This window comes from Coregonus clupeaformis, chromosome 39 (assembly GCF_020615455.1).
Source record: "Coregonus clupeaformis isolate EN_2021a chromosome 39, ASM2061545v1, whole genome shotgun sequence".
Classification (NCBI taxonomy): Eukaryota; Metazoa; Chordata; class Actinopteri; order Salmoniformes; family Salmonidae; genus Coregonus; species Coregonus clupeaformis.
In genome coordinates this window covers 20,191,815-20,263,903 of record NC_059230.1, presented here as the reverse complement: position 1 = coordinate 20,263,903, position 72,089 = coordinate 20,191,815, and the positions used below count along the sequence as shown (strand labels likewise).

Genomic DNA, 72,089 nt, shown 5'->3' with positions numbered 1-72,089 from the left:
GGCACCCCATACTGTGAACACCTCCCCTAGCACCTTCCCCAGCCTCACTGTTAAGTTCTCCCTGGGCAATGGCCCGTGGTGGGCATCGGAGTGAAGTCCCAGAGCCCTCCATAGATTAATGTTCCTTCTTTCCCTGCTTGATGGAGCGCTCTGCAGACCCATGCCAAACCTTTGCCTGTTGGTTTCTGAGTGCTCTCAGTCCACAGCAGGTAACACTGAGGGGAGATTCACTCTTTCACAGTTGGTGGTGTCAGCTTTCAGCATACTGGTGGGGGCTCTACTGGTCTGGATCACTATTGGAGATGAGCTGTAGCCTATGTCTGAGATTCCCTGGAAGGTCCACTTGATCAAAGGGTGTAGGGAGGCACCAGGGCAGACCAGAGTGGCAGGGTTTAGGCTGAGTAGGGCCACAGTACAGGTCTTCCCAGTGACACACTCAACCAATGGGGCTTCAGCAGGAGAGACACTATGCCACACTCCAGACAGGAGCATGACCAATAAGGTCACAATAGCACAACCCATGGTCCCCCAGGGCTAGCTTCAAGTATTTATATGTCTGTTATGTACCCACACAGGCATCCTAAGCAGTTCTTTAGCATTGAGTGTTCTATTTCAATGCCTCTGTAGTTCCCCAGTGTTCTATTTTGAAGCCTTTTACTGTTCTGTGATCACAAACAGCTGTGACATCACAATCATCCTGTGAACTGATACAGTGCCTTAAAGGACACAGAGGATATTTTGTCCATACTCAATCATTGAAGGCAATAAAGAAATCACTTCAGACGTGTTCATAAAAATTAATTACTTCATTTCTGATAATTGGACTGGTAAATGAAATATACATTTTAAATCAGTGCTTTTAAGTAGTCATCTTTTTGCCGTTGAGCATGCAAGGCCATACAACACTTTGATGTGACAGTACATTTAACATTACATAACATGTTTTTCAATAGTGATAATTAAAAAAAAGCATTGACGACAGGTCACTGACGCCACTTCAACTCAAGAGCCATCTACTCAGCAGATGACTATGCAGCAGTCAGTCTTAGAGCGGGGCATGCCCAAGACTTCCTGAAGAAAGAAGAGTTGGTACACTTCTTTCCCCTCACTCACAAACTTAATATTTCAGTGGGAAAAAGTTAACTTAGACACAAAATGGCACGGAGAGAGATAACTGACCATGATGAGCAACTGCAACGCCTGCATAGGACAGACCTGGAAGCACCCAGGCACAGCATACAAAACCCTGAAGAGCAGTGTCAGGGCATCAAGATGAGCAGAAGTCCACTTCTGTACCAAACTCTGGAAAGAAGACAGTGGCCTAGAGGGGAAGAGAAGGCAGAAATAGGATGGAGACAAGTATAATAGAAAGGGTATACTAAGCAAGGGAATATGTGTCCATACAATTCAAAATAAATTCTACATTTAGTATGAACAACATGACACTTAATCAAATATTTCATTATCGACACCTACATGGTTTCACGATTCTGCTTAAAAATAATTTCCCAATACCTTTGAGCAGAATTCCACTTCTGTACCAACCTCCTGTGCAAGGAAAGCACACAAGATGGGAGAAACAAGATGGGGATCAGTTGGACAGAAAAGGATACAAAAAAGATACTAAGCATGGGCAAAGTATGTCATCAAATGGGGGAGTGGGGGATTGGCAGAATGTTCTTAAAACACATAATCCACTGTTTTATTTGATAAATCATACTTCTGTATAAATGAACATCAATTAATTTAACATTACCTCCACATATCCTCATTGGACAGTTTAAGACACCCAGGCTTACTTACCTCAGAACAGCAGTCTCCTACAGTACAGTGTGTCCACAACACCTATCCACAGATCATGGTTCTAACAACCTACAAAAAGCAGAGATGCTAAGAACACCAGGGCTAATATTATCATATATATATATATATATAAATAAAATGGGAGAGCGCATAGTGAGAGCAAAAGCCAAAACATTACATATATTTAAGAGTGACGTGAAGAACATGGTAGGGTATCCAGTGGTTGAGAGATGGGGAGTGTCATTGTGCAATTAAGCGCTTTCAGAGATCGCAAGAGACTTTGCCATCGCAAAGTTCAAAGTGGGTAATTTCCCCCACTACTTTGAATATAACATTAAAACGTGTTCAGTAGAATGGACCGAAATGGCATAGATTAAGTTACAGTGCTGATGTATATTGGCTTCCACTGACTACAAAGAGTATGGTCATGAAGGGTCTATAATAACGAGGAAAGATGGGAAAGTTCAAAGTGACAATATAGTTCAAATCAGTTTATTAAAATGCTCTAAAATCTGTCAAGAAAATAAAATCATACATAAACGCAGCTTTGGGGTATCTAGGTATTTTTAAAAAAAGAAAAGAAATCAGCATATAATTTAACAAAAAATGTCTAAATCAAATTTACATTGGTAGTTAAGTTAAATCACTATGCCGACAGTTGCGTCGCAAAACGTCTTGAATAACGGTAAGTACCACCCACAGCCAAGATCTGACCAATTAAAGCGAAGTTATACTTAACACGTTGTTGGACTGATTATGCAAATGATTGTGTGGTTTATTTCTCTAACTGTAGCTAGATACAGCTCTAAGTATCTTTGTAACATTCAGGTTTACCAAAATTACATAAATTGCTCTTTAATTCATATTAAAATATTCCATTCATGAATGTCACAGTTTTGGGTTTTCATCCATTCACATTACACTATGACGGAAATAATTAGGCCTATATGGAGCCCTTAGCTGTACTGCGTCAAATCAAAATAGACTAACACCTCAGAAATGGAAAAAAAAAAAAACTCTGCCTTCGGTCTACGCCCCAAACAGTTAATGAATCTCAAACAATCAAATCAAGCAGAACAAAAAAAGGTTAAACAGTTCAAGCAAGAGGACGAAACCGAAGACATAAAAGCGTATTTTTTTTTTTTTTAAGTATGGGGTGACCGCAAGCAATACAGTGTCTTCCAGTAAGTCGCAGGTGAACGCAACGCAATCCGCCACAGGCGAAGGGGGGGTATAGCGCCACGTGCATCAGGAGACAACGACGATCTTGGCGGATAATTTTAACCTGGAAAGAGAGCAAACCACACAAGTCAAAGCGCATTTTACTCATGGAGGAACGCGCTCAGGTTCAGTAAAAACGTCCAGCATTCTTTAAAGGCATATTAAGATTTGGAGAGTTTATAAAGGCTAAGGAGATGGTGAAACAATGTCTTAGGAACTTTTCTAGACTGGTATTTTAAGCGAGACATTTATCGTCAACGTGAGGATTAACCCCCAATTCAAAAATTTGTTTTAAAGTGAGCTAGATATGGAGTGGACATGCGTAGTGTAATATCCTGTCTCTGATATCTCACCTTGAGTCAAACACCAGTGTGTGTTCAGTAAGAGTAGCGGGCAGGAGGCGGTGGAGGGACCCTGTCAGCGTAGGGGTCCCTGGTACGTGGTAGGTTGTACATTGCGGGCCTGGACAGAGGAGAGAGCCGGGAGCGCTCATATGAGTAGCCGTTACCAGCGGGTGGCATGGGGGGAGGAGAGGGTCTTCTGATGGGACTGCGGTCACGGGAGTAGTAGGACAGAGGTGGGAGGGTGCGACGCTCGTACGGGTCGAGTGAGGAGGCCGCAAGGCGCTCCCTAACCATGACAGAAGGGGGTGGTGGTGGGGGTATGGAGCCAAAGCGCCTCTCATCTCCATAGCCTGAGAGGCCACCATAAGGGGCAGGGCGAGCTCTGTACTTCTCATAGTAATCCACCACCGCGTAGCTTTCCCTCTCGCGCTCATAGGCACGCTCGGGGGGGTACGGAGCTCGTCTAGGGGGAGGTGGTGGTGGAGGGAGGCCAGGGTACCCCCCTGACATGCGACCTCTGTAATGAGGGGGCTCAGGCTGCCCCCTGTCCCCGGGGTAGCCACGAGGTGCTGGCCAGTATGCACACCTATCTGGTGGGGGGCCATAATCCTCTTCCTCCCCTCTGGGACGGCTTTTTGACATCTGAACGTGAATACGTTTGCCTAAAGAGGAAAACGACGATTAACAGTCAGACAGTGACATGCAAAACAAAAGTCCATATTTAACGTCAGGACTTCCCAGCAGTTTAATAGTGAATGTTAAATGAGGGTCTTAGTTTCTTACCTTGGAAGTCAGAGTTGTCTAATCCCTTTATGGCATCCTTGGCCTCATCCGAGTTGGACATGTGGACGAAAGCAAAGTTTTTGACAATAGCACATTCTGTGACTGTGCCATACTCCTCGAACAAGGTGCGGAGCTCATCATCGTTGCCTTTCTCCACATTGGCCACGTGAAGTTTCACCGGACCCTGGTTCTTTCCCCTGCTTGGCTCCACATTGATTGGCCTGCCATGAAGCTTTAAGAGGTGCAGGCTGCGGATGGCTTTGGTGGCAGACTTACGGTCATCCATGTGGACGAAGGCATAGTTTTTGAACTTTGCACATTCTGTCACTGTGCCATGTTGAGTAAACAGCGCCTCGATCTCATCCTTTTCGACCTCGTTAGGGAGGTTTCCAATAAAGATCTTCACCATATTTATTTCAACGCAGAGCCTGTGAGAGGAGAGGCATGTCAATATACCAGTTATGCTGCAAATGCGTGATGGTGAGTGGGCGGCAGAGAAAGGAAATTAAATTATTGACGTTACCTAACGTTAGCAAGCTAACGTAGTCTAGTGAAATGTAATGCATACTGGCCCAACCGTTACCAAATGCTATCTAGCAAACAAACTTTGTTCAATGTCCAAGTTCAACACATTTCTAAAGCCGGGTAAGCTGTTGTCCAGCAAGCAACGTCATAAAGCCGGACGAAAGTGGAGTGGTTAGCTAGCTTGCTAACGTTAACCGGCTAGTTATGGAATATCGAAAGTAGTCAAGACTTCCTCCATGACAGCATCCACTGGCAATGGGTGGCTAACGTTAGCTAGCTAGCTAGATAGCTAACATTAGCTACCTATATGATAGCTCAATAACGACAAAAACACGAATGGCAAATTCATGTATCGCAATTATCGTAAAGCAAGTTCAACTAGTGATTTTGGCATAAAACACTTCGAAATAACGAGTACATTACCGTGGCAACATTGATTAGCTAACAAACTCACCTTACCGCTTGAACGATGACGAAACAAGATATTAACTCACGTCAGTTTTCTGAACTAATGCGACATGGCCCGCCCACTGAAAGGTTTGATTGGTGAATGGCCTTGTCCGTATGTTATTCACCGGTAAACAAGTAGTTTGATTGGAGAAACTGGTAAAACGAAATGAATTTAACAAAATCACAACAGACCAATTCTGTTCTTTTTTTACAATAATTGGTCTTTTGACCAGTCACATCAGATATTTTCACACCAGCTCTTTTTCTCAGAGCTGATCTGATTGTTCAACAGACCTATTAGTAAAAAAAGATCAGAATTGTGCCACCTGTGTTAAGTCACGGAATTTTGCTCTTCTTTTTCAACTCATGTTCTGCTCAGTGCTATTTGGAGATGCTCACACATCTCAGAATACGTACACCCAATAATTAATTTTCAGACAATTTAAGTTAAAATATTGTATTATTTACACTCATATTATATAAAGCATAGGCAACATTGCCACGGGAGATGGAGGGACATGTCTCCCCCAACATTCAGAACAGGACGATTCTCCCCCTCCCCCAATCATTTCTTTATTGGCCCCCCAGATAGCTAATGAACACCTCAAAAGCCATGGCAAAATGTGTAGAATTGCAGGAAATTAGCTTTAACTGTAATCTTTGGGCACGAAAAATGGTCCAACTCCTCTTTGAAAATGTTCATGCAGAAATGGGGTTTGCCTTTTTTGGGTGGTTTATTTATGTGTAATTCTGGTCATGCGCACCGCGACTGACGTAGCTAGTTCGTTAGCTTAGGTAGCCACTTGTAGCTAGTCAGTAACTCCAGTATGTGTTGACGTAATTTCATAGGATTTGCTTTTGGACGGAAGCTGTAGAGATCGGTAAGAAATATCTTATTCATCCCAAAAAATGTTAAGCATTAAATTACCTGGGCCCAGTTTCCCAAAAGCATCTTAAGGCTAAATTCATCGTTAGAGCCTTCGTACTTAACCCTAATTGCTCCTGTAAGTCGCTCTGGATAAGAGCGTCTGCTAAATGACTAAAATGTAAAATGTAGGAGCGTCATTAAATCTCTGAGCTGTTTCCCAAAATCATCATTATTAATGTTGCACTTGAAAACGCTCGTAATCTAACACCTGCCTCAGACCACTTATAGAACAGCTAAGTATGTCATTAATGTTTTTTTGCCCTCCTGCGTCACTTTATACATAGAAGATCTCCGCTAATAGCCTGGCACCGAAGAAGATGGCGGCCTTGTGACTAGCTCTTAGGAAACTTTGCAGTATTTTGTTTTTTTATGCTCAGAAAGTGTTTTGCATCATTACATACAGCCGGGAAAAACTATTGGATATCAGAGCGGCGGTAACTCACCAGCATTACGACCAGCAATACGACTTTCCCGAAGCAGATCCTTTGTTTGCTCTCCCCAGGGCAACTGAACTGATTCCAGCAGCTGACCCAAAACATTGCCGGTAGCGGAGAGGCACTCAGAGCGGCCTGCTGGTCCGACTTAGGAGGTGCGCACACCACCCACCGCTTCCGAGTATATTACTCGCTAATGTTCAATCTTTGGTTAACAAGGTCGATGAACTACGAGCAAGGATTTCTTTCCAGAGAGACATCAAGGCCTGTAACATACTCTGTTTCACGGAAACATGGCTCTCTTGGGATATTCTGTCGGAATCGGTCCAGCCAGAGGGGTTCTCAGTTCATTGCGCAGACAGGAATAAATATCTCTCCGGGAAGCAGAAGGGCGGAGGTGTGTGTTTCATGATTAACGACTCATGGTGTAATTGCAGTAACATACAGGAACTCGAGTCCTTCTGTTCACCCGACCTAGAATTTCTCACAATCAAATCCCGACCGTATTATCTCCCAAGATAATTTTCTTCGGTTATAGTCACGGCCGTGTATATCCCCCCTCAAGCCGATACCACGACGGCCCTCAAAGAACTTCACTGGACTTTATGCAAACTGGAAACCACATATCCTGAGGCTGCATTTATTGTAGCCAGGGATTTTAACAAAGCAAATTTGAGGACTAGGCTGCCGAAGTTCTATCAACATATTGACTGTTGTACTCGCACTGCCAAAATCCTCGACCATTGCTATTCGAACTTCCGGGATGGTTATAAGGCCATCCCCCGCCCTCCTTTCGGCAAATCTGACCACGACTCCATTTTGCTTCTCCCTTCCTATAGGCAGAAACTCAAACAGGAAGTACCCGTGCAAAGGACTATTCAATGCAGGTCTGACCAATCGGAATCCACGCTTCAAGATTGTTTTGATCACGTGGACTGGGATATGTTCCGGGTAGCTTCTGGAAATAATTTTAACGAATACACAGAAACTGTGAGTGAGTTTATCAGGAAGTGTATAGGTGATGTTGTGCCCACTGTGACTATTAAAACCTTCCTTACCGGAAACTGTGGATAGATGGCAGCATTCGCACTAATCTGAAAGCACGAACAATTGCATTCAACCATGGCAAGGTGACTGGGAATATGGCAGAATACAAACAGTGAAGCTACTCACTCCGCAAAGCAATTAAACTGGCAAAACATCAGTATAGAGACAAAGTGGAGTCGCAATTCAACGGCTCACCACCAAGGACTGTGGCCTCTCCTTCTCCGTGGCTGACGTGAGTAAGACATTTAAGCGTGTTAACCTTAAATGGGCAGGTGTAGACCTTACCGTGAAATGCTTACTTACAAGCCCTTAACCAACAACGCAGTTAAGAAAAATAAGAGTTTAGAAAATTGAGGTAATATGTACATGTAGGTAGGGGTAAACTGACTATGCATAGATAATAAACAGCGAGTAGCGGGGGTTCACTGCAAATAGTTTGGGTAGTCTCATAGGGCGGCGCACAATTGGCCCAGCGTCGTCTGGATTAGGGGAGGGTTTTGCTGTGGGGGGGCTTTACTTGGCTCTTCACGCTCTAGAGACTCCTTGTTGCGGGCCAGGCGCCTACAGGCTGACTTCGGTCGTCGGTTGAATGGTGTTTCCTCCAACACATTGGTGGGGCTGGTGTCATAGAAATATTTGACTCAAAAGTAGTCAACTCAAAAATATCTCTCAAGAGACTGGAGCTTGTGAATCCAAAAATTAGACTTTATTATTTGCATAACAAAGCCGAGCTTGCTCCATGGAACAACTGTCTTTCTTTGGCTTAGAGCTCCCTTTTATACACACAAATGCATATAGCATACATTCATGTTTACATAGCATACAATTACTCCCCTTAGGGCAAATGATTAACTTATTTTAGTGCCACTCTACCCCATCTTTCAACGTCCAGATGTCACATGTGGCTTACTCCAAAAGGCCATAGGCGCTTTTCCATATGAAGCCTCTTCCCCTTATCTCATTATATTGGTGGCAGACCCTTTCTCAAAAATAATACACATACATACATTAAGGCATGGTTACACACTGTATTGGCTATATTCCTTATTTAAACATACATCTGGATTATAGAATGTCAATCATGTTTACTATATTTTACTTTTGACATTTCCCAACATTTCCCTTAATGATACATAAAATATTACCATACTGGCTTCCGGGTTAAGAAGGCAGGTGTTAAGGAGCGCGGTTTGGCAGGTCATGTTTTGGAGGACGCATGACTCGACCTTCGCCTCTCCCAAGCCTGTTGGGGAGTTGTAGCGATGAGACAAGATCGTAATTGGATCGCAATTGGATATCGAGAAAAAGGGGGTAAAATACTATTTAAAAATAATAATAATAATAATCACCGCCTGGTACGGCAACTGCACCGCCTACAACCGCTGGGCTCTCCAGAGGGTGGTGCGGTCTGCCCAACGCATCACCGGCGGCACACTGCCTGCCCTCCAGGACACCTACAGCACCCGATGTCAGAGGAAGGCCAAAAAGATCATCAAGGACAACAACCACCCGAGCCACTGCCTGTTCACCCTGCTACCATCCAGAAGGCGAGGTCAGTACAGGTGCATCAAAGCTGAGACCATCAGACTGTTAAATAGCCATCACTAGCTGGCAACCACCCGGTTACTCAACCCTGCACCTAGAGGCTGCTGCCCTATATACATAGACATGGAATCACTGGTCAGTTTAATAATGTTTACATACTGCTTTACTAATTTCATATGTATATACTGTATTCTATTCTACTGTATTTTAGTCAATGCCACTCTGACATTGCTCGTCCTAATATTTATTTATTTCTTAATTCCATTCTTTTACTTTTAGATTTTTGTGTATTGTTGTGAATTGTTCGATACTACTGCACTGTTGGAGCTAGGAACACAAGCATTTCGCTACACCCGCAGTAACATCTGCTAAATATGTGTATGTGACCAATAAAATGTGATTTGATTTAGCTAGCTAACAAGCTTGAACTAAGAAGCTGACAAGCTTGTGTGTGCAGAGCATCACCAGAATTAAAAACACGTCTTACCTTTTTGTAGTTAATAAATTCAACGTGAAACATGATAACTAGGCCTATAGTATCCTTAACTAGCATTGAAAAAGTTAATCCATTCATCTCTAGCTAATTAAAAATCTCTCTCCCTATCTTCTCACGCTTCTAACATCAGTACCGTAGCCTATACTTTGGAGGGGGGTGGGGCAGGTAGCCTAAACATATTTTCCTGATTTGTTTGATATTAATAGTTAAATTATATACTTAACAAATAGTAAGACATTGCTGTTCTACTAATGCTGTGTTTTTGAAAGGGATGGTCTCCACTCTAGCTCCCTGCAGCTAATCTGGGCGTATGGTCATTAGAGATAGCTTGGGCTGGCAACTGATAAAGTTAGGTAATAAAACCAACAGCCACATTCCATTGTATGATTAGTGGTGCATGTGAGGGAGATGTCTCCAGTCTGACTGAGCCTGCATGCCATAGATAAGATGTGGTATGTGTGACTCGAGATAGAGATAGCCTGGAGGAGGAGAACAAACATTATTGTTTGTTCTCATCCTTGCATCTGGGAAATGTAGCCTGGACGAGTAAAATAACACCCCGTGCAGATAACCACCAGATGAACCCAAGGTGGCTTATGATGCCCCCGATCTGAATGGGAGGGGTGGAACCAGCATTTTTATATCTACTATATAAAGAACTCTACATTTTCTGTATATCAGAGCTCTCGGCCCAACACTCAAGAGTGTTGGGTCAACCAGCCTCACTTACTACCTTATTAATATGTTTTGAATAAAGTAATATCCTGATTGGTGATTGACCTTGTCTCTCCTCATTATTGATTAGAATTTCCACGACAGGCAGACACTAGTTAACGTTAATGGAACGCAGACCGTGTGGGATAGAAAGACGCCGGATTGGCACACATTCAACAAATCTGATCTAACAAAGTGGATATTTGTCAAATCCGTCATATTTTATGTATTGTAACAGGCCCACAATGTGGTTACTAAAGTCTGATTTAAATATTTTTGGTTGTTTTCGCTGCATAACATTTAGAAGTAGTCCCTTTTTTTAGGTTTAGAAGAAGTGACTGTTAAATGCTAACTCCCGTTCAGTACAAGCTGGTAGCATAGCTAGCATAGAGAAAGCATGTAATGCAGTTGATTGGTGATGATGACATGAACATGTATTGGGGCTGACATCCATACAAGCGTTAAACTCAGATTTTTACCTCAACATAGTGTGAAATAGGCCTACACATATAAACAGTAGCCTAAATGTAGGCTAATTTTGCTGGGGGGCAAAAGGCATGTGCGCACACTGGGGTCGAGTTCCATTGACCTCTTTACTACGGGTGTGTTTGTAAATTAAATCTGGAGTGCCAAAGTGCACTCTGGGCGTTCATAAATTCAGAGCTTTGTCAGATTTTCTGTTCGTAAATTCAGAGCGTTTCGCTCTCAGAGCGCACACTGGACGCTCTGGCCGAGGAGTTGGGTTAATCCGAGCGTTCTGACCTCACAACGGCAGTCAAGCACCCAAGCTAACCCGCTAACGTTGGCTAGCTACTTCCAGAAACAAATGAGAGAACAACCTCACTCTGACCATTTTACTCGCCCTGGCAGAGCTGGTTAGGCTGTTTTCATGTTATCCAGAGTGTTGGTGACTGTAACTGTGCTGCTGTCAACAATTTAATTACGCTTTTTTTGCCAACGTTTACTGACACCGGCCATATTCAACGGGTGTTGAGCGTTTGTAAATTCATCAGTTATTCTGCGAGAGTGCTCTGAAATCGGAGTAGATAGCCAGAGTGAATTTACGAACGCACCCAGAATGGTGTGGATGTATACCGGTCATTCAAAAATATTAATGCAAGTAGACAGCTGATTGGCCAGCTCATCCTCCTCAGGAGGATGACATCATCCTCTATGAGGAAATAGCAAGCATTGAAATGTTGTCTTTGAGATAGAAGTTGGAGGTGTTTTTATTTAGTTTTTTTTTCTCTCATCAAACTGTAGAATTGAAGGAAATGCGTTTTAAAATGTCAACAACAATACAAATCCGGGGGAGGACAGCCCGTCTACTGTTTGTCCCCCTGCCATTGATCTAAAGTACAACATTTGTACATGAATCAGATACTGTAGGTGCATGATTGTGTTAATCGTGTGTATCTAACAAGCCTATACAAAACACTGAAGATTTGTTTATTTTGATTCATTCATTGCAATCAATGTCATTCAGATATTGTTATGATTTCCTGAAAATGTTATGATTTCTCTAAAAGTGGCTGCTTTCCAATGGTGATTTAAAACAGAGATCTTTGTAATGCACTGTTGGCTGGCTGTGCTGCCACTCTCACATTCTAGGATAGCACTCAACATCCAAACCCCCCCAAATTTGTATCTTGCTTATGCTGGCTATACTGTGGCGCAAAGGGGTAGAGTCCAACAGGCATAGGCTGTAGAGGCGTAGAGGGGTAAGAGGGATGAGACAAGGGGTGAGGGGGATGTATGTTGACCTGGACAGAGGACGCGACATTGACACGGAGGAGAGGGCGCTGACGTAACTTCAACTCGCGTGCCATCTGGCACCAGGCACAGATGGGGCAGCAGGTGACCATGAGGCATATGGTTCCCTACAGGCAGTGATGGTGGGGAAGATATGAAATAGATGGGTGTCAGATCACTTGAATAAAGTGGCTTTTACTCCCACGATCACATCACATTTATTATTTTGGTCCTATTCAGTGATAAATGTCATTGGACCTATTATGGCCCTCATTATGATTGTGTGTTTATTGATCTTGTCTAGCATCACTTGACAGCTCTGTGTGTATGATACACTGGTTAATTTCATTATTGGAGATGTTACGTTATCAGACGAGTAACATCAGGGTTGTTTCACTCTACCTGGATGCGGTACCTCTCCCTCATGTTGCTCCTGAGGGCCAGAGAAGTAGATGGGATGCAGCCAGAGAAAATGTCCAGCAGGGGGAGACAGAGACACTCTCCTAAGTCTGTACTGAGCTGACACAAGAGACAGCAGGGGCACCAGAACCCAATGCAATCTGACAGGAGAGACAGACAGACAGGAAGACAGACAGACAGACAAAGTTACACACATGCATGCACTCACACACACGCATGCAGAGCATGTGCAGACCAGCTGGCTGGTGTGTTTACGGACATATTCAATCTCTCCCTTTCCCAGTCTGCTGTTCCCACATGCTTCAAGTGAGCCACCATTGTTCCTGTACCCAAGAAAGCAAAGGTAACTGAACTAAATGACTATCGCCCCGTAGCACTCACCTCTGTCATCATAAAGTGGTTTGAGAGACTAGTCAAGGATCATATCACCTCTACCTTACCTGACACCCTAGACCCACTTCAATTTGCTTACCGCCCCAATAGATCCACAGATGATGCAATCGCCATCACACTGCACACTGCCCTATCCCATCTGGACCAGTGGAATACCTATGCAAGAATGCTGTTCATTGACTATAGCTCAGCATTCAACACCATAGTACCCTCCAAGCTCATCATTAAGCTCGAAGCCCTGGGTCTGAACCCCGCTCTGTGCAACTGGGTCCTGGACTTCCTGACGGGCCACCCCCAGGTGGTGAAGGTAGGAAACAACATCTCTACTTCACTGATCCTCAACACTGGGGCCCCACAAGGGTGCATGCTCAGCCCCCTCCTGTACTCCCTGTTCACCCATGACCGCGTGGCCAAGCACGCCTCCAACTCAATCATCAAGTTTGCAGACGACACAACAGTAGTAGGCTTGATTACCAACAATGACGAGACCGCCTACAGGTAGGAGGTGAGGGCTCTGGGAGTGTGGTGCCAGGAAAATAACCTCTCACTCAACGTCAACAAAACAAAGGAGATGATCGTGGACTTCAGGAAACAGCAGATCATCAAGGACATCAACCACCCGAGCCACTGCCTGTTCACCCCGCTATCATCCAGAAGGCGAGGTCAGTACAGGTGCATCAAAGCTGGGACAGAGAGAATGAAAAACAGCTTCTATCTCAAGGCATTCAGACTGTTAAATAGCCATCACTAGCACATTAGAGGCTGCTGCTGCCTATTGAAATCACTGGCCACTTTAAGAAATGGAACACTAGTCACTTTAATAATGTTTACATATCTTGCACTACTCATCTCATATGTATACACAGTATTCTATTCTATAATATTCTACTGTATCTTAGTCCATGCCGCTCTGTCATTGCTTATAATAATAATAATATGCCATTTAGGAGACGCTTTTATCCAAAGCGACTTACAGTCATGTGTGCATAAATTTTTACGTATTGGTGGTCCCGGGGATCGAACCCACTACCTTGGCGTTACAAGCGCCATGCTCTACCAATTGCTTGTCCATATATATATATATTCTTAAATTCCATTCCTTACTAGATTTGTGTGTATTGGGTATATGTTGTGAAATTGTTAGATATTACTTGTTAGATATTACTGCACTGTCGGAGCTAGAAGCACAAGTATTTCGCTACACCCGCAATAACATCTGCTAAACACGTGTATGTGACAAATACAATTTGATTTGATTTGCACACCCACTCACACACATACACACACATGCATTCACAAACACACACACACACATTCATTGAATACACTCACAGATCTTTATGTCGTCACAACAGTCACAGATGCTGCTGCTCCACACCTCAGTCTTTGAGACTGCAGGGGACCGAAACATGCCTGGCTGTATGGTCACTACAGTCATCGGCTGGAGCTGTACTGCCATCACCATGGATATACAGAGGACATTGCAAATGAAAGGGACGGCCATAGATCTGCCCAGGTAATATGGAGTTGAGTTATATGACAAAAAAACAGAAAGAAAATACAACTAGAATCATGCTGATTCAATATACACTACCGGACAAAGGTTTTAGAACACCTACTCATTTAAGGGTTTTTCTTTATTTTTACTATTTTCTACATTGTAGAATAATAGTGAAGACATCAAAACTATGAAATAACACATGGAATCATGTAGTAATCAAAAAAGTGTTTATCAAATCAAAATATATGTTATATTTGAGATTCTTCAAATAGCCACCCTTTGCCTTGATGACAGCTTTGCACACTCTTGGCATTCTCTCAACCAGCTTCACCTGGAATGCTTTTCCAACAGTCTTGAAGAAGTTCCCACATATGCTGAGCACTTGTTGGCTGCTTTTCCTTCACTCTGCGGTCCGACTCATCCCAAACCATCTCAATTTGGTTGAGGTCGGGGGATTGTGGAGGCCAGGTCATCTGATGCAGCACTCCATCACTCTCTTTCTTGGTAAAATAGCCCTTACACAGCCTGGAGGTGTATTGGGTCATTGTCCTGTTGAAAAACAAATGATAGTCCCACTAGGCCCAAACCAGATGGGATCGCTGCAGAATGCTGTGGTAGCCATGCTGGTTAAGTGTGTCTTGAATTCTAAGTAAATCACAGACAGTGTCACCAGCAAAGCACCCCCACACAATAACACCACCTCCTCCATGCTTTACGGTGGGAACTATACATGCGGAGATCATCCGTTCACCCACAGCGCATCTCACAAAGACACGCTGGTTGGAACCAAAAATCTCCAATTTGGACTCCAGACCAAAGGACACATTTCCACCGGTCTAATGTCCATTGCTCGTCTTTCTTGGCCCAAGCAAGTCTCTTCTTCTTCTTGGTGTCCTTTAGTAGTGGTTTCTTTGCAGCAATTCGACCATGAAGGCCTGATTCACACAGTCTCCTCTGAACAGTTGATGTTGAGATGTGTCTGTTACTTGAACTCTGTGAAGCATTTATTTGGGCTGCAATTTCTGAGGCTGGTAACTCTAATGAACTTATCTTCTGTAGCAGAGGTAACTCTGGGTCTTCCATTCCTGTGGCGGTCCTCATGAGAGCCAGTTTCATCATAGTGCTTGATGGTTTTTGCGACTGCACTTGAAGAAACTTTCAAAGTTCTTGAAATGTTCCGTATTGACTGACCTTCATGTCTTAAAGTATTGATGGACTGTCGTTTCTCTTTGCTTATTTGAGCTGTTCTTACCATAATATGGACTTGGTCTTTTACAAAATAGGGCTAACTTCAATATACCCCCCCTGCCTTGTCACAACACAACTGATTTGTTTAACACTTTTTTGGTTACTACATGATTCCATATGGGTTATTTCATAGTTTTAATGTCTTCACAATTTTTCTACAATGTAGAAAATAGTAAAAAAAAACTTAAAAAAAAAACTTGAATGAGTAGGTGTTCTAAAACTTTTGACCGGTGGTGTACAATTATTACATTGTTTGTTATCTTAGCTGAATAACGGAATAACCGTATAACAAATGTATTATTACGTTATTCTGTTATTCAGCTTAGTTAACAGATTCAACATCATCACTACTGGCCTTTAAACTTCTGACGTCGCAAAGAATACATCTTCTTTCACTACTGCCAGAGGGGCTCCCAAGTGGTGCAGCGATCTAAGGCATTGCATCTCAGTGCTTGAGGCGTCACTACAGACCCCCTGGTTCAATTCCAGGCTGTATCACAACCGGCCGTGATTGGGAGTCCCATAGGGCGGCGCACAATTGGCCCAGCGTCGTCCGGGTTTGGCCGGTGTAGGCCGTCACTGTAAATAAGAATTTGTTCTTAACTGACTTGCCTAGTTAAATAAAGGTTAAATAAAATAAACAAAATAAAAGAGGGACTATGTCAGTAGCTAATTCCACAGTTTTTATTGGTTGCTATCACAAGTCCCATCTGAAACTCTAATAGCAGGCTGGTTTTTATGTTTGCTCGGATCAGAGGGGCTGGTCTGGTCTTTTCACAGTAAACATAATAATAAAAGCTAATCACCTCCCCTTCGATTAATCTCTAGGTTACTGGTAGTCTCCCTAGGCAGGCGGGTTGCCTCCCACATGAACAATGTGGCAACACACACAAATTATGTTGCTTATGTGTTGCTTTAAGTCTGGGATTAAAGAGACTAGGGATCTGGCTCTTAGAGCACTCAAAACACTAAAGTTGTGGTTCAATTGTGGTTTGGTTGTTCAACGGGTTTAGGTACTTACAGAATGGGTCAATGATGCTGTTCATGTTCTGATCTATTGTATGAAATTCATGTCAGTAACATTTTCTGCTACGATAACTTTGGCAGTTACTTAGATGTATTATTATATGAAATGTCAGTTTGTAGTCTCATTAATAACTTATCATCTGCTCTAGAGCTGAAAATAAAGTTATTATTTCAAAAGCAAGCAATTCATAATTTATTTCACATACAAATTCCCGGATGTACTATATTGATTGTGATATAAAAGCATTCATGGTAATGATATTGCTTTTAACCCACTCAATGTTTACAACTCTTTACGCCTTTACTGCTTGAAAGGTTCCTCATACGGCACATAACCATTATAATTTTCTGTTTTCGGGGATGACATAAAAATAACATACGGCATAACAAAATCGAAGAACCACAAAATACATCTCACAGCCTACCTGCTTCTGAAGGTGATGGTGATGGTCAGGTCTACTCCATGTCTCGGAGGGGTGGAGATGCAGAAAACAAGACTGGATACACAGAGTCAAATTCACACACGGAAAGATGGATGGGTCGACACACAGCTAATGAGAGAGTGTACCTGAGGTTCTCTCTGGCAACCAAATGTGTCTGTGTGGAGGGAGGAACCTGTGTGTGTGTGTGTGTGTGTGTGTGTGTGTGTGTGCGCATGCGTGCGTGCGTGCGTGTGCGTGTCACTCATGACATTGTCATTCTGTCGTAGAGTGACCTGGATCTGTGTAAACTCCTGCCTGCAGCCCACTGGGCACCTTGGAGATAATATAATTGGTGTGTGTGTGTGTGTGTGTGTGTGTGTTTGTGTTCGTGTGCGCGTGCTTGTGCGTGCATTAATGTATGTGTGTGTGGAGATAATATAATTGGTCACAGCTGTGGTGTGTGTGTGTGTCACTGGCACTGGTGACATTGTCATTGTATACTTCATAGAGTGACCTGGATCTGTGTAAACTCCTGCCTGCAGCCCCCTGGGCACTGTATGTTGTGTGTGTGTGTGTGTGTGTGTGTGTGTGTGTGTGTGTGTGTGTGTGTGTGTGTGTGTGTGTATGATGGATGAAATTAGACACTTGAAAATAAGTTGTTCATATCATAATAAATAAAGTAAATAATCATATCATTGCTGTGATGAGGTGTGAATGAAGGAGTCAGGCGCAGGAGGTAAAACACAGAAGTCAAGAGTTTATTCCGTTTACATAAATAAAACGCACCAAGCGTCAAAATGAAACTATCACAAGGGAAATATTCCACCTTGGCAATAACAAATGGAAGAGTAGCTCAACCGAGCTACTCGCTCTCACAATGAAACAATCACTCACAAAGACAAGGGGAACAGAGGGAACACTTATACACATACTAATTAGGGGAATGAGCACCAGGTGTGTGTGATTGACAAGACAAGTGGAGTGATGAGAATGGGATCGGCAGTAGCTAGTAAGCCGGTAACGACGAACGCCGAAACCTGCCCGAACAAGGAGGGGAGGCAGCCTCGGCAGAAGTCGTGACAGTACCCCCCTCTTGGCGCGCGGCTCCAGCAGTGCGCCGACCCCGGCCTCGGGGACGGCCAGGAGGACGCGGAGCAGGGCGGGTTGGATGGCGACGGTGGAAATCCCTCAACAGGGAGGGATCGAGGATGTCCCTCCTTGGGACCCAGCACCGTTCCTCCGGACCGTACCCCTCCCACGCCACGAGATACTGAAGGCCCCCCACCCGACGCCTCGAATCCAGTATGGAACGGACCGAGTACGCCGGGGCCCCCTCGATGTCCAGAGGAGGTGAAGGAACCTCCCGCACCTCAGACTCCTGGAGTGGACCATTAAACGGCCCCACAAACTACGGGCTCAGCTTCCGGCAGGGCAGGCGGAGGGGTAGATTCCGGGTCAAGAGCCAGACCCAATCCCCGGTACGAAAACCGGGGCCTCCCTGCGGTGGCGGTCAGCGCTCGCCTTCTGACGACGCACGGCGCGCTGGAGGCGAACGTGGGCAGCGTCCCAAGTCTCCTCTGCGCGCCGAAACCAGTCATCCACCGCAGGAGCCTCGGTCTGGCTCTGGTGCCACGGTGCCAGGACCGGTTGGTAACCCAAAACACATTGGAAGGGTGTTAGGTTAGTGGAGGAGTGGCAGAGAGAGTTCTGAGTGTATTCTGCCCATGGCAGGAAAACCGACCACTCCCCCGGCCGGTACTGACAGTAGGTCCACAGGAACCTACCCACATCTTGATTCACCCTTTCCACCTGCCCATTACTCTCGGGGTGAAATCCAGAGGTCAGGCTGACCGAGACCCCTAGACGTTCATGAACACCTTCCAGACTCTAGACGTGAACTGGGGACCTCGGTCGGACACTATATACTCTGGTACCCCGTAGTGCCGGAAGACGTGAGTAAACATAGCCTCCGCAGTTTGTAGGGCTGTGGGAAGACCGGGCAGAGGAAGGAGGCGGCAGGACTTCGAAAAGCAATCCACAACGACCAGGATAGTGGTGTTACCTTGGGAGAGGGGAAGATCAGTAAGAAAATCAATACTAAGTTGAGACCATGGTCGTTGTAGCTTACCCGCTGGGAGGTGCCTAGGTGCCTTACTTTGGGCGCACACTGAGCAGGAGGAAACATACACACTCACGTCCTTAGCCAAGGTAGGCCACCAGTACTTCTCGGTCAGGCATCGCATTGTACGACCGATACCTGGATGACCAGAGGAGGGTGACGTGTGTGCCCAGTAGATCAGACGATCACGGATAAGCGCAGGCACGTACTGCAGCCCAGCTGGACACTGTGGTGGAGATGGATGTGTGCGTAATGCCTGCGCTATATCCGCGTCCATCGCCCATACTACCGGCGCCACAATGCATGAGGCCGGGAAAATGGGGGTATTGTCTCTGGGCCTCTCCTCTGTGTCATACAGCGTTCTTCGTACCCGGAATGTATGAGAGTGGGAAACCTGGTGAAGAAGAGGGCCCACCTGGCCTGGCGAGGATTCAGCTTCCTCGCTGCCCGAATGTACTCCAGGTTACGGTGGTCTGTCCAGATGAGGAAAGGGTGTTTTGCCCCTTCGAGCCAATGCCTCCACACCGTCAAAGCTCAGACAACAGCCAGCAGCTCCCGATCACCAACGCCGTAGTTCTGCTCCGCCGAGGTGAGCTTCTTCGAAAACAAGGCACAGGGGCGGAGCTTGGGTGGTGTCCCTTGCCACGTCTTGGAAAACACGAGCACCAAATCATGGTCTTCGGGGGGGAATGCGCACAGTGGGGTTACCGTCTGGACTTTCCACCGTGGCCGCACCAACGGAAACACCTAGACACCTACCCGGACACTCACGCGACCACCCCGTAAGAACCCTCTGCGGCCATGAAAAATTGGGGTTGTGAAGGGCTAACCACGGAATACCTAAGACTACAGGGCAAGCAGGAGACTCAATAATCAAAAAAGTGATCTGCTCAACATGCGTCTCCTGTGTAATCATGGTGACTGGTACAGTAACCTCTTTACCCAACCCGGACCCTAATGGTCGACTATCAAGTGCTCTGATGGGGAGTGGAATGGATAGGGGAACCAATGAAATGTCTTGACGGTGTGCAAATGCCCAGTCCATAAAGTTCCCAGCTGCGCCTGAATCGACTAGTGCCTTATGCTGGGAAACTACCAGGTGATCGGGAAAGGAGATAGATAAGCTACAGTGCGCCGCAAAGGGCTTTGAACAAGTTTGGGTGTTCGTTACCTGGGGTGATGCGTGAGTACCCTGCCTACCGCCTCCAGACCCAAAGGAACATTGACTGCGACGTGAGGTGGATTGTCCCTTCGTGCCACCGGAGTGGCACTGTTGCTGTCCTCCTGCGCTCTCTCGACCGGCGGCTCCCCCCAGCTCCATCTGCTCAGGGTCAGAGTCGTCCAGAGTGGGAACGGGCAGACCCCTACCAGGACGTCCTCTGGCTGTTAGCAGATTGTCCAACCGGATGGCCATGTCCACCAGTTGGGAGAACGATAGCATGGCATCACGGCAGGCTAGCTCCCGTCGGACGTCCTCCCTAAGGATGGTCGATCAGGGCCTGCTCGTTCCACCCGGACCCCTCTGCCAGCGTCCGGAACTCCAGCGCGTAGTCCTGTGCGGTCCTCGTCCCCTGCCTCAGATGGACCAGTCGTTCGCCCGCCTCTCTACCCTCAGGCGGGTGATCAAAAACTGCCTGAAAGAGGTGAGCAAACTCCCCGTAGTCCTCCAACGCGGCACCTCCCTCGTTCCACACCGCGTTGGCCCACTCCAGGGCTCTCCCACAAAGGCAGGAAACGAGGACGGATACCTTCTCCCGCTCCAGTGGCGCCGGCCTGATGCTGGAGAAATACAACTCTAGTTGGAGCAGAAATCCCTTACATCGCGCTGCCGTCCCATCAAACGCCGGTGGCTGGGATATCTGGATCCCTCCAGGGGCTGGGGTGTAGGTGGCTGGATCCGGTTGACCAGCTGGTCTCGATAGATCGGGTCCTCTCTTCTCCAGGCTTACTACCTGAAGAATCCGATCCATCGCTTCCCCCAAGCTGGCCAGCATCGAGGAATGCTCCTGGACCCTTGCCACAACTCCAGGCATGCGGTCTTCTCCTGCTGACTCCATTCAGCGGGTGTGTGATTCTGTGATGAGGTGTGAATGAAGGAGTCAGGCGCAGGAGGTAAAACACTGAAGTCCAGAGTTTATTCTGTTTACATAAATAAAACGCACCAAGCGTCAAAACGAAACTATCACAAGGGAAATATTCCACCTTGGCAATAACAAATGGAAGAGTAGCTCAACCGAGCTACTCGCTCTCACATTGAAACAATCTCTCACAAAGACAAGGGGAACAGAGGGAACACTTACTGTATACACATACTAATTAGGGGACTGAGCACCAGGTGTGTGTGATTGACAAGACAAGACATGACAAGTGGAGTGATGAGAATGGGATCGGTGACGACGAACGCCGAAACCTGCCCGAACAAGGAGGGGAGGCAGCCTCGGCGGAAGTCGTGACAATTGCAGAGTTTAGCTGAGCTAGAGGACTATTGTGTGTTGTATTGTTTGTTGAGAGGGAGTTTTATATATATAGTGCCTTCGGGAAAGTATTCAGACCTTCTCCTTTTCCACATTTTGTTACGTTACAGCCTTATTCTAAAATTGATTAAATTAATTGTTTTCCTCATCAGTCTACACACAATACCAATAATGACAAAGCGAAAACAGGTTTTTAGAAATGTTTGCAAATGTATAAAAAATAAAAACAGAAATACCTTATTTACATAAGTATTCAGACCCATTGCTATGAGACTCAAAATTGAGCTCATATGCATCCTGTTTCCATTGATCATCCTTGAGATGTTTCTACAACTTGATTGGAGTCCACCTGTGGTAAATTCAATTGATTGGACATGATTTGGAAAGGCACACACCTGTCTATATAAGGTCCCACAGTTGACAGTGCATGTCAGAGCAAAAACAATTTTATCCGGAGCGACTTACAGTTAGTGAGTGCATACATTTTTCATACTGGCCCCCCGTGGGAATCTAACCCACAACCCTGGCGTTGCAAGCGCCATGCTCTACCAACTGAGCTACAGGAGGGCTACAAGCCATGAGGTCGAAGGAGTTGTCCGTAGAGCTCCGAGACAGGATTGTGACAAGGCACAGATCTGGGGAAGGGTACCAAAACATTTCTGAAGCATTGAATTTCACCAAGAACACAGTGGTCTCCATCATTCTTAAATGGAAGATGTTTTGAACCACCAAGACTCTTCCTAGAGCTGACGCCCGGCCAAACTGAGCAATCGGGGGAGAAGGGCCTTGGTCAGGGAGGTTACCAAGAACCTGATGTTCACTCTGACATAGCTCTAGAGTTCCTCTGTGGAGATGGGAGAACCTTCCAGAAGGACAACCAACTCTGCAGCACTCCACCAATCAGGCCTTTATGGTAGAGTGGCCAGACGGAAGTCACTCCTCAGTAAAAGGCCATGACAGCCCACTTGGAGTTTACCAAAAGGCACCTAAAGACCAAGATTGAACTCTTTGGCCTGAATGCCAAGCGTCACGTTTGGAGGAAACCTGGCACCATCCCTACGGTGAAGCATGGTGGTGGCAGCATCATGCTGTGGGGGATGTTTTTTAGCGGCAAGGACTGGGAGACTAGTCAGGATCGAGGCAAAGATGAACGGCGCAAAGTACAGAGAGATCCTTGATGAAAACCTGCTCCAGAGCACTCAGGACCTCAGACTGGGGCGAAGTTTCACCTTCCAACAGGACAACAATCAAATAAAATAAAATAAAATACAATTTTATTGGCCACATGCGCCGAATACAACAGGTGCAGACATTACAGTGAAATGCTTACTTACAGCCCTTAACCAACAGTGCATTTATTTTAAATAAAAAAGTAAAATAAAACAACAACAAAAAAGTGTTGAGAAAAAAAGAGCAGAAGTAAAATAAAATAACAGTAGGGAGGCTATATATACAGGGGGGTACGGTGCAGAGTCAATGTCGGGGGCACCGGCTAGTTGAGGTAGTTTAAGTAATATGTACATGTGGGTAGAGTTAAAGTGAATATGCATAAATAATTAACAGAGTAGCAGCAGCGTAAAAAGATGGGGTGAGGGGGCAGTGCAAATAGTCCGGGTAGCCATGATTAGCTGTTCAGGAGTCTTATGGCTTGGGGTTAGAAGCTGTTGAGAAGTCTTTTGGACCTAGACTTGGCACTCCGGTACCGCTTGCCGTGCGGTAGCAGAGAGAACAGTCTATGACTAGGGTGGCTGGAGTCTTTGACAATTTTGAGGGCCTTCCTCTGACACCGCCTGGTATAGAGGTCCTGGATGGCAGGAAGCTTGGCCCCAGTGATGTACTGGGCCGTACGCACTACCCTCTGTAGTGCCTTGCGGTTGGAGGCCATGCAGTTGCCATACCAGGCGGTGATGCAACCAGTCAGGATACTCTCGATGGTGCAGCTGTAGAATTCTTTGAGGATCTGAGGACCCATGCCAAATCTTTTCAGTCTCCTGATGGGGAATATGCTTTGTCGTGCCCTCTTCACGACTGTCTTGGTGTGTTTGGACCATGATAGTTCGTTGGTGATGTGGACACCAAGGAACTTGAAGCTCTCAACCTGTTCCACTACAGCCCCGTCGATGAGAATGGGGGCGTGCTCAGTCCTCTTTTTTTTCCTGTAGTCCACAATCATCTCCTTTGTCTTGGTCACGTTGAGGAAGAGGTTGTTATCCTGGCACCACACGGCCAGGTCTCTGACCTCCTCCCTATAGGCTGTCTCATCGTTGTCGGTGATCAGGCCTACCACTGTTGTGTCGTCGGCAAACTTAATGATGGTGTTGGAGTCGTGCCTGGCCATGCAGTCATGGATGAACAGGGAGTACAGGAGGGGACTGAGCACGCACCCCTGAGGGGCTCCGTGTTGAGGATCAGTGTGGCAGATGTGTTGTTACCTACCCTTACCACCTGGGGGCGGCCCGTCAGGAAGTCCAGGATCCAGTTGCAGAGGGAGGTGTTTAGTCCCAGGATCCTTAGCTTAGTGATGAGCTTTGAGGGCACTATGATATTGAATGCTGAGCTGTAGTCAATTAATAGCATTCTCACGTAGGTGTTCCTCTTGTCCAGGTGGGAAAGGGCAGAGTGGAGTGCAATAGAGATTACATCATCTGTGGATCTGTTGGAGCGGTATGCAAATTGGAATGGGTCTAGGGTTTCTGGGATAATGGTGTTGATGTGAGCCATGACCAGCCTTTCAAAGCACTTCATGGCTACAGACGTCAGTGCTACGGGTCGGTAGTCATTTAGGCAGGTTATCTTAGAGTCCTTGGGCACGGGGACTATGGTGGTCTGCTTGAAACATGTTGGTATTACAGACTCAGTCAGGGACATATTGAAAATGTCAGTGAAGACACTTGCCAGTTGGTCAGCACATGCTCTGAGTACACGTCCTGGTAATCCGTCTGGCCCTTTGTCCTTGTGAATGTTGACCTGCTTAAAAGTCTTTCTCACATCGGCTACGGAGAGCGTGATCATATATTCATCCGGAACAGCTGGTGCTCTCATGCATGCTTCAGTGTTGTTTGCCTTGAAGCGAGCATAGAAGTGGTTTAGCTCGTCTGGAAGTCTTGTGTCACTGGTCAGCTCGCGGCTGTGCTTCCCTTTGTAGTCTGTAATAGTTTTCAAGCCCTGCCACATCCGACGAGCGTCAGAGCCGGTGTAGTACGATTCAATCTTAGTCCTGTATTGACTCTTTGCCTGTTTGATGGTTCGTCGGAGGGCATAGCGGGATTTCTTATAAGCGTCCGGGTTAGAGTCCCGCTCCTTGAAAGGGGCAGCTCTACCCTTTAGCTCAGTGCGGATGTTTCCTGTAATCCATGGCTTCTGGTTGGGGTATGTACGTACGGTCACTGTGGGGACGACATCATCGATGCACTTATTGATGAAGCCAGTGACTGATGTGGTGTACTCCTCAATGCTATCTGAAGAATCCCGGAACATGTTCCAGTCTGTGCTAGCAAAACAGTCCTGTAGCTTAGCATCTGCGTCATCTGACCACTTTTTTATTAACCGAGTCACTGGTGCTTCCTGCTTTTAACATGCTGGTAGAAATTAGGTAGAACGGATTTAAGTTTCCATGCATTAAAGTCCCCGGCCACTAGGAGCGCTGCCTCTGGATGAGCGTTTTCCTGTTGACTTATGGCCTTATACAGCTCATTCAGTGCAATCTTAATGCCAGCATTGGTTTGTGGTGGTAAATAGACAGCTATGAAAAATATAGATGAAAACTCTCTTGGTAAATAGTGTGGTCTACAGCTTAAGCACAAAGCCAACACAACGCAGGAGTGGCTTCGGGACAAGTCTCTGAATGTCCTTGAGTGGCCCAGCCAGAGCGCGGACTTGAACACGACCAAACATCTCTGGAGAGACCTGAAAATAGCTGTGCAGCAACGCTCCCCATCCAACCTGACAGAGCTTGAGAGGATCTGCTGAGAAGAATGGGAGAAACTCCCCAAATACAAGTGTGCCAAGCTTATAGCGTCATACCCAAGAAGACTCGATGCTGTAATCGCTGCCAAAGGTGCTTCAACAAAGTACTGAGTAAAGGGTCTGAATACTTATGTAAATGTGATATTTCAGTTTTTGTTGTTTTTTAGCAACAATTTCTAAAAACCTGTTTTTGCTTTGTCATTATGGGGTATTGTGTGTAGATTGATGAGGGAAAAAAACAATTTATACATTTTAGAATAAGGCTGTAATGTAACAAAATGTGGAAAAATTCAAGAGGTCATTTAAACTAGAAATGGGGCGGTCCCTCAGAGAGACAGGCAGCAGAGTCTCATAGCAAAGGGTCTGAATACTAATGTAAATAAGGTATTTCTGTTTTTATGTTTAATAAATGTGCTAATAATTCTAAAAACCTTATTTCGCTTTGTCATTATGGGGTATTGTGTGTGGATTGATGAGGAACATTTTCAAATTAATCAATTTTAGAATAAGGCTGTAAAGTAACAAAATGTGGAAAAAGGGCAGGGGTCTGAATACTTTCCGAATGCACTGTATATGATGGTGTGTGAATAGACATAATGGTCAGTATATGAATAGAAAAGGTGTGTACAGCAGTAGTTATATAGGATGAGCCTTGACTAGAATACAGTATATACAGAGAGGGAAAAAAGTATTTGATCCCCTGCTGATTTTGTACGTTTGCCCACTGACAAAGACATGATCAGTCTATAATTTTAATGGTAGGTTTATTTGAACAGTGAGAGACAGAATAACAACAAAAAAATCCAGAAAAACGCATGTCAAAAATGTTATAAATTGATTAGCATTTTAAAGAGGGAAATAATTATTTGACCCCTCTGCAAAACATGACTTAGTACTTGGTGGCAAAACCCTTGTTGGCAGTCACAGAGGTCAGACGTTTCTTGTAGTTGGCCACCAGGTTTGCACACATCTCAGGAGGGATTTTGTCCCACTCCTCTTTGCAGATCTTCTCCAAGTCATTAAGGTTTCGAGGCTGACGTTTGGCAACTCGAACCTTCAGCTCCCTCCACAGATTTTCTATGGGATTAAGGTCTGGAGACTGGCTAGGCCACTCCAGGACCTTAATGTGCTTCTTCTTGAGCCACTCCTTTGTTGCCTTGGCCATGTGTTTTGGGTCATTGTCATGCTGGAATACCCATCCACTACCCATTTTCAATGCCCTGGCTGAGGGAAGGAGGTTCTCACCCAAGATTTGATGGTACATGGCCCCGTCCATCGTCCCTTTGATGCGGTGAAGTTGTCCTGTACCCTTAGCAGAAAAACACCCCCAAAGCATAATGTTTCCACCTCCATGTTTGACGGTGGGGATGGTGTTCTTGGGGTCATAGTCAGCATTCCTCCTCCTCCAAACACGGCGAGTTGAGTTGATGCCAAAGAGCTCCATTTTGGTCTCATCTGACCACAACACTTTCACCCAGTTCTCCTCTGAATCATTCAGATGTTAATTGGCAAACTTCAGACGGGCCTGTATATGTGCTTTCTTGAACAGGGGGACCGCTGCAGGATTTCAGTCCTTCACTGCGTAGTGTGTTACCAATTGTTTTCTTGGTGACTATGGTCCCAGCTGCCTTGAGATCATTGACAAGATCCTCCCGTGTAGTTCTGGGCTGATTCTTCATCGTTCTCATGATCATTGCAACTCCACGAGGTGAGATCTTGCATGGAGCCCCAGGCCGTGGGAAATTGACAGTTCTTTTGTGTTTCTTCCATTTGCGAATAATTGCACCAACTGTTGTCACCTTCTCACCAAGCTGCTTGGCGATGGTCTTGTAGCCCATTCCAGCCTTGTGTAGGTCTACAATCTTGTCCCTGACATCCTTGGAGAGTTATTTGGTCTTGGCCATGGTGGAGAGTTTGGAATCTGATTGATTGATTGCTTCTGTGGACAGGTGTCTTTTGTACTGATAACAAACTGAGATTAGGAGCACTCCCTTTAAGAGTGTGCTCCTAATCTCAGCTCGTTACATGTATAAAAGACACCTGGGAGCCAGAAATCTTTCTGATTGAGAGGGGGTCAAATACTTATTTCCCTCATTAAAATGCAAATCAATTTATAACATTTTTGACATGCGTTTTTCTGGATTTTTTGTTGTTGTTCTATCTCTCACTGTTCAAATAAACCTACCATTAAAATTATAGACTGATAATGTCTTTGTCAGTGGGCAAACGTACAAAATCAGCAGGGGATCAAATACTTTTTTCCCTCACTGTACATATGAAGTGAGTAAAACAGTATGTAAACGTAACTAAAGTGACCAGTGAACATTGGGGGATTTTACTCCTACATACTGTAGGAATAAAATGTGCCTAAATGCTCTATCTGCAATGGATGTTTGTTGAGCTTACTCAACCAACCATATGGAAGCATTGATGATATCTGAGAGCAGGTCTCTTTAGCTGAACGAGCTGATGGCTGATGGCTGAACTGGCCTTGCAACACATCATCCTCCTGCTCAAAGATAAGAAGCACCATGTGCAAAATGCTTTACAGACCCATCGACAGAGCAGTCACAACATTCAGCATGCATGATAGATGTTAACAAAGGGCATGACCAACCAATGACATTCCCATTCTTGCTCTTTTTCAACCAAATGGTTTATGTCATCATAGGTCTGTCAGACCCATGTGGTAAAGTCATTATAGCTGTCACTATTCTTGACCTGTGAACCCTAGTGTCTGGTCACCACAGCTGACCCCTCGGGCCGGGACGACACTTCCCCCTGGTCCTCCAGGTCACGCTTAAAGGGAAATCTGCAGTTCAAACAATAACAAAGAGCGCACCTGACCGCTCTTTTTGGTAAACAGCTGAGGGATAGTGCTAGAGAAATGTAACTACTCTCAAATTCATAGAAAGAGCTATGGATGCAAGGACTGACCATCCATGATATTACAATTATAGTTTTAACCATGTTTTAAAGCTATACAATGCTTGTTTACAATTGGATTGTTTACAAACAATGGAGTAAAGCATGCTTGTATTTTGTGTTCTGATGGGGTGCGACAGTTGAACTAAGATCCTGCGGCATTAATAAGTGATATTCTTCAAGATTCAATTGGAAATATAATTCAGTTCAAAGACCAAAAATGGATGTAGCAATTGCAGATTTCCCCTTTAAATTAATCAGATCAGCACTACCACTCTGAGACACTTTTTGAATAGGGGCCCTGGTCCATAATAGTAATTCATGGTCTCTCAGATGGGGTTTTGTAACTTTGGTCCTTGCATAATGACCAACCTGGTAGAGGCCGCAGTCAGTTGTTTCAAGCTCTCCTTTTACCTCTTCAACTAGGACTAGACATTGAGGCCATTTTTCTGAAAGGATGTCACTTCACTTGCAAATGTGAATACCTGCATTTTCTAATTTAAGTATACCGGTAGCCTACTAATGCATCTAAAAGAAAAACCATGCAAAGTGTACATTGTTGTTCTCCCACAAATATTTACTTTAGAGCGGTAACCAGTGTGATACTGATATATGAATGTGATTTGATCATTTTTCATTGAGAAACTGTACACTACCCCTGGACTCAATTAAATCACACTAATGATGGGCATGTAGAGGTCCACAAAATTAGCTAGCCATTAGGAGCCAGTAATTTGGGTAACATAACTGACAGGCAGTATCTCCAATAGAGATTACTAAAAATAGATATTTGGCTCAATTATTGGATGAAACACAGACCGGCCTCTAACTGTTAAACCAATGAAAAATATCTATAGTTGATTTACAGTCATATTGACCAATGATAAATCAGTATGCTATTTTGGGTGTATCTTTCAAGAATGAGGGGTGGGATTTTCGAGATCATTCAATACCTCACTGATTTACTCTGTCGGCGTGCGTTTGAGGGACGGGCGGTTGGAGTACAAGGAGTTGCAGGGCGATAGTGCACCACAAACGCTTATTTCGGGAGGAGTCATTCTAGCAAAATAATACTTAAAAACAACAAAAGGAATCCCAGCCACGACTTAATACAGAAACTTCTCTCCGACTGCTGCATGTATACGCCTGTTTTGGCATCCCGCAAGTGACGGAATCAAGGTGTTGGTGATAGCTAGCTGCTTGCTAACATCCCCCTTTCACATAGCGTAGCATCATTAGCTTTGAAGCACATTGCAACTAGACCGCCGCGGTCCCCTTCAACGCAGGACAGCACCTTGCTAGTGCCGTTGCACGCTAGCTAACAAAGGTATCGTCGATAGTTTGCTAACGTTAGCTAGGTAGTGAGCTAACGTGAAGTTGACCGCTGGAGACGCTAGCTATTCTTCGTTGATCACATAATCAACACCCAACTCTCCAACCACTTCACCCCTCTCCCTCCACCTCCCGAAACACTGGAAATCCACAAGCGGCCGGAGAGCGGCGACGGGCCAGCGGCAGAGAAGCTGGGGGTGGTACCGGAACCGCACGGAGTCGTAACGGCTCAATCAGAGAAGCCCAGTCGTGGGGACCTACCGACGACTATGGACGGGCTGGCGGTGGAGGTTCGCGGCTCGAACGGGGCCTTCTACAAGGTAAAGGAAATTGTGCAGTCATTAACGTTAGCTAACGATGCAAAACTGGTGAACAATTGCAAATATAGATGTCGACGAATAGTTTTGTTCTAACTAACTAGCAAATTAACGTTGCGAACTCTAACTAGCTGGCAGATTTAGTTAGCAGCATCATTCATTGAGAGCAGGCCCAACAAATGATAAGGTCGCTATTCCTAGATTTGTTTTTTCTCCATCAGGTCACGGTTGGGCATTGTGGGGCACGCTTGTCGTGGCCTGGTTTTGGTCAATTCCAAATGTCTATTTTACACTTTGTTGTCTGTCTTGAGCTGGTCAGCTAACCATCTTCTCGGGGCACTCCTTTCTTTGGAAGGAGTTGCTTGCTAATCACTTACATTTGCTAGCGAGAATGAAGGCGGTGGAGGGATGCCATATCTAAAATGTTATGAAATATCGACCTGTTTGTTTACTGTCCCGGATAACACCTAGCAAAGTAAGTAGCCGAACTAATGAACTGCATTACGTCAGTCTTTCTAAGCAGGTAACTACCATAAGCTGTCAAATTATTTACACTTTCACACTGTTTCCTAACACGTTTTTCTTTTTCTTCCTCCAATTCTGAGTCAGCTGAGGCTGAGTCAGCCTGCGTTATTACAGTGAATCCAATGATTTACATTGATAGTCAGTCATATCATGGCTGTTTCCAAACCTAATCATCACACTACAATGACATAATAACCAAATTTAGGTGACTCAACATAAGGGAGTCAATGCATTCATTTTCATTATGAGGATGTCAGTTATTTTAATCATTGAGTCAAATGACTTCATTCAATGTCAGTAAGGCAGAAGTCCTTGTGTGAATGGTTGCTGTAGTTTAATAAAACAGACAGTTTGTGTACTGGCAGACAGTTGAATAGGCCCTAGTGATTTGCTATGGGTTGAATGGCCTAGTTCAGCCTGCCTGACAGTGACTGAAGAACTGAAGCAGGTGTTGGTGGAACAGGTGATCCTAATCGCAGCACTACGCCAGTCCAAAACAGCCTCCCCCTCCCACGCTCTCCTCTCCCTCTTTTTCTTCCCATCTTTCCATTGTATCATTCTCCACCTCTCCTTTTCTTTCGTTTAGCCCTCTTTCTGTCCCTCAACATCTCACTCACACTGTCTCTAGCTCTGCTCTCCCTTCGTGGTTTAGACCCCTCAAACTCAACTCTGGACCTCGAATGCAGTTCAACTGCATTTTTTTCATTGTTCCCCTCTAATTAGGGACAGATTTAGACCTGGGATACCAGGTGGGTGCAATTAATGATCAGGTAGAACAGAACCAGCTGGCTCCGGATCTCACAGGGTAGGAGTTGAATACCCCTGGTTTGGACTATGTTTACTCTCCTCTCCCTCACACCTGTTCTGTTTTACTGTGTGACAGTTTGGCTCTACGGCCTGAAAGTACACAATCCATTCACCCTTACAGTGCCTTCAGAAAGTATTCACACCCCTTGACTTTTTTCACATTTTGTTGCATTACAGCCTGCATTTAAAATGTATTAAAAAAATTTTTTTTTTTGTCACTGGTCTACACATGATGTCAAAGTGGAATTCTGTTTTTTGAAATGTTTACTAATTCATTAAAAATGAAAAGCTGAAATGTCTTGTCAATACATATTCAATGCCTTTATGGCAAGCCTAAATAAGTTCAGGAGTAAAAATGTGCATAAGTCAGAAGTTGCATGGACTCACACTGTGTGCAGTAAGTGTTTAACATGATTTTTGAATGACTACCTCATCTCTGTACCCCACACATACAATTATCTGTAAGGTCCCTCAGTCGAGCAGTGAATTTCAAACAGATTCAACGACAAAGACCGGCGAGGTTTTCCAATGCTTCGCAAAGAAGGGCACCATTGGTAGATGGGTAAAAAAAAGGCAGACATTGAATATCCCTTTGAGCATGGTTAAGTTATTAATTACACTTTGGATGGTGTATCAATACACCCAGTCACTACAAAGATACAGGCTTCCTTCCTAACTCAGTTACCAGAAAGGAATGAGCTGTTGCTCAGGGATTTCACCATGAGGCCAATGGTGACTTTAAAGCAGGTACAAAGTTTAATGGCTGTGATAGAAAATAACTGAGAATGGATCAACAACATTCTAGTTACTCTACAATACTAACAGAATTGACAGTGAAAAGGAAGCCTGTATAGAATAAAAATATTCCAAAACATGCATCCTGTTTGCAACAAGGCACTAAAGTAATACTGCAAATATTGGAAAGCAATTAACACTTTGTATTCAGGAAAAAAAGTTATGTTTGGGGCAAATCCAACACATTACTGAGTATTACACTCCATATTTTCTAGCATAGTGCTGGCTGCATCATGTTATTGGTGTGATTGTTAAGGACTAGGGATTTTTTCAGGATAAAATAGAAATGGAATGGAGTTAAGCACAGGCAAAATCCTATTGGGAAAACCTGTTTCAGTCTGCTTTCCACCAGACACTGGGAGATTAATTTACCTTTCAGCAGGACAGTAACCTAAAACACAAGGCCAATCTACACTGGCGTTGCCTACCAAGAAGACAGTGAATGTTCCTTGTTACAGTTTTGACTTAAATCTACATACATCTATGGCAAGACCTGAAAATGGTTGTCTAGCAATGATCATTTTTTTGAAAAGAATAATGGGCAAATATTTGCAAAATCCAGGTGTGGAAAGCGCTTAGACTTAACCAGAAAGATTCTCAGCTGTAATCACTGCCAAAGGTGCTTCTACAAAGTATTGACTCGGATGTGAATGAGATTTGTTTCATTTTCAAATCATTTTCACTTTGTCATTATGGGTTATTGTGTGTAGATGGGTGAGTAAAAAATATATTTAATCCATTTTGAATTCAGCCTGTAACACAAATGTCGAATAAGTCAAGGGGTATGAATACTTTCTGAAGGCACTGTATTACTCTCCTCTCACTCACTCTTGTTCATAACAGAGTGCGTCTTCGACAGTTTGCAAAGCTGTCATCAAGGCAAAGGGTGGTTATTTGAAGAACCTCAAATATAAGATACATTTTGATTTGTTTAACACTTTTTTTGGTTACTACATGATTCCATATGTGTTATTTCATTGTTTTGATGTCTTCACTATTCTACAATGTAGAAAATAGTAAAAATAAAGAAACCCTTGAGTGAGTAGGTGTTCTAAAACTTTTGACCGTGTGTGTGAGATATATATATATATATATATATATATATATATTACACACACACACACACACACACACACACACGGTCAAAAGTTTTAGAACACCTACTCATTCAAGGGTTTCATTATTTTTTACTACTTTCTTCATTACACATATACAGTGGGGAGAACAAGTATTTGATACACTGCTGATTTTGCAGGTTTTCCTACGTACCAAGCATGTAGAGGTCTGTAATTTTTATCATGGGTACACTTCAATTGTGAGAGACGGAATCTAAAACAAAAATCCAGAAAATCACATTTGTATGATTTTTAAGTAATTAATTTGCATTTTATTGCATGACATAAGTATTTGATACATCAGAAAAGCAGAACTTAATATTTGGTACAGAAACCTTTGTTTGCAATTACAGAGATCATAAGTTTCCTGTAGGTCTTGACCAGGTTTGCACACACTGCAGCAGGGATTTTGGCCCACTCCTCCATACAGACCTTCTCCAGATCCTTCAGGTTTCGGGGCTGTCGCTGGGCAATACGGACTTTCAGCTCCCTCCAAAGATTTTCTATTGGGTTCAGGTCTGGAGACTGGCTAGGCCACTCCAGGACCTTGAGATGCTTCTTACGGAGCCACTCCTTAGTTGCCCTGGCTGTGTGTTTCGGGTCGTTGTCATGCTGGAAGACCCAGCCACGACCCATCTTCAATGCTCTTACTGAGGGAAGGAGGTTGTTGGCCAAGATCTCGCGATACATGGCCCCATCCATCCTCCCCTCAATACGGTGCAGTCGTCCTGTCCCCTTTGCAGAAAAGCATCCCCAAAGAATGATGTTTCCACCTCCATGCTTCACGGTTGGGATGGTGTTCTTGGGGTTGTACTCATCCTTCTTCTTCCTCCAAACACGGCGAGTGGAGTTTAGACCAAAAAGCTCTATTTTTGTCTCATCAGACCACATGACCTTCTCCCATTCCTCCTCTGGATCATCCAGATGGTCATTGGCAAACTTCAGACGGGCCTGGACATGCGCTGGCTTGAGCAGGGGGACCTTGCGTGCGCTGCAGGATTTAAATCCATGACGGCGTAGTGTGTTACTAATGGTTTTCTTTGAGACTGTGGTCCCAGCTCTCTTCAGGTCATTGACCAGGTCCTGCCATGTAGTTCTGGGCTGATCCCTCACCTTCCTCATGATCATTGATGCCCCACGAGGTGAGATCTTGCATGGAGCCCCAGACCGAGGGTGATTGACCGTCATCTTGAACTTCTTCCATTTTCTAATAATTGCGCCAACAGTTGTTGCCTTCTCACCAAGCTGCTTGCCTATTGTCCTGTAGCCCATCCCAGCCTTGTGCAGGTCTACAATTTTATCCCTGATGTCCTTACACAGCTCTCTGGTCTTGGCCATTGTGGAGAGGTTGGAGTCTGTTTGTGTGTGGACAGGTGTCTTTTATACAGGTAACGAGTTCAAACAGGTGCAGTTAATACAGGTAATGAGTGGAGAACAGGAGGGCTTCTTAAAGAAAAACTAACAGGTCTGTGAGAGCCGGAATTCTTACTAGTTGGTAGGTGATCAAATACTTATGTCATGCAATGAAATGCAAATTAATTACTTACAAATCATACAATGTGATTTTCTGGATTTTTGTTTTAGATTCTGTCTCTCACAGTTGAAGTGTACCTATGATTAAAAAATTACAGACCTCTACATGCTTTGTAAGTAGGAAAACCTGCAAAATCGGCAGTGTATCAAATACTTGTTCTCCCCACTGTGTGTTTATATATATATATATATCTCACACACACACACACAGTTACTCTGGTTTTACAATTTATAGGTATGTGTTTGGGTAAAAATACAATTTTTGTTTTATTCTATAAACTACTGACAACATTTCTCCCAAATTCCAAATAAAAATATTGTCATTTAGAGCATTTATTTGCAGAAAATGAAAACTGGTCAAAATAACAAAAAAGATGCAGTGTTGTCAGACCTCGAATAATGCAAAGAAAATAAGTTTTTTAAACAACATAATACTAATGTTTTAACTTAGGAAGAGTTCAGAAATCAATATTTGGTGGAATAACCCTGATTTTCAATCACAGCTTTCATGCGTCTTGGCATGCTTTCCACCAGTCTTTCACATTGATGTTGGGTGACTTTATGCCACTCCTGGCGCAAAAATTCAAGCAGCTCAGCTTTGCTTGATGGCTTGTGACCATCCATCTTCCTCTTGATCACATTCCAGAAGTTTTCAATGGGGTTCAGGTCTGGAGATTGGGCTGGCCATGACAGGGTCTTTATCTGGTGGTCCTCCATCTACACCTTGATTGATCTGGCTGTGTGGCATGGCACATTGTCCTGCTGGAAAAACCAATCCTCAGAGCCAAAGGAAGCAAGTTTTCTTCCAGGACAACCTTGTACGTGGCTTGATTCATGCGTCCTTCACAAACACATCTGCCCGATTCCAGCCTTGCTGAAGCACCCCCAGATCATCACCGATCCTCCACCAAATTTCACAGTGGGTGCGAGACACTGTGGCTTGTAGGCCTCTCCAGGTCTCCGTCTAACCATTAGACGACCAGGTGTTGGGCAAAGCTGAAAATTGGACTCAACAGAGAAGATGTCCTCTACGGTCCAATCCTTATGGTCTTTTGCAAACCTCAGCCTGGCTCTCCTTTTGGTTCTCATTGATGAAGGGCTTTTTTCTAGCTTTACACGACTTCAGCCCTGCCCCTAGGAGCCTTTTTCGAACCGTCCTCACCGTGCACTTCACCCCAGCTGCCGTTTGCCATTCTTTTTGTAGGTGACTTGATGTCATCCTACAGTTGTTGAGTGACATTCGAATGAGTTGGCGGTCATCCCGGTCAGTAGAGAGTCGTTTTCGCCATCTGCCGGTCTGTAGCTTTGTTGTCCCCAATGTCTGCTGCTTGACCTTGTTCTTATGAACCGCAGTCTTTGAAATGTTAAGGATGGAAGCAACCTGATGCTCACTGTATCCCTCTGCCAGTAAAGCCAGAATTGAACCCTTATTTTCCTCACTCACAACATTCCTTTTCAACTCTTTTGGCATGGCCAATAGTTATTTCTTGATTAATATTACTTTTGAGGTACTATTAGCACTGTTTGCTATCCAGCTGGTCTATTGCATGAGGATAGTGATGACCACAGCAGTGTTTTTTATACTTTTCCTCGTTAAATAAGATTTGGTTCAGGTGATCACCTAATCAGTACCTAATTCAGTAGAATGAGGTGTGCCTGTTTTGGAATTCAACAGACACTGGAATGGCTGTCATACATGTAGAGATGCTGATTTAAGAAACATTTGCAGTGGTCTCTTAATTTTTTCCACAGCTGTGTGTGTATGTGTATACATGTGTATGTGTATGTATATATATGTGTGTGTGTGTGTGTGTGTGTGTGTGTGTGTATACATACATACATACATACATACATACATACAGTGGGGGAAAAAAAGTATTTAGTCAGCCACCAATTGGGCAAGTTCTCCCACTTAAAGATGAGGCCTGTAATTTTCATCATAGGTACACGTCAACTATGACAGACAAAATGAGATTTGTAGGAAAATCACATTGTAGGATTTTTAATGAATTTATTTGCAAATTATGGTGGCAAATAAGTATTTGGTCAATAACAAAAGTTTCTCAATACTTTGTTATATACCCTTTGTTGGCAATGACACAGGTCAAACGTTTTCTGTAAGTCTTCACAAGGTTTTCACACACTGTTGCTGGTATTTTGGCCCATTCCTCCATGCAGATCTCCTCTAGAGCAGTGATGTTTTTGGGCTGTCGCTGGGCAACACGGACTTTCAACTCCCTCCAAAGATTTTCTATGGGGTTGAGATCTGGAGACTGGCTAGGCCACTCCAGGACCTTGAAATGCTTCTTACGAAGCCACTCCTTCGTTGCCCGGGCGGTGTATTTGGGATCATTGTCATGCTGAAAGACCCAGCCACGTTTCATCTTCAATGCCCTTGCTGATGGAAGGAGGTTTTCACTCAAAATCTCACGATACATGGCCCCATTCATTCTTTCCTTTACACGGATCAGTCGTCCTGGTCCCTTTGCAGAAAAACAGCCCCAAAGCATGATGTTTCCACCCCCATGCTTCACAGTAGGTATGGTGTTCTTGGGATGCAACTCAGCATTCTTTGTCCTCCAAACACGACGAGTTGAGTTTTTACCAAAAAGTTCTATTTTGGTTTCATCTGACCATATGACATTCTCCCAATCCTCTTCTGGATCATCCAATGCACTTTAGCAAACTTCATTTACATTTTAGTCATTTAGCAGACGCTCTTATCCAGAGCGACTTACAGTTAGTGAGTGCATACATTTTTTTATTTTTCATACTGGCCCCCCGTGGGAATCGAACCCACAACCCTGGCGTTGCAAACGCCATGCTCTACCAACTGAGCTACATCCCTGCTGGCCATTCCCTCCCCTACCCTGGACGACGCTGGGACAATTGTGCGCCGCCCCATGGGTCTCCCAGTCACGGCCAGCTACGACAGAGCCTGGATTCGAACCAGGATCTCTAGTGGCACAGGTGGAGGGAGAATGGAGGGAGGGGGGACCACTGCGCCACTCGGGAGATACGAGTGGCGCAGTGGTATCTTCAGACGGGCCTGGACATGTACTGGCTTAAGCAGGGGGACACATCTTGCACTGCAGAATTTGAGTCCCTGGCGGCGTAGTGTTACTGATGGTAGGCTTTGTTACTTTGGTCCCAGCTCTCTGCAGGTCATTCACTAGGTCCCCCCGTGTGGTTCTGGGATTTTTTGTGATCATTTTGAGCCCACGGGGTGAGATCTTGCGTGGAGCCCCAGATCGAGGGAGATTATCAGTGGTCTTGTATGTCTTCCATTTCCTAATAATTGCTCCCACAGTTGATTTCTTCAAACCAAGCTGCTTACCTATTGCAGATTCAGTCTTCCCAGCCTGGTGCAGGTCTACAATTTTGTTTCTGGTGTCCTTTGACAGCTCTTTGGTCTTGGCCATAGTGGAGTTTGGAGAGTGACTGTTTGAGGTTGTGGACAGGTGTATTTTATACTGATAACAAGTTCAAACAGGTGCCATTAATACAGGTAACGAGTGGAGGACAGAGGAGCCTCTTAAAGAAGAAGTTACAGGTCTGTGAGAGCCAGAAATCTTGCTTGTTTGTAGGTGACCAAATACTTATTTTTGACCATAATTTGCAAATAAATTCATTAAAAATTCTACAATGTGATTTTCTGGAGAAAAAAATCTCAATTTGTCTGTCGTAGTTGACGTGTACCTATGATGAAAATTACAGGCCTCTCATCTTTTTAAGTGGGAGAACTTGCACAATTGGTGGCTGACTAAATACTTTTTTCCCCCACTATACATACATACATACATACATACATACATACATACATACATACATACATACATACGTGGGTATGTATATATATATATATATATATATATATATATATGTATATATATATATGTGTGTATATATATATATATATATATATATATATATATATATATATATATATATATATATATATATATATATATACTGCTCAAAAAAAATAAAGGGAACACTAAAATAACACATCCTAGATCTGAATGAATGAAATAATCTTATTAAATACTTTTTTCTTTACATAGTTGAATGTGCTGACAACAAAATCACACAAATGTTCAATGAAATCACATTTATCAACCCATGGAGATCTGGATTTGGAGTCACCCTCAAAATTAAAGTGGAAAACCACACTACAGGCTGATCCAACTTTGATGTAATGTCCTTAAAACAATTCAAAATGAGGCTCAGTAGTGTGTGTGGCCTCCACGTGCCTGTATGACCTCCCTACAACGCCTGGGCATGCTCCTGATGAGGTGGCAGATGGTCTCCTGAGGGATCTCCTCCCAGACCTGGACTAAAGCATCCGCCAACTCCTGGACAGTCCGTGGTGCAACGTGGCGTTGGTGGATGGAGCGAGACATGATGTCCCAGATGTGCTCAATTGAATTCAGGTCTGGGGAACGGGCGGGCCAGTCCATAGCATCAATGCCTTCCTCTTGCAGGAACTGCTGACACACTCCAGCCACATGAGGTCTAGCATTGTCTTGCATTAGGAGGAACCCAGTGCCAACCGCACCAGCATATGGTCTCACAAGGGGTCTGAGGATCTCATCTCGGTACCTAATGGCAGTCAGGCTACCTCTGGCGAGCACATGGAGGGCTGTGCGGCCCCCCAAAGAAATGCCACCCCACACCATGACTGACCCACCGCCAAACCGGTCATGCTGGAGGATGTTGCAGGCAGCAGAACGTTCTCCACGGCGTCTCCAGACTCTGTCACGTCTGTCACATGTGCTCAGTGTGAACCTGCTTTCATCTGTGAAGAGCACAGGGCGCCAGTGGCAAATTTGCCAATCTTGGTGTTCTCTGGCAAATGCCAAACATCCTGCACGGTGTTGGGCTGTAAGCACAACCCCCACCTGTGGACGTCGGGCCCTCATACCACCCTCATGGAGTCTGTTTCTGACCGTTTGAGCAGACACATGCACATTTGTGGCCTGCTGGAGGTCATTTTGCAGGGCTCTGGCAGTGCTCCTCCTGCTCTTCCTTGCACAAAGGCGGAGGTAGCAGTCCTGCTGCTGGGTTGTTGCCCTCCTACGGCCTCCTCCACGTCTCCTGATGTACTGGCCTGTCTCCTGGTAGCGCCTCCATGCTCTGGACACTACGCTGACAGACACAGCAAACCTTCTTGCCACAGCTCGCATTGATGTGCCATCCTGGATGAGCTGCACTACCTGAGCCACTTGTGTGGGTTGTAGACTCCGTCTCATGCTACCACTAGAGTGAAAGCACCGCCAGCATTCAAAAGTGACCAAAACATCAGCCAGGAAGCATAGGAACTGAGAAGTGGTCTGTGGTCACCACCTGCAAAACCAATCCTTTATTGGGGGTGTCTTGCTAATTGCCTATAATTTCCACCTGTTGTCTATTCCATTTGCACAACAGCATGTGAAATGTATTGTCAATCAGTGTTGCTTCCTAAGTGGACAGTTTGATTTCACAGAAGTGTGATTGACTTGGAGTTACATTATGATCAAGTTTTTTATTTTTTTGAGCAGTGTGTGTGTGTGTGTGTATGTGTGTATATATATATATATATATATATATATATATATATACACACACACATACACAGACACACACACATACATATACACAGACACACACACATACATATACATTGCAGGTTTTCCTACTTACAAAGCATGTAGAGGTCTGTAATTTTTATGATAGGTACACTTCAACTGTGAGACGGAATCTAAAACAAAAATCCAGAATATCACATTGTATAATTTTTAAGTAATTCATTTGCATTTTATTGCATGATATAAGTATTTGATACATCAGAAAAGCAGAACTTAATATTTGGTTTGCAATTACAGAGATCATGCATTTCCTGTAGGTCTTGACCAGGTTTGCACACACTGCAGCAGGGATTTTGGCCCACTCCTCCATACAGACCTTCTCCAGATCCTTCAGGTTTCGGGGCTGTCGCTGGGCAATACGGACTTTCAGCTCTCTCCAAAGATTTTCTATTGGGTTCAGGTCTGGAGACTGGCTAGGCCACTCCAGGACCTTGAGATGCTTCTTACGGAGCCACTCCTTAGTTGCCCTGGCTGTGTGTTTCGGGTCATTGTCATGCTGGAAGACCCAGCCACGACCCATCTTCAATGCTCTTATTGAGGGAAGGAGGTTGTTGGCCAAGATCTCGCAATACATGGCCCCATGCATCTTCCCCTCAATACGGTGCAGTCGTCCTGTCCCCTTTGCAGAAAAGCATCCCCAAAGAATGATGATTCCACCTCCATGCTTCACGGTTGGGATGGTGTTCTTGGGGTTGTACTCATCCTTCTTCTTCCTCCAAACACGGCGAGTGGAGTTTAGACCAAAAAGCTATATTTTCGTCTCATCAGACCACATGACCACATGACATGGGGGTTAGAAGGATTACTTTATCCTATCCCAGGTGTTCCTTAAAGAGGTGGGGTTTCAAATGTCTCCGGAAGGTGGTGAGTGATTCCGCTGTCCTGGCGTCGTGAGGGAGCTTGTTCCACCATTGGGGTGCCAGAGCAGCGAACAGTTTTGACTGGGCTGAGCGGGAACTGTGCTTTAGCAGAGGTAGGGGATATCTCTGGTCTTGGCCATTGTGGAGAGGTTGGAGTCTGTGTGTGGACAGGTGTCTTTTATACAGGTAACGAGTTCAAACAGGTGCAGTTAATACAGGTAATGAGTGGAGAACAGGAGGGCTTCTTAAAGAAAAAGCTAACAGGTCTGTGAGAGCCGGAATTCTTACTGGTTGGTAGGTGATCAAATACTTATGTCATGCAATAAAATGCAAATTAATTACTTAAAAATCATACAATGTGATTTTCTGGATTTTTGTTTTAGATTCTCTCTCACAGTTGAAGTGTACCTATGATAAAAAATTACAGACCTCTACATGCTTTGTAAGTAGGAAAACCTGCAAAATCGGCAGTGTATCAAATATTTGTTCTCCCCACTGTATGTATATGTGTGTATAGATAGACAGATGTATACATACAGTGAGGGGAAAAAAAGTATTTGATCCCCTGCTGATTTTGTACGTTTGCCCACTGACAAAGAAATGATCAGTCTGAGAGACAGTTTATTCTGTCTCTCACTGTTTACTTGAACAGTGAGAGACAGAATAACAACAAAAAAATCCAGAAAAACGCATGTCAAAAATGTTATAAATTGATTTGCATTTTAATGAGGGAAATAAGTATTTGAACCCCTCTCAATTAGAAAGATTTTTGGCTCCCAGGTGTCTTTTATACAGGTAACGAGCTGAGATTAGGAGCACACTCTTAAAGGGAGTGCTCCTAATCTCAGTTTGTTCCCTGTATAAAAGACACTAGTCCACAGAAGCAATCAATCAATCAGATTCCAAACTCTCCACCATGGCCAAGACCAAATAACTCTCCAAGGATGTCAAGGACAAGATTGTAGACCTACACAAGGCTGGAATGGGCTACAAGACCATTGCCAAGCAGCTTGGTGAGAAGGTGACAACAGTTGGTGCGATTATTCGCAAATGGAAGAAACACAAAATTACTGTCAATCTCCCTCTGCCTGGGGCTCCATGCAAGATCTCACCTCGTGGAGTTGCAATGATCATGAGAACGGTGAGGAATCAGCCCAGAACTACACGGGAGGATCTTGTCAATGATCTCAAGGCAGCTGGGACTATAGTCACCAAAAAAAGAATTGGTAACACACTACGCCGTGAAGGACTGAAATCGTGTAGCGCCCGCAAGGTCCCCTGCTCAAGAAAGCACATATACAGGGACGTCTGAAGTTTGCCAATGAACATCTGAATGATTCAGAGGAGAACTGGAGCTCTTTGGCATCAACTCAACTCGCCGTGTTTAGAGGAGGAGGAATGCTGCCTATGACCCCAAGAACACCATCCCTACCGTCAAACATGGAGGTGTAAACATGCTTTGGGGGTGTTTTTCTGCTAAGGGGACAGGACAACTTCACCGCATCAAAGGGACGATGGACGGGGCCATGTACCGTCAAATCTTGGGTGAGAACCTCCTTCCCTCAGCCAGGGCATTGAAAATGGTTCGTGGATGGGTATTCCAGCTTGACAATGACCCAAAACACACGGCCAAGGCAACAAAAGAGTGGCTCAAGAAGAAGCACATTAAGGTCCTGGAGTGGCATAGCCAGTCTCCAGACCTTAATCCCATAGAAATTCTGAGGGAGCTGAAGGTTCGAGTTGCCAAACGTCAGCCTCGAAACCTTAATGACTTGGAGAAGATCTGCAAAGAGGAGTGGGACAAAATCCCTCCTGAGATGTGTGCAAACCTGGTGGCCAACTACAAGAAACGTCTGACCTCTGTGATTGCCAACAAGGGTTTTGCTTCCAAGTATTAAGTCATGTTTTGCAGAGGGGTCAAATACTTATTTACCTCATTTAAAATGCAAATCAATTTATACAATTTTTACATGCGTTTTTCAGGATTTTTTTGTTGTTATTCTGTCTCGCACTGTTCAAATAAACCTACCATTTAAAATTATAGACTGATCATTTCTTTGTCAGTGGGCAAACGTACAAAATCAGCAGGGGATCAAATAATTTTTTCCCTCACTGTATATATATGTGTGTGTGTATATATATCAAGATCTAGATAGTGGACCATACTTATAGGATATGTTTCTGCATTTGTAACATTGTGTGGTGATTTCAGAGGTGACACCACATGTCCTAGAGTGGTGGTGGGTTGTTTTCCTGGGGCCCAGAATTTTTCCTTATCTGGTAGACTAACCTAACCAGGTAAAATTCAGTTCCCTAGTTGTATGGTATGACAGTAATAAATCAGCTTTAAAACTGATTTATATGGACTATGATGGGACCAGATATTTTCTAATCAGCTCATATGGTTGAAAAAACTAGACGACTGCAATTGGACAATAGAACTAACACGGCTGAGCTTGCTTTATGTAGGGCTGCATCGTGTAGGCCTTGCATCTGTAATTAAAAAGTTAACCATCCGCATTCACTTTTTTGACTCATCACATACGCTGCTGCTACGGTTTATCTATCCTGTTGCCTTGTCATTCTATTCCTAGTTATATGTGCATATCTACCTTGTACCTCTGCACATCGACTCAGTACTGGTACCCCATGTATATAGACAAGTTATCGTTACTCATTGTGTTTTTATCACTGTTACTTTTCTATTTCTATTTTATTTCCCTGTATTGTTGGGAAAGGCCCATAAGTAAGCATTTCACTGTTAATCTGCACCTGTTTACGAAGCATGTGATGAATAACATTTTATTTGATTTATTGTGTTGATTTAATGCCAGTCAATCATTTTGGATTGATAAGGTTTAGGGAGCCTAGCCACCCAGAGTTTGAATATAAACCAAATTTGACATTTTACATTTTCTCTTAACACAAATAAATAGGCCTATGTTAGGCTAGAAATGCATAGCTTAGGCTAGAAATACATGTTACTGCTTTGTTTCCCCTGGCCAGAGGGGATCACAGCGCCTAGGCTTCTCATGGCTACCTGCAGCTGTGTTTATCAGTAGGCTACTGTTGGTCAGACTGAAGCGCAGATTAATTGTGCACGAGTTGACAAATCATGAGGTAAATCAGTCTAAACAACAATGCTTTGTCCCTCTTTTCAACACTTTTGTGTCAATATGTTTTATTAAACCGACTCAAACGTGTCGGCAAATGCCAGCTCACCACACTTGCTGGCGTTCCTGCTGTGCTAATGTCTGCAACATGGAAATCGCCACATGAAGCTACAAATGTGCTCCCGAGTGGCGCAGCGGTCTAAGGCACTGCATCTCAGTGAGTCATAATAACCCATACACCAGCGATCATCATGGGGCCAAATTTGTGGACTGCAAATTAACCGCAAGAAGCCCAAATGGATATTATATTTGACTAAAACATAATTTCAAACCTTGCTTACTTTTGTATACGATCACATACAGTGGGGAAAAAAAGTATTTAGTCAGCCACCAATTGTGCAAGTTCTCCCACTTAAAAAGATGAGAGAGGCCTGTAATTTTCATCATAGGTACACGTCAACTATGACAGACAAAATTAGAAAAAAAAATCCAGAAAATCACATTGTAGGATTTTTAATGAATTTATTGGCATATGATGGTGGAAAATAAGTATTTGGTCAATAACAAAAGTTTCTCAATACTTTGTCATATACCCTTTGTTGGCAATGACACAGGTCAAACGTTTTCTGTAAGTCTTCACAAGGTTTTCACACACTGTTGCTGGTATTTTGGCCCATTCCTCCATGCAGATCTCCTCTAGAGCAGTGATGTTTTGGGGCTGTCGCTGGGCAACACAGACTTTCAACTCCCCTCCAAAGATTTTCTATGGGGTTGAGATCTGGAGACTGGCTAGGCCACTCCAGGACCTTGAAATGCTTCTTACGAAGCCACTCCTTCGTTGCCCGGGCGGTGTGTTTGGGATCATTGTCATGCTGAAAGACCCAGCCACGTTTCATCTTCAATGCCCTTGCTGATGGAAGGAGGGTTTCACTCAAAATCTCACGATACATGGCCCCATTCATTCTTTCCTTTACACGGATCAGTCGTCCTGGTCCCTTTGCAGAAAAACAGCCCCAAAGCATGATGTTTCCAACCCCATGCTTCACAGTAGGTATGGTGTTCTTTGGATGCAACTCAGCATTCTTTGTCCTCCAAACATGACGAGTTGAGTTTTTACCAAAAAGTTATATTTTGGTTTCATCTGACCATATGACATTCTCCCAATCCTCTTCTGGATCATCCAAATGCACTTCAGACGGGCCTGGACATGTACTGGCTTAAGCAGGGGGACACGTCTCGCACTGCAGGATTTGAGTCCCTGGCGGCGTAGTGTGTTACTGATGGTTGGCTTTGTTACTTTGGTCCCAGCTCTCTGCAGGTCATTCACTAGGTCCCCCCGTGTGGTTCTGGGATTTTTGCTCACCGTTCTTGTGATCATTTTGACCCCACGGGGTGAGATCTTGCATGGAGCCCCAGATCGAGGGAGATTATCAGTGGTCTTGTATGTCTTCCATTTCCTAATAATTGCTCCCACAGTTGATTTCTTCAAACCAAGCTGCTTACCTGTTGCAGATTCAGTCTTCCCAGCCTGGTGCAGGTCTACAATTTTGTTTCTGGTGTCCTTTGACAGCTCTTTGGTCTTGGCCATTGTGAAGTTTGGAGTGTGACTGTTTGAGGTTGTGGACAGGTGTCTTTTATACTGATAACAAGTTCAAACAGGTGCCATTAATACAGGTAACGAGTGGAGGACAGAGGAGCCTCTTAAAGAAGAAGTTACAGGTCTGTGAGAGCCAGAAATCTTGCTTGTTTGTAGGTGACCAAATACTTATTTTCCACCATAATTTGCAAATAAATTCATTAAAAATCCTACAATGGGATTTTCTGGATTTTTTTTTCTCAATTTGTCTGTCATAGTTGACGTGTACCTATGATGAAAATTACAGGCCTCTCTCATCTTTTTAAGTGGGAGAACTTGCACAATTGGTGGCTGACTAAATACTTTTTTGCCCCACTGTATACTATATATACAAATGTCTGTGGACATCCCTTCAAATTAGTGTATTTGGCTATTTCAGCCACACCTGTTGCTGACGGGTGTATACAATCGAGCACACAGCCATGCAATATCCATAGACAAACATTGGCAGTAGGATGGCCTTACTGAAGAGATCAGTGACTTTCAACGTGCCACATTTCAAACAAGTAAGTTCGTTAAATTTATGCCCTGCTAGAGCTGCCCCGGTCAACTGTAAATGCTGTTATTGTGAAGTGGAAATATCTAGGAGCAACAACTGAACCAGCCGCAAAGTGGTAGGCCAAACAAGCTCACAGAACGGGACCGCCGAGTGCTGAAGCGCTTAGCGCGTAAAAATCCTCGGTTGCAACACTCGCTACCGAGTTTCAAACTGCCTCTTGAAGCAACGTCCGCACAATAACTGTTCGTCGGGAGCTTCATGAAATGGGTTTCCATAGTCGAGCAGCCGCTCACAAGCCTAAGATCACCATGCGCAATGCCAAGCGTCGGCTTGAGTGGCGTAAAGCTCGCTGCTATTAGACGCATTCTTTTGGAGTGATGAATCACGCGTCACCATATGGCAGTCCGACGGACAAATCTGGGTTTGGCGGATGCCAGGAGATCGCTACCGGCCCGAATGCATAGTGCCAACTGTAAAGTTTGGAGGAGGAATAATGGTCTCGGGCTGTTTTTCATGGTTCAGGCTCCTTAGTTCCAGTGAAGGGAAATCTAAACGCTACAGCATACAACATTCTAGACCATTCTGTGTTTCCAACTTTGTGGCAACAGTTTGGGGAAGTCCTTTTCCTGTTTGATCATGACAATGCCCCCTTGCACAAAGCGAGGTCCATACAGAAATGGTTTGTCGATTTGGTGTGGAATAACTTGACTGGCCTGCACAGAGCCCTGACCTCAACCCCATCGAACACCTTTGGGATGAATTGGAACGCAGACTGCGAGCCAGGCCTAATCGCCCAACATCCGTGCCCAACACATCTCTGTATTATGCGTGGGAATACTTTGGAATAGATTTCCAAAATTAAAATCACTTGGAGCTGATTTGCTGGTATTTGTAGTCTAATGTCCAACAATTTTAAAACGACATTTAAAAAATGTGGCTCAGAAAACGTAGTGGCGGGGGCAGATACAATCGCAGGCCGCCAGTGGTGAACCCTGCCATACACTGGTGCTTACAGGGACGTCCTCCTATACCAGGGGTGTGTAGAGTAGACCTGGCACCCCCACGCCAGAGGGATCCCTCTTTGGGCATGTGGGGAGTTCTACTCCTCCTGGAACAGCACATGGCCGGAGAAGGAGTGACATCACTGTACTGCCGTAAATGACACACTAACCTCTGTGCTCTCATTCCAAAAGGCTTGCCTGACCTTTGACCTGGTAGTAGAAAGGAACACCATTCATTACATCACATCTTCAGTAAGCCCTGTATTGGAATATACTATGCCCGTCTCCTTTCATCAACCAAGGCAGCTATCCAAAGTGTTTTTTTCCCCCTCTGGTAACTATTAGCTAGCCAGTCTCTGTGGCCCTAGCCTGCAGTTTGAGTGACAGCGACACAGACTGGCAGTTTGTGTTGTGACACAGTGCAATTCAATCTGGCGTCCCTCTGGCTCTTTGGCCATCTCTCTCTCGCTGGGGCCTAAGAAAGTGGCAGCAGTAGAACTGAAGTTATTGTTAGATTGTGTAGTATAAGGGAATCTGATGCTATCAGTTGTGTAAGGGCTTTCAGTATGCATAACGCCTGCGCTGCCTCCCGAAAGGTTTCCTTTCCAGCAGGTGAAACTCCCTCTGCTCTGACACTCACTCTCCCTCTCAGTCCCTAATGCAACTGCCAGCGACCTCTCGGCCCCATATAAGGCAGTGTAACACTGAGCACCGTGGCAACCTCCCTCCACTACTCCCAGCTTCATGGAGTTTATGGCACTGTGTGATAGATCTGTAGAGGGCTGACTGATGGATGGGCAACAGATTTGGAGGAGGAGTCTCTTGTAATGGCGGCTGATCCAGTATCACCCAACTTTCTCCAGTAGGGACGGTCGTGTCGTGCACTTTTGATTTGCGTGCCTGCTTGTGTAGTCGTACCTAGAGCTGTGACAGTCATGGATTTTTGGATAATGGTAATTGGCCAGCCAAATTACTGCAGTCACCGTAATAACCGTTCGAACAGCAAAAAAAAAATTTACTCACGTTTTCTCCTCCGCTGTTGACTGACTGAATGTACCGCAATAGAAATCAAATGAATAATACGGGCGTCCTCATTCAAGTCAGAGACCATAATGGGTGGACTGGCGACCATTGCAAGTGTACGCATGGGAGCAAAGCAGGAAGTAAATGAAGGACTTGTACCCATCAATGTGCTGTGATTTGTTGATTCAACTCGACTAATATTCCATTGCATGAGCCACATCAGTTAACATCATTTGAATAAACATTCTACATTTCAGCAAGGAGCAACAACGTTTCATCACGTTGAGTCCATGTTACCGCAGAAAAGCAGTCAGCTGTTCGTTCCACAATTATTATTCTTATTAAACGGTTGTGCTGGTTATTTCATTTAAGACTCTAAATCTGTAACCATCGGTTACTAGGTTATACAGTAATTTGTGGCAGCCCTAGAGACCTGTTTTTACCTTCTGACGCGCGCACACACATCAAGATTTTTCTCTTCTTTTTCAGGGGTTCATCAAAGATGTCCACGAAGACTCACTCACAATAGTATTTGAAAACAAGTAAGTTGTCATTTACACATGTGACATGTGTAGTAGCCCCTCTATTTGTGAGTTACTGAGTCACAGGTTTACCCTAGTTAGACATCCACCCACACCAGTCTACCCACGCTGCTCAAGTCATCGCTCTCCCCCAATCCCTTGGCTTAGTTTTACCCTCTTTTCCAGAAATCCCAGTTTCAGCACCACCAGTGCTTGGGACACGGCTGTCCACAAAACCCTTTATAATCCCCCCCCTTCTGTAACTCCTACCCTGTCCCGTCTCACTAACCAAACCCCTTAATATTTGACCTCAAAATAGGGTTAACCTGTGTACAGTTCAACCCTATTTTATCTGCTAGCTAGCCTATATTAAAATGATGAACCCCCTCACTTACAATGAGCGTAAGTATCTTTCTGTGAATTTGAAGCCAGTAGGTTGAACTAAGCCGCAGTCCAGTGAGCTGTTTTTAGACCGAGCTCTCGTTTTCAGTGTTTTATATAAAAGCACACACTACCTACTCAATATCCTAGTTCTGTAATCCACTAACGTTTCTGATTATTCTAATCGTCCAACTTTCACTTTGCCTTTACAGTCTTCCTGTAGATAAATTATCTACTGTAGATTATAGGGCCGTCTTAAGATCATTACCGTATGTAATTGAGTTACACTCCATTAAGTTTATGGCTTTTCCCCTTGTAAACATTACACCCTTTCTCTTTCCCTGGCCTTCAATGACTGTCGCCAAGAGATTTATCCGTCAGCTAGAGAACAGTCTCAGGCAGCAGGACTATTAAGCCTTATGTTAGGGGTTGACACTCTCTTTTGGGTCTGTCTCCTGTGTTCCTTTAGTAGTACTTTCATTACGCTCTATGTTCTGGAAGTTTCTGCAACACACACATGTGCACACACACACACACACACACACACACCAGGGCTCTACACATACTTTTAATTATTTTTATTTTACAAGGAGCACATGTGTGCCTAACTTAAAATGGAGGCGCACACAAAGTCATTTAGGAGCACAATGAAAAATATTTGAGGTATTAAAGCTAAATTAAATTCCAGGTCGCACAGCAAAATATTTAGCTGCATATGCGAGTAAAATGGTGGCACTGTAGAGCCCTACACACACACACACACACACACACACACACACACACACACACACACACACACGCACACATGCAAATGCACAGGCAAGAGAAAGTGTTGAGGGCAGTGGACCTTTTTCCTGTTATAAATCACATGACCGGAAGAGTGATTCAGCCGAGGTTGTAGTCGTTCAGGTTTCTCCTGTTTGTAAGATGGCGGACCGGTGTGTGTTTGATTGTTTCCCCCATCTCTCTTCCTGTCCCCCTAAAAAGCTGGCAACCAGAGAGACAGCTGCCCTTCAGTGACGTGCGGCTGCCGCCCCCAGCCGACTACCACAAGGACATCGGCGAGGGAGAGGAGGTGGAGGTATGCCAGGCTGCTCATATCCCCAGATTCCCCAGACCCCTCGATCTCCCTCTAGGGTTGCAAAACTGATTCTAGAAACGTTCCAGGAATCTTCCAACCGGGAGTTCTGGGGTAAATGGGGAATTTGGGGAGCTTTTCTGGAATTGACCGGATCAGGAAACTCCAGGTCCCTATCTGTGATGGTTTCGACCATCTGTTGAGTGAACTACCCACACACCCACCTGTGATGTCATACAGAGTCCCATACCACACATTAATCCATATCACTATCAGCGGTTTAGTTTGCTTCCTCCACCATGATTCCAGTCATAGCTGGAGATTACTACCCATGAGGCAAGTTCCCTGCTAGTCCAGAGTCCTGTTCACCACGTCGGAGTGATGTAGAGACGGATTAACCCCGGTCCAATTTAGACACATGATTAGCCAGCTAGAATTTCATTCATCACAGCAGCACTCATCATCTCCATTGAGACAAACTCATCTCATTGTCCATATAATTTATATATATATATCATACATTTACAATTATCACTTTCCTAGAGGTTTTTCACACCTGAAAGTGAAGTTTATGGTTTATACTACATGATAGAATTCAGAATAAATATTCTCTCTTTTTGTAATTATCCAGTTATTTTCCTCTCATTTTTCTGGTACAATCCTTGCTGTATGCGTCCCTAAGCAGGTATTAGGGTTGCAAAATTACGGTAACTTTCCCAGGTTTTCTAGAAATCTTGTTTGGAAGATTCCTGTATACTGGAGGAAATGGGCCTATACAGGAAATCCAGAATTTCTTGAAAACCAGGGCGATAGTGGAATTTTGCAGCCCTATCAGGTATAAACTACTATCTCTGTCCAGTTTTAATCGTCTCTCCTCCCCAGGTGTACTCCAGGGCCAATGAGCAGGAGCCATGTGGCTGGTGGCTGGCCCGGGTGAGAATGATGAAGGGAGAGGTGAGTCAGGGACTGGTGAGTTAGGGGTCGGGTGCACGCTGGGGCCGGCATGGGGTCGGTAGGGTGGGGGGGGGGTCACGGTGTGTGTGTGCATAAGGAGTCGGGTTTCACTCATGTGAACAGAGGCATGAAGAATATCTCTGAATCTCAACCAATACTCTTTTTTTTTTTTTTTTTTGTAGCTGATTAGTCCTCTTTTCAACATCAACATCAGTCCAAGTTGAGGCCTCGTGCTGTGTGATTCTAGATACATTTGGATCAGTGATAAAGGCTTGTTGAAATGTCCGCTTTGTTGAGTGATGATTTTAATACTGGCCTTAGAGCATGGCGTGTTCTCTCTCTCTCTCTCTCTATCTCGCTCTCATTCTCTCAGAGCATGGCGTGTTCTCTCTCTCTCTCTCTCCCTCTATCTCGCTCTCATTCTCTTGAGTCAGAGGGGACTAGGAAAATGACTTTTTCATTAATCAAATGAATAAAACCTACGCTGGATGAAATTTTAAAGAGAAGTGCCATTTCTGATTTTACTTTCCCTAAAAACCCTATAAATCTTCAATGTGATGGAGAAATATATTGTCTGTGTGGAATGAATGAATGCAGTCTAGGTCTGTTTTTGATTTGTTGCTGTGTTTGCTCACTAGGTAGTTGGGTAGTTGTAACTTGTCTAGCCTAACAGAATATAGCCCTACTTATTATTTGGCCCGTATATACATATGGGTCTGTCTCTATTGATTTAAATACTCATTAGCACTACTTTTTATTTCTCTTGCCATTTCTATCTCTGAGAACCCATGTCTCTATTTTAACCTTTCAGTTCTACGTCATCGAGTACGCAGCCTGCGACGCCACATACAACGAGATTGTCACGCACGAACGCATCCGGCCCGTCAACCCCAACAGCCCCTCCTCCCGAAACTCCTTCCACAAGGTCCCCATCACTGTCCCCGAAGACCTCCGGGACATGTGAGTGTCTGACCCAAGCACTGCACTACACCAGCCTCACCTGTGGTGGCGCTGTAGCACTGCACTCAGACTGAACGTCTACGGAGTATATTGCTTTGACATGAAATGGCAAACCTATTCCGTATTTAGTGCACTACTTTTGACCGGGCCGTCTCGCACAAGCCAAGGCCCGTGCAAGGCTACATATACTTATGTAACGTACTGCACTATGTAGGTAATGGGGTGCTATTTGTGAGGGGGTTCTTGTTAGACAGTTAAAGACATTGAAATGTTGTCATCTGAGCTTTGTCGTGTTTGGGTAGACCAATGGCCTCTCACAGTAGCTACATAATGCACTGTTATTGTTCTGAGTAACTGTGGATTCACCCGGAGTTTATTGTTGGACCAACAGCTGTGCGAACGACAACATCCACAAAGACTTCAGGAAAGCCATCGGAGCCAACTGTATCTTCTACAGTGCAGCCTCACATGAGCTCATCGTGCTGGTCAGTATCACAACAACTGCTGCTTCCAGGGCCTGTATTCACTAAGCTTCTCAGAGTATGAGCGCCGATCTAGGATCAATTTAGCCTTTTTAGATCATTCAGAAGATTATATGGACGGGGGGTGGGCGGCCTGATCCTAGATCAGCACACCTACTCCCAGACACCATTTTTACAAGGCTAGTCTTAGTTTTGTGCTTTTTTTCTGTCTTTCTCACGCTAATTCTCTCTCTTTCTCTAGTCAACGAACGAGACGTCAGTAAAGCGTGCTGCTCTCCTGAGCGACATGCACTTCCGCAGCATCCGTACCAAGCTCATGCTCATGTCCCGCAACGAAGAAGCCACTAAACACCTTGAGGTACAAACACACACCATGTTCATTCAATTAAAATGGAACTTGGAGAGCAGCCATCAACATGTAGAGACATACACATTGACACCCTATTCTCCTTGCCCCCCAGACAAGTAAGCAGCTGGCGTCAGCGTACCAGGAGGAGGTGAAGGTAAGGGAAGACCTGATGGGTCTGGCCATCGGCTCCCATGGTGCCAACATCCAGCAGGCCAGGAAGGTGCCCGGTGTCACCGCCATCGAACTGGAGGAAGAGAGCTGCACCTTCAGGATTTACGGAGAGGTGTGTAGGGGTGTCCTGTTTAGGTGAGAGAGGGGTCTTGCTGTGTGTGTCAGGCTGTCAGTCTTTGTCTATGTATAATGGCTTGTTGTTTGCGTTGCAGACCCCAGAAGCAGTGAAGCTGGCCAGGGTTTTCCTGGAGTTCAAAGAAGACTACTTCCAGGTGCCCAGGAACCTCGTAGGTGAGTTGAAGCCCATACCCATGATTTAGTCAATCACTAAATGTCCTGTATATACATGTATTGAGAAACAATGATACAATCTCAATTGTGCCATCTTTTATAATTTCATATAAACCTGACTCGTCCAACTAATCCTTGGTCTCCAAATCCCCCCCTCTCTTTCTCTCGCTCTCCCCCCTCCCCTCCCAGGCAAAGTGATCGGTAAGAACGGCAAAGTCATCCAGGAGATCGTAGACAAGTCGGGCGTGGTGCGGGTCCGGATCGAGGGGGACAACGACAAAAAGCTTCCCCGGGAGGAGGTAGGCAGGCAGGGGGCTGGCAGAGAAGACACTGCCCCTAAACAAGAGGTGAATGGAGCGCTGCAAACATCAACCGTAACCGTAACCGTACCAGGGTGTTAGTTACCGCTTCTCTGTTTCCACCGTCGCCACCACGGTCTCCCCTGTACCTCCATCTTCTCTCTGTCAAAATTCTGATAGCTTTCCCAAAATGTCCAGAGATTCTGGTTGGAAGATTTCTGGAATTAGGAGAGAATAAGCAAGAAATCCATCAATCCTTCAACTGGGAATTCTGGAAAACCTGGGATTTTTTGTTGAAAAGTAACCAGAATTTTGCAGGCCATAGGCTCTTTCTGTAGGCTGTCACAGTTGTCCGTCAGTTGTCCCATTTTCAGTTTCCACAGCATGTCTGTACTGTACGTCACCCGTTCTAGGGGGGGTTGGCTGGGGTCTCATCGGTTGGTGTATGTCTGTTCAGTGTGCTTTCTTGTGATTGTGAGCATACATGCAAGTTTTCTAAAATTCATTCAAAGTGAACCCTCTTTCATTCTGCGCATTTCTACATCAACGTAAAGACATCGGTTCTTTGGCCCTTACGAAAATGTACAAATGTCCATGAATAAACATCAGGACTCGCCCACCTCAAATTCATGATGAAGCACTCTCCACTAGTAGCCGTTTGCTCTACAAGTCCACTGTCTTACACCCTCCTTCTCTTCAGGGCATGGTCCCCTTTGTCTTTGTGGGAACTAAGGAGAACATCAGCAACGCCCAGGCCCTACTGGAGTACCATGTTGCCTACCTACAGGTGAGAGACACACAGGCAGAAACCCATACAGAGACCACCAGACAAATAGGCACTCAGCCCTCTCCTCTGCTCATGTCAATCAAACCTCGGGATCCCTCTGTTACAATATCACTGTGGCTTGACAGACCTTTAGATTCCCTACTCAGCCACAGTGCCTTCAGAAAGTATTCACACCTCTTGGCTTTTTCCACATTTTGTTGTTACAGCCTGACTTGTATTAGATTGACATTTCATGATGTCAAAGTTAAATAGTTTTTAGAAATGTTTAGAAATGAATTAAAAATGGAAAGCTGAGATGTCTTCAGTAAATATGTATTCAACCCCTTTATGGCAAGTTCAGGAGTAGAAATTTGCTTAATAAGTTGCATGGACTCTGTGCAATAATGTTTAACTATATATATATTTTTTATACCTCATCTCTGTACAGCACATTTACAATTATCTGTTTTAAGGTGCCTCAGTCAGGCAGTGAATTTGAAACACAGATTCAACCACAAAGACCAGGGAGGTTTAACAAAGCCTCGCAAAGAAGGGCACCTATTGGTAGATGAGTAAAAAAAAAAAAAGCAGACAATGAATATCCCTTTGAGCATGGTTAAGTTATTAATTGCACTTTGGATGGTGTATCAATACACCCAGTCACTACAAAGATACAGGTGTCCTTACTAACTCAGTTGTCGGAGAGGAAGGAAACCGCTCAGTGATTTCACCATGAGGCCAATGGTGACTTTAAAATAGTTTGAGTTTAATGGCTGTAATGGGAGAGAACTGAGGATGGATCAACAATATTGTAGTTACTCCACAATACTAACCTAAGTGAAAAGGAAGCCTGTACAGAATACAATATTCCAAAACATGCAAAATTGCACTAATTTAAAACTCAATATCCTGAATACAAAGCGTTATATTTGGGGCAAACACAACACATCACTGAGTATCACTCTTCATATTTTCAAGCATGGTGGTGGCTGCATCATCGGTATGCATGTTATCGGCAAGGACTAGGCTGTTTTTAGGATAACTCTATTCCGTTTCTTAAAGCACAGGCAAAATCCTAGAGGAAAACCTGGTTGTCTGCTTTCCAACAGACACTGGGAAACAAATTCACCTTTCAGGAGGACAATAACCTATAACACAAGCCCAAATCTACACTGGGGTTGCTTACCAAGACAACATTGAATGTTCCTGAGTGCCGTAGTTACAGTTTTGACTTAAATCACTTAATCTATGGCAAGACTTCAAAATGGCTCTCTAGCAATGATCAATAACCAACTTGACAAAGCTTGAATAATCTTTAAAAGAATGAGCAAATGTTGTACAATCCAGGTGTGCAAAGCTCTTAGACTTACCCAGAAAGACTCACAGCTGTAATTGCTGCCAAAGGTGATTCTAATCTGTATTGATTTAGAGGTGTGAATACTTTAGATTTATGTATTTCATTTTGCAAAAATGTCTAAACATGTTTTCACTTTGTCATTATGGGGTATTGTGTGTAGCTTGAATGCAGGCTGTAACACAACAAAATGTGGAGTAAGTCAAGGGGTAAGAATACTTTCTCAAGGCACTGTATATGTTGACCCTATATGCCTCTGAATATCTATAGTAAGCCTAGGCACTGAATGACTGGGCCAATGGCCTGAATATACACGCATGGTAGGCGTTCCCCTTACCCACAGTTGTAGGATCAGATTACCCCCCCAAATCATAACCTTAACCATTGAAGGGAATGAAATAATATCTGACCCCGAATCAGGAGCAAGTTCTAATCTACCTACTCGTATGGACACGTGGAAACTAGTGTCTTTCAATAGGTGATGTTCTGTGTACTGTACACTCTGTATGGGGACAGAGGGTTAGAGGCCTTTGTGGGGTGGTTGGAGGTGCCAGATCATTCCAGATTGGTCACCTGTCCCCCCCTCCACCCGCCCTTCACCTCATGTGAAAGCTGCCGAGAGTTGCTTCATTTTGCCCTTACCCTGTGTGCTTTTATAAATAGTCCACTACTCAGGGTTGGCAAGAGGGGGTAGCGGTGTAGATTACAGGATATCTGGACCCTAGCCTCCTAAAATAAAGTCTCCGCCCCTCTACCCATCCTTGCACCCCCTTGCTCCTGGTCAGCCACCTCCCACAAGGGTCAGCTGTTGTTCAGCAGCTGTCGCATTCTGAAGTGACACCCTCAACCACCACACCTAACCAAAAGGCCCCAGTAAACTGCTGTCAGTGTACTTGAGCCACAGCCCTTCCTTCCACCCACCCTCTTGCCCACGCTGCAGAACTGAAAAAGAGAGATCAGTGCATTCCAAGATGAAGTTGGTCTAGAAAAGGCACGAAAAAACATCTCCAGATACTAACATTTCACGTCAAACTGTTGCAATATGGCCCATAGAGCTCTCATCAAAAGTAGTGCATTATATAGGGAATAGGGTGCCATTTGGGATGCATCCTAAATCTAGCTGGGTCCTGTATGTTGCAAAATAAATAAAATAAATGGTTGCCAGTCAAGAGCTATGCTTTCTATCTAAATTATATGTTCTAATGAAAAGACTAGGCGGCCACATGGCAATAAACTTTGAGTGTACTATTAACAGAATATATTTACATAAGAATACATATGGGAGCAGTCAGCATAGTACATCAGGACGCACCAGTGCAACGCGTTTTGACTACTAGCCTTCCTCAGGCAGTGTATGTTCTAACGTACTCTGCCCTATAGGAATGTGTCTCGGATGTATGTTCTAACATGTACCTCTCTATCTGTGTCTAACAGGAAGTGGAGCAGCTGCGTCTGGAGCGGCTGCAGATTGACGAGCAGCTCCGTCAGATCGGGGTGGGTTATCGTGCTCCCCCTAGTCGGGTCGGGGGCACCGGTCCTGGGGACAGGGAGAAGGGCTACCTGACGGACGAGAGCAGCAACTCCACCAACCTCCACACCTCCCGCATCTACGGAGGCCGTGGCCGAGGACGTAGGCCCTCCAACAGCCAGTACTCTGGATATGGTGACTAGACTACAACTCCCATGATCCCTCACTGTTTGTCAGATTCTGACCTAACAAACCTGGCATGCTGCTTATCTGAATAATTCAATTGCCTTTCTGCTTAAAGACAGTGAATTGTTAGTGGTTGGTTCTGTGTGATATTAGTTGTTTGCAGGCTACACTCTTAGTCTTCAGGGACGATGATCTGGTTCAATTTTGAGCTTTGGTACAGTGAACACCAACCAGTCTGACTCTAGTAGGACCACACCTTCTCATGGGTTTGCTGATGAGTTGACTGGTACATACACATACTTGGACTACCAGTAGAACATCCCACAGGGTGGCAGGTAGCTTAGCGTTTAGAGCGTTGGGCCAGTAATCGCCGAGCCGACAAGGTGAAAAATCTGTCGATCTGCCCTTGAGCAAGGAACTTAACCCTAATTGCTCCAGGGTCGCTGTCAATAATGGCTGATCCCTGGCCGTGACCCCAGTATGCGAGGGTGTCTCGGAGTGGGATATGCAAAAAAACTTTACATTTTACACCACACACTGTACAGGTTACACAATTGTACATGTGTGAAAAAGGACAAATATTAGCACCCTCTATTTGACATAGACCCCCCATCTTACTCTTTTCTCTCTATCCTCTGTTTTTGCTCATCCCTCGGTCTATACCATTGTCTATATGCTGTATGTCTCTGTCTGTGTTCCAGGTACCAACTCTGAGCAGTCCAATGCCTCTGAGTCTGAGGACCTCAACGAGCGTGACCAGCGGCCCCGGGGCGTGGGTGGAGATGAGAGGGGCTCCCGCCGGGGCGGCAGGGGCCGTGGATCCAACACTGGACGGGGCCGCGGAGGACCAGCCTCACGACCTACTAACTCAATCAGCTCCGGTACAACACAGCAGGCTAATAGTCCAAGCTAGGCTACTGGGTCGTATTCATTAGGCACCAAATGGGAGAAAACTGACAGAATTAGGGAAGTACTGCCTGAACTTGTCCAATGAGAAACGCTTGTTTGCGTATTCCGTAGCAAATAGTTTTTCTACAGTTAGCCCTAATGAATAGGACCCAGGTGAAACTGGCATCTTCCAGGTCAAACCCCATTGTCTAGTTGTTTCTCATATGACTGGAAGGTGGTCCAGTTTGATATGGTAGCCCTTACTCTCTAATCTCTTTCTATCTCTCTCACATTCTCTCTGTCTTTCTTTATCCCTCTCTCTGTGCTCCCTCTCCTCCCCCTGTCCAGTGCTGAGGGACCCGGACAGCAACCCGTTCTCCCTGCTGGAGGGTGAGAGTGAGCAGGGTGACACTGACGCTAGCGAGGGGGTGGGAGGGGTAGACCTCAGGAGACGCTCTCGCCGTCGCCGCAATGACCAGGAGCCCAGTGTGATGGACGCCGCCGCCACAGAGTCAGACAGCCAGGCCGGACCCAACGAGAACGGACTGGGTAGGAGGCCTGGAGAGGCGGACATTTTGTAGAACGGCAGATGGTTATGCTGTGAGGCTAGGTTGAAGTATTACAACGTTTATTTTCTCATACCTCCGGTCTCTTATTTTTTTTTAACCAGATGAGCAGGGCAGACCCCAGCGCCGCAACAGGAGCCGCCGTCGCCGTAACCGTGGCAACCACCCAGAGGGAGGATCCGCCAGCTGTGACAGACTGCCAGCTGAGGGTGAGTAATGTGTCAGACCGTCCCGAAGCTCCCTCCCTGTTGTCAGTCTGGACCTTGGAGGAGAATGCTCTAGTCTCTCCTGTATCCTTCCTTAGTCTGGTCCCCCCACTGTGGAGCACTGGTTTTGTCATTATACTGAATCTCCTGGTTAGATCACTGTTCTCTGGGTTGTTGGTTCTGCAGTGACCGTGGCAGACTACATCTCCCGCGCTGAGTCCCAGAGCCGACAGACCCTTCCCCAGGAAACCCTCGCTGCTCCCGAGCCCAAAGTACGTACGCGCGCACACACACACACACACACACACACACACACACACACACACACACACACACACACACACAGATATCAGCTTTTAGTGAGTTGTTAAACTGACCGTTTTCCTCCTCTGCTCTCCTTCCTCAGGAGAACGGGAGCAGTGCCAAGAGGGACGAGCACACGGCCCCCTCCAAGCGTTCCCCTAGCAACGGCATGGCCACACCCAGCGAGACCCTGGTCAACGGCGTCTCGTAGAGGACTAGGCCCCGCCCCCTAAAAACCCACGTCTAGAGCAAGACTTCATGGCAAACTGTCCCTGCTTGCATTTACTTAAACCTTAAAACAGATGAGTGAAAAACGACAAAATACCAGAAATTCATACTACTACGAGAGTGAGAGGGGAGAGAAAGTACAAAAAAAATGACAAAAGCATCTTAAAAACACACGTAACGGTGTATGTTATCCTATCTATCAGTACTTAGTGCTTATTTAAATAAAAAAACAACTAGCTTGCCAGAAAATAGCTGGTGGATACGACTTGATTTTTAAAGAAATAACAAACACAGGACGAGACTTTATTGTTATTTTTGTTTTGCAAACTGTTTTATTTTGATGTTATCACTGGTTTGGACTTTTGGCCGCTCTCCCATTCAAACAGACACGTCTTTTACCAGTCTTTAAGGTCCGTAGGATAGGAGGATAGATGATGCTAGCTGGAGGAAGGGAGGGATGGGCGGATGAGTCCAAGAGGTGAAGAACAAGTGTCAGGAGTGTTACGTTACGTACCCTGGCCTAAACGTCGGTTGGGTGATGACGCAGACAGACGGACAGAAAGTCGGACAGATGTGATTATTGATAGACATTGTGCCTTGAATTTGAAAAAAAAAAAACGTGTTTATAGTTTTTTTTGTTTTTCACTGGAAAGAGGTTTTCTTTTTTTTGAGAAGAGAACAGACCAGTAGCGAGGGAATGGGGAGTTAAACAAGTGCGGAGGTTAACTGGTAATACGTAAAAAAACGAGGGAACGAATGACTGGCCAGAAAAAGTCTGGTGCCAAACAAGAAATTCAAGGCGCTTGTCCTCCCTAAGAGTGGACTGGACAGCGTTTGGTGTGTGTGTGTGCACGTGTGTTTGTACGTGTGTTTGTATGTACGTGTGCACAGTTGAGAGCTGGCAACCACAGGATTAAAATGGAGTGGGTAGAGGACTAACACAGAAATCTTGGAATGTAGCCCTGGGTCAGTGGTGAGTTCACAAAGGCAGGCGAGGCCAGTATTGGCTGGGAGGGTAGGAAGAGGTGTTGCGCCACTTCCCCTCTCTTTTGCTTGACGCTAGTGTCCAGGGCTGTCCCTACACACAGCCTTTCACACAGACCAACAGACAAGGAGAGAGATTGAGGACTTGATGTTAAGTGGATTGATTTAGACTTTAAACAAGACTTCAGTGCCTCTTTCTCCGAGCCTACTAGCTGTGTGGAATAGGGAGGTAGGGTAACATGGCGCTCTAGCTCCCAGTCACACTAACGCCTGGGTGAACTGCAGCATGGCAGTCCGAACGCACACGCCACGGCGACCACGAGAGCAAGGGAGGTAGAGGGTAGAAGGGTCTGTGTGGCGTGGGTGGGGGAGGAGACGGACGGACTGCAGACTGACTGTGTGATGAGCACAGCTTCAAATGAGATGAGTAGAGCCATTCACACACTGTTACACGCACATGCACAAACTGTGCGACCGCAACACGACACTGTTGCAATTCAGTCACGGGAAGTGGGGCAGTGGGATGCAGTCAGTGTGGTCGCCCCGCGTTGTGGTCGGAGGAGACATGAGTGTTTTGAGATGAACTAACTATAAGCGAGGTGGCTGTCCTGTTCTTAAAATGTGTCGTCCGAGGGGCGGGAGGGGGGAGACTCAAGACACTCTTAGTGGCTCGGTGGGCTCATGTTGTTACTGTCGTCTTGGTTACCTCAACAACTTTTTTTGTTCTTTCCACATCATAGAAAATGTGAAATAAAATGGAAGTGAAATCAACAACTGTCTTTGAGATGAAATAATTGATTTCTTCTGTCTGAGTTTGCGCTCTATTTTTCTAAATCAATAAACAAACCAACCAATTTGCATGATCATTTAGCAGTAGCTTTGCATGAGGGAGAGGGTCACATTTCAGTTTCACCATTATTTCATCCACTACTAGAACTGCTGCTAATGTCCACATCGAATGTGTTTAAGAATCCATATCTTGGAGCAGGGCTCTCTAACCCTGTTCCTGGAGAGCTACCGTCCTGTAGGCAGGCTTTTGCGCCTACCGGACGGTAGCTCTCCAGGTCCAGGTTTGGAGAGCCCTGCCTTAAAGACACTTAAGACTTTCCACCACTCATTGACCCACAAGATGGCTGCCTTTTTACTGGGATGACTAAGGATAGAATAAGCCCCATCTCCTTTCATACTAGTGGAATTGTTTCTTACACTAAGTATTACAATACATTTTAACACGAACCTGGAACATCAGTGTTAAGTGTTCACACAGCCACGAGTATTGAGTGTGGGTTAAACTGGGATAAAGGTGTGTTTACTGGATTAAAGTCACCCAGATTGTGTTGTCCCCTTTTGGTTAAACTGTCTGTTTCTGTGTCATGGTATGAGAGCAGAGCGCTGAGTATTTAAAATAAGAGTTCAATTGTGCATGCCTGCATGTGGGATTAAGAGAGACAGATGGATCACTTAATGTATTGTTTGTGTGAAATGTATACCTCACTCGTGTCAGTACTGTATCTCCCTCTTGTGACTCTGTATCCCTATGTCTTTCTGGGTGGAGAGAATGTTGGTGTGTGTGTGTGTGCTAGTAGTACTGTTTAGGTACTGTCAACTCTTCACTCTGTCAGGTTTTGTCTCTGGTCTTCTCACTCATGTTCTGATGGCAATAAAGGACTTTTCATTGTTTGATAAATTTTTATGTATTTGTCCCTTTGACTAAATCAAGAGTCTCAAACACACCTCCCCTACTGAAAACCAAGTATTAACTGTTATCACTCATCTGATGACAGTAACATAGATTGAATAGGCTAGTTTAATTCCAACCTTTACAATGATACATTTGTCTATTACAGCTGCCTACTCCATTTCTACACACACAGAGCTAAACCCTAATATAGTCAGAGCATTTAGAGCTCTAGTTCAGGGCTCTCCAACCCTGTTCCTGGAGGGCTACTGTCCTGTAGGTTTTCACTCCAACCCTGTTCCTGGAGGGCTACTGTCCTGTAGGTTTTCACTCCAACCCTGTTCCTGGAGGGCTACTGTCCTGTAGGTTTTCACTCCAACCCTGTTCCTGGAGGGCTACTGTCCTGTAGGTTTTCACTCCAACCCTGTTCCTGGAGGGCTACTGTCCTGTAGGTTTTCACTCCAACCCTGTTCCTGGAGGGCTACTGTCCTGTAGGTTTTCACTCCAACCCTGTTCCTGGAGGGCTACTGTCCTGTAGGTTTTCACTCCAACCCTGTTCCTGGAGGGCTACTGTCCTGTAGGTTTTCGCTCCAACCCTAATCTAGCGCACCTGATTCTAATAATTAGCTGGTTGATAAGCCGATCCAGGTTAGTTCCAACTGGGTTTGTATTGAAAACCTACAGGAGGATAGCTCTCCAGGAACAGGGTTGGAGCCCTGTTCTAGAGTGACTCATGGCTGATCCAGAGGAAGCAGTTCACCTTGGGTCTCAAATCGCACCCTATTCCCTATATCCCTCAAACTCAGCTCTGGACCTCGAAGCCAGTTCCACTGCATATTTTCATTGTTCCTCTCTTAACAGGGACTGATTTATGTGTGCTGTTAATTGTCAGGTATAATTATTCATGACACTTAGTCTAGCCCAGGACTGCCCAATCCTGGAGAGCTACTGTCCTGTAGTTTTTTGCTCCAACCCTAATCCAGCACACCTGATTTCTAATAATTAGCAGGTTGATAAGATGAATCAGGTTAGTAACACCTGGGGTTGGAGCGCAAACCTACAGGAGGGTGGCTCTCCAGAAACAGGGTTGGGCAACCCTGGTCTAGCCCGAAGGTTGAAAAACAGCTGAGGTCCCAGATTTTAGTAAAGTAGGTTGTGTGTTACATGCTGCCTCTATACATTTTGTTTTAAAGCAGTTAGGTGGCAGATCGTAATTGGTCCACCAGGGGGCAACAGTGCACGCCTCTTCAAGGGTAAACCTGTTCATAATAGAATGAGTGTCGACAGCACACCTAAGAGGAAGGAGGAGGTACACCACTGTCCCAACACACATTTTGCATTCAGTCTGTACACCCGTTTCAAAAACATTGGCTGCTAGGCTTTGACATTTTGACGTAGTTGTCCGTTAATTGTCCTTAATGTGTATAAATTGTGAATCAAAACTGATAGGATAAACATCTTTGTGATACAAATGGGTGGCACAGGATCTGATGGGCAGGATTGAAAAGTACACTGTTGTAACCCACAGATCAGTGTGCACTGTGGCACTGCGGTCCAAATGTCACCCTATTGCTCTGGTCAAAACTAGTGCACTTTGTAGGGAATAGGGTGCCATTTTGGACGAAACTTGTGTTCTCTGTTGAGTTTAGCATGAAGCCAGTGCTCTCAGCCAGGTCTCCTAGACTAGACGTAACATAGTAAATGTAAATCCGGGACACTCAAATTAGTATGATATTTTACATTTGGTATAAGACCGATGGTTACTTCAGGCAAAAATTTAAGTATAACACGAACGTCTAGCAACCCAAAGGTTGTGAGTTCGAATGTCGTCACGGACAACTATAGCATTTTAGCTAATTAGCTAATTTTCAACTATTTACAAATGTATTAGTTACTTTGCAACTACTTAGTATGTTAGCTAACCCTTCCCCTAACCCTGTAACATATCATACTAAATAGAGTGTCTCGGATGTATATACAGAATAATACGAGTTGCTCTGAGACCAGGTTGGTGTTCTGCAATACCCAGGTATGGATTGGGATCCCCAGAGAAATAGCCCCAGGCATTACTAACACACCAGCCCATGTTTCTCCTTGAGGTTCCAACACTGGCCCATGATTAGCTCTATGGCCAGTCTGTTTCTGGAAACATCCGAATAGTATTCTAACTAGGCCCCTATCAATCTGTAAGAACAGAATATATTTCCCACAGTCACTTAACAAGATTTCCTTTGAGATGTCATTTGAAATGTTTTATGTTGTTTTGCCTTAGTACCAAAAGCCTATGTGGAGTGGAATCATTGTTGCATTCCCTATGCACAGATAGGCTACCCATTTAGAACAGCAGGCAATAAACAGCAGATGGACCAATGGCACATCACATATCTTGCCTGAGATTACTTTGAACTTCCTGTTCTACAGAACCTATCACTGTGAAGCAAGTCTAGTAAGTGATGCAATTGTTCTGCTTGGATTATTGTTTTACTGTCAATGGCGCTTTGCCATACATACCATGCATGCAAGTGGAAACGGGTTGAGTAAGGAGTAGTTATTTTGTGTGAATGTTGTGTAATTGTTGTGTGAACGTTGGATGCTTTCTCGCTCATTGATGATGCAAACCATGTGTGACTCAGGTCTGAGGTTTCCACCAACCATAAGTACCAACAGCAGAGTTTTGTATTAAAGCCTGTTTTTGTGGTCGTCAGCAATCTCTTCATCAACACTGCAAAGAAACAGCTTGGCGTGTGTGTAAGAGAGAGAAAAATAATGCATCAAAAGAGTCGCAGAACATATCAAAACCATCAAATTGCATTAAGGAATGATAATATGAACTGCTTTTTTTCCCAGGTCCACATATTCACATTTTGGATTAGGTTGAGGACATTTTAATTGATGTTTCTTCTGAAACTTCTTCCTCGACTAAATCCCCAATAATCAGTAGTCTGTGTATTAACAAGGCCATATAAACGGATCTTTATCTTTAATCTGTCAAATGCTTTTCATCCCTAGTTCAACTGACTAGTGGGTGTGACTGCAGGCGTGTCAGTATGCTTGAATACCCACCCATCATAACTACACTGATCACAACCAGTGCAACAAGTCTCCCAACGTGGACTCTCAGTTAAGGTGCGTTTTTTATTTGTAATCCATTCAAAACTATTTAGAAATTTAGAGACATTTTGTATATGGACTACAAATAGATGAGATCCAGAATAACTTACTCTAAATTTTGGATCTGCATTTTTCACTTTAACTGTGAAATGTAGGCTTACAAAAATGCTGTCAAATGTAATTTTAGATAAAGATTGAGGTTCTAAACCTAGCATCGTTGTAGCTGTGTGGGCTAATATAGTCAAAATGTTTGCCTTGGGGTAAGTTGAGCCAATGATTGAGCAAATTGAAGAGTTTTCTTCACAGGCGTAATGCAATTCATTATCGCTGGGATATGAGGTAACAACAGGGCCTGGTCTATTAAAAGTGTACAAAAAAAAGTACACAGTGTTTGTTAGGTGTTAAGCCTGTGTTAAAAAGATTCTTTCAATTATTGAAGGGATACTTCAAACCGCATGCGTATCTGCTAGCAACTTCCTTCCTGGACACAGAGACATAAGAATGGTATCAATGAGTTCATCTGACTCTGAGGAAGTAGATAAAGGGCATCATTGCCAAAATTCCAAAGTATCCCTTTAAGAGACAAAAAAGTGATTGTGTTGAATTGTGTTTGGAAAATAAATATATACATTGTTTTAAAAAGGTAGTGGCAATATTTTATTCAGTACAGAAATGTGTAGGTGGCTTAACTTACCCTGTCCCGAGGCTCAACTCACCCCATACCAGGGGAAAGTTGTGCCAAAAGACCACCTTTTTTGGACAAGCTATGTTTTCAAAACTGTTATGTATTTTTTGTCTTTTAAAGGGATACTTTGAGATTTTGGCAATGATGCCCTTAGTGCTGTTTGGCACGATGTTAACACAAGCATTTCACTACACCCGCAATAACATCTGCTAAACACGTGTATGTGACAAATAAAATTTGATTTGATTTGAATTATGATTATTTCCATGGATACACAACATCCTGAAATATATGTAGATATCTTTGTTAGAAATAATACTATATTTCCCTTGACAGAGTGATGCTAAATGTAAAAAATGGCTCAACTTACCCCACTCTCACCTACTATAGGCTACATTTCCATCAACACAAACACAAAGTATTAGGACACTAGCAAAGAGTTAGAACAGAAGTTGTGTCTATCTGTGCAATGGCTTTCACCTTTATAGACAAGGCAAACTTGCACAGAGGATGTGGAGAGAGTGAGACAGAGAGATAAGCCATCTCTCTCTCTTTTTATTTTCAAGAAAACTTGACACGAGTCATGTTGCACAGAAACCACAATGATTGATAATCTAAACAGTTGCCAGTTTGGAGATTATTGCTTTTATGATTTAGTAAATATGCAGGGAGCGAGGCAGAGAAGTAGAGGCATGCTAAAAACTTTCTCAGAAGGTTTTTGCTAACGTATATAGATAGAATGTTCCCTTAACTCAGGGTTTCTCAAACTTGATCCTGGGCCCCCACCTGGGGGCACGTTTAGTTTTATGCCCTAGCACTACACAGCTAATTCAAATAATCAAAGCTTGATGATCAGGCGACCTCCTGACAACTGATACAAAGGAATGTTCTTGCAATGTTCTCATGAAATGTGTCTAGAACATTAATATCTTATATTCTGAGAACATGGCAACCATGTTCTGTGTATGTTTGGTGTAACGTTGATGGAATCTTCTCCAAAATTTAAATCATGCTGTAACGCTGAATTTCCAAGATACGGAATTAATAGAGTCCTAATTCATGATGCCTCTTTGCTTTGTTTCTTTGCAGTGTTGTACACAGGAATTCAGAGTCAAAGTGGACAGTGTCAGAAGCAGAATCTCAACTGTCAAGATGACCACTTCTAGCAGCAGCCCCGTCTACTGCCCTCTCATCCAGGCCATGGTGAACGCCAGCGTACCCTCCAACTCCTCGGCTGAGGTGGGGTCTCTGAGCCTGGCCACAGTGTGTCTCCACGGCCTGGTCTCCTGCTTCGGCATCCTGGAGAACATCCTCATCCTGGGGGTCGTGGGCTTCCGCGTCCGCCGTACCGTCATCAGCATGTGGATCCTCAACCTGGCTGCCTCGGACCTCCTGTCCACGGCCTCCCTCCCCTTCTTCACCCTCTTCCTGGCCCGCGGAGAGTCCTGGACCCTGGGCACCACCTTCTGCAAGCTCCACTCCTCCCTCTTCTTCCTCAATATGTTCGTCAGCGCCTTCCTGCTGGCGGCCATCTCTCTGGACCGCTGTCTGGTGGTTCTCAAGCCCATCTGGGTCCACAACCGGAGGAACGTGCGGCTGGTTGGCAGGGTGTGTGGAATCATCTGGGCCCTGGCTTTACTCTGTACGGTACCGTACTACCTGTTCCGGGATACTATTCATCGGCGTGACGGGCGGATCATGTGTTACTATAACTATGCCCAGTATCTCCCTGTTAGGGAGTTTGACCTAAAAGAGCGGTGTGAAGCACGCCAGGATGCCCTGGCATTCTCTAAGCTCCTCCTGGCCTTCATAATCCCCCTGGTGGTCATTGTGTGGAGCTATGTGTCAGTGACCATTAGTATCGCGCGGCGTGGCCGCAACCGGCGCCCTTTCCGCTTCGTGCGGCTAGTGGTAGCAGTGATGATGAGCTTTGTGATCTGCTGGGCTCCATACCACATCTTCAGCGTCCTGGAGGCTGTAGCCCAGTATCGACCCTCTCTCCGGGGCCTTGTGGCCCGTGGCCTGCCCCCCACCGCCAGCCTAGCCTTCCTCAACAGTGTGCTAAACCCCATCCTCTATGTGTTCAGCTGCCCGGACCTGTGCAATAAGATAAGACAGTCCCTGGGGGCGGTGCTGGAGAGCGTGCTGGCGGAGGACCTAGGGGAGTGGTCACGGCGACAAAGCACGCAGAGATCTTCCATCAGTACCTCAGAGCTGCTGCTGAGGGGGAGGAGGTCCCACAACAATGCCCCCAGCCTGAGAGGAGGAGACTCCAGGGCGGAGGTGGAGATGGCGCAGGGGACGATGGAACCACACCCTGCTAACTGAGAAGGAGGTGTTGTGTCAATGAAGGTTCTGGTGCCAAAGCCAGGTTCTGATCCAGGTTCTGCAGCAGTGGGATACATAATGATCCATTGATAAATCATTGAATTTTGAATCAGTATTATGTACAGCATAAACCCAGAAGGATTGTGGGATATATCTTGTGTGTTTTGCAATGGTTTCAGTAGCCTGCTTACTCTACTGATAGATATTTTGTGAAGTGTTAAACTAAAGGCTCAGCAATGTGCTAGTATGCTTTAATATTTGCTTTTTATTTTTTTATTTTTACGGTACCCATTCCAAGTAGGCGCTGATGCACCCCTGTTCAATCGCAGACTTGCCTGCTATTGTAAATGGTGACCCACTGTTCTCTCTTCGGCAAGTCACTACTAGTTCTGGACGCTGTCTTAGTTATTGATGTTAAAAAGTCCACTGGGGAAGACATTCTTGACCCGTGTCTTCTACCACTTGCTACACCTCTGATTGTGGAACCCTTGACACATATTTTTTCTCTATCCATTCTCTTGGGTATTATTCTTAAGGTGTTGAAGGTGGCCCTTGATCTCCCGCTCCACAAAGGCGATGGTCCCTGCTATCTTCGTAATTCTCGCCCAATCACCAAACTTTCATGTCTAGTGAAAATATTAGAAGTCTCTGTAAATTCTCAGCTGCGGTCCTTTTTTAAATGGAAAATGTATTCTGAATGCTCACCAGCCATGCTTTAGGCTAGGACACTGCACCATCTCGGCTGCTTCTCTAGTCATAAATGACATGGTTAATGCACTCGACAGGAAACAGCACTCCACTGCCCTTTATATTGATCTGTTGAAAGCATTTGATATGGTTGATCATGTACTCCTGCTACGGAGGCTATCCGAAATTGGTCTAGACCAAGTGGCCTGCAGCTGGTTCAAAAATTACCTGCACAACAGAAGTAAATTTACACGGAGTCTACAAAACATTAGGAACACCTTCCTAATATTGAGTTGCACCCCCTTTTGTCCTCAGAACAGCCTCACTTCGTCAGGGGATGGAGTCTACAAGGTGTCGAAAGCATTCCACAGGGATGCTGGCCCATGTTGACTCCAATGCTTCCCATAGTTGTGTCAAGTTGGCTGGATGACCTTCGGGTTGTGGACCATTCTTGATGCACATGGGAAACTGTTGAGTGTGGAAAAACCCATCAGCGTTGCAGTTCTTGACACAAACCGGTGCGCCTGGCACCTACTTCCATACTCCGTTCAAAGGCACTTAAATATTTTGTCTTGCCCATTCACCCTCTGAATGGCACACATACACAATCCATGTCTCAATTGTCTCAAGGCTTAAAAATCATTCTTTAACCTGTCTCCTCCCCTTCATCTACACTGATTTGAAGTGGATTTACAAATGACAGCAATAAGGGATCATAGCTTTCACCTGGATTCACCTGGTCAGTCTATGTCATGGAAAGAGCAGGTGTTTCTAATGTTTTGTACACTCAGTGTCTATCTGCTGATGGAGTTCAGTATATTTTTCTTAACATAACCAAAGGAGTGACACAAGGCTCAATACTATTCCTTTCACTATTTACATGAATAATGTTGGGTTGACCCTGAATAATAATAATAACGGGCTTACATCTCTATGAGGATTGGTTATTAATTCATGTGCCCCGTCAGTGCAGCAGGACATTCACGACCCTCAGCTTGGCTTTGATTCAATTCAAGAATCGCTCACCGATCTTAAATTAGTGCTAAATGTTGATAAAACCAAGTTTATGTTTTTTCTCCAGGTCTTGTGAAATTGATCGTAAAGACCTGCGTATCTGTACCTTCAGAGGATCCCAAATTGAGCATTGTCCCCCATTGTAAGCATCTAGGTATTTGGATTGACGATAAGTTGTCCTTTAAAACACACATTGATAAGCTGACTAAAAAGTTATTGGTTTCCTGTATAGAAAAAAATCCTGTCTCACTTTTGAAAATAGAAGGAAGATTGTTCAACCAACACTCCTCCCAGTAATTGACTATGGCGACGCCATCTACATGCATGCGGCAGCCTCTGTGTTAAAACCTCTAGATTCAGTCTACCACTCAGCCTTGGGTTTTATCACCGGTGATAATTTCTGTACGCATCATTGTCTCTTATATAGTTCTGTTGGCTGGGAGTCTCTGACTACCAGAAGGGCCCAACACAGGCTATTATTCATATGTAAAGCACTTCTCCAGAAACTCCCAAACTACCTCACTTCTAAATTGGAAGTTTAGTAACTATAACACTCTCTCTAGACTGGATGGTACAAGATGTTCCACGGGGACTCTTCTGAGTGAGCTAAGACTGCTTTCAGTCACTATGCCCCTTATTCCTGGAATGACCTACAGGTCACTCTAAAATTTTATTATTTGGTCCCAAAAGGTGAATTTAGGGTGCTGATTTAAAAAATGTGACTAATGAGAACTGCACTTGTTTTGATTAATTGCATATATTTGTTTCTACTGCCGGTTTGAATGTAACGTATCACATTATTAAAACCTCTGCTTTAAAGCTGTGCAGTTTCAACCCGTTTATCTACTGAAGAAGAGAGAAGAATAGCAGGAAATGATTTGATTCTGTATGTACACTATCAGTCAAGTTTGGACACCTACTCATTCAAGGGTTTTTCTTCATTTGTACTATTTTTTTACATTGTAGAATAATAGTGAAGACATAAACACTATGAAATAACACATATGGAATCATGTACACTACCGGTCAAACGTTTTAGAACACCTTCTCATTCAAGTGTTTTTCTTTATTTGTACTATTTTCTACATTGTAGAGTAATAGTGAAGACATCAAAACAAACCATCAAGCGCTATGTTGAAACTGGCTCTCATGAGGACCGCCACAGGAAAGGAAGACCCAGAATTACATCTGCTGCAGAGGATAAGTTCATTAGAGTTACCAGCCTCAGAAATTGCAGCCCAAATATATGCTTCACAGAGTTCAAGTTACAGACACATCTCAACATCAACTGTTCAGAGGAGACTGTGTGAATCAGGCCTTCATGGTCGAATTGCTGCAAAGAAACCACTACTAAAGGACACCAATAATAAGAAGAGACCTGCTTGTGCCAAGAAACATGAGCAATGGACATTTGACCGGTGGAAATGTGTCC

General features: G+C 44.6%; 3 protein-coding genes across 9 annotated transcripts in view; 2 read left to right on the top strand and 1 right to left on the bottom strand.

The window, feature by feature from the left end:
- The window catches only part of LOC121554433 (RNA-binding protein 4B), a 6,380-nt gene extending 1,215 nt beyond the window's left edge, over positions 1-5,165 (bottom strand). Inside the window, exons 1-6 of one of the 4 annotated variants that reach the window (XR_005997692.2) lie at positions 5,131-5,165; positions 4,152-4,579; positions 3,378-4,030; positions 1,804-1,872; positions 1,516-1,548; positions 1,180-1,321 (exon numbers count right to left, since the gene is read on the bottom strand). Coding sequence is in view for 2 of the 4 variants with exons in the window: in XM_041868020.2 (XP_041723954.1) it covers positions 3,402-4,030; positions 4,152-4,560 (1,038 nt within the window). In the remaining 2 variants the exon portion in view is untranslated. Of the gene's footprint in view, positions 1-1,179; positions 1,322-1,515; positions 1,873-2,279; positions 3,089-3,377; positions 4,031-4,151; positions 4,580-5,130 lie in introns of those variants that run through there. The other 3 variants (XR_005997691.2, XM_041868020.2, XM_045211992.1) reach the window with 3 other exon arrangements.
- A 24,334-nt stretch (positions 5,166-29,499) lies between these two features.
- LOC121554706 (fragile X mental retardation syndrome-related protein 1) lies at positions 29,500-62,841 on the top strand. Of its 4 annotated transcripts, none has more exons than XM_041868406.1 (17): positions 29,500-30,188; positions 49,209-49,261; positions 50,609-50,702; positions 51,582-51,653; positions 52,465-52,613; positions 53,005-53,098; positions 53,337-53,453; positions 53,557-53,727; positions 53,828-53,906; positions 54,096-54,205; positions 54,906-54,992; positions 57,760-57,988; positions 58,681-58,860; positions 59,216-59,416; positions 59,538-59,642; positions 59,826-59,911; positions 60,046-62,841. In XM_041868406.1, the coding sequence occupies exons 1-17, from the start codon at positions 30,138-30,140 to the stop codon at positions 60,151-60,153; spliced, it is 1,986 nt and encodes a 661-aa protein (XP_041724340.1). In that variant the 5' UTR covers positions 29,500-30,137; the 3' UTR covers positions 60,154-62,841. The 4 variants fall into 4 exon arrangements, with proteins under 4 accessions (XP_041724340.1, XP_041724338.1, XP_041724339.1 ...); XM_041868404.1 differs by having other exon boundaries at positions 54,096-54,253; XM_041868405.1 differs by having other exon boundaries at positions 51,582-51,668.
- Positions 62,842-67,614: 4,773 nt separating this feature from the next.
- LOC121554705 (prostaglandin D2 receptor 2-like) lies at positions 67,615-69,138 on the top strand. Its single transcript, XM_041868401.1, has one exon. The coding sequence runs from the start codon at positions 67,688-67,690 to the stop codon at positions 68,954-68,956; it is 1,269 nt and encodes a 422-aa protein (XP_041724335.1). The 5' UTR covers positions 67,615-67,687; the 3' UTR covers positions 68,957-69,138.
- The last annotated feature ends 2,951 nt before the right edge of the window (positions 69,139-72,089 follow it).

Bases quoted from the DNA above. Each gene is read 5' to 3' on its own strand.
- LOC121554706 (XM_041868403.1), top strand. From the start codon at position 30,138: ATGGACGGGCTGGCGGTGGAGGTTCGCGGCTCGAACGGGGCCTTCTAC. The intron at 30,189-49,208 runs GTAAAGGAAATT...CTTCTTTTTCAG, and splicing joins CGAACGGGGCCTTCTACAAG to GGGTTCATCAAAGATGTCCA. The intron at 53,099-53,336 runs GTCAGTATCACA...CTCTTTCTCTAG, and splicing joins CACATGAGCTCATCGTGCTG to TCAACGAACGAGACGTCAGT.
- LOC121554705 (XM_041868401.1), top strand. From the start codon at position 67,688: ATGATGCCTCTTTGCTTTGTTTCTTTGCAGTGTTGTACACAGGAATTC.